Genomic DNA, 72089 nt, shown 5'->3' on the forward strand with positions numbered 1-72089 from the left:
TTTTCCAACTGATGATTCACTCCCCAAGTGAGCAGCAACAGCCGGTGCTGCGCTGATCCGAAGCCGGGAACCTGGAACCTCTTCCGGGTCTCCCACGCAGGTGCAGGGTCCCAAAGCATTGGGCCATCCTCAACTGCTTTCCCAGGCCACAAGCAGGGAGCTGGATGGGAAGTGAAGCTGCCAGGATTAGAACTGGCGCCCATATGGGATCCTGGGGCGTTCAAGGCAAGGACTTTAGCTGCTAGGCCACGGCGTCAGGCCCGTAATTTAGAATTTATTAGCAGAAATAAAACACTCAACACACACGCCTAACAACTAAAAAAGGTCGATTTCAGGAAACAGGAAATTATGCAAGCCTACAGGATAAACTGTTTTATTTTGAAAAACTCAATTTACCGGCCTTCATCTTGTCCTGCGCTTTTAGGAAGTGTCTGCTTCTTGCTGATTGAGTGTGTGTGATGCTCCATGGCTTCCAGTGGTGCCTGTGGCCTGCTTGAAGTCGTTTTCCATTGAATCTTCTTTCAACCAATTTCCTGCGGAAGATATTTGCATTGCAAAAAACCTAAATAAAAAGCTTCACTTTTGACCTTTTAATTTATGCATCTCCATGAAAAAGAAATCCAACTAACTTTTCGTGCACAAAAATATTTGCCTTCTCAAGAATCAAACTCTTCTATTAGAGTTTGATTTTGATTTTCCAGGAGTGCAGCTCCGTTTTCCAGGCATTTCACATATTCTTTGTTCTTTCTGCGCCATTCTCCAGCAGCTTCCCTGTTTCCCATCAGCCGTGTTTCTCTTTCCAACTGGGGGCCATCTGTTTTAGTTGCCTGTGACGTCAGGGTGAGCGGTGACGTCATCCCCACGGTTGGTGGCAGTGAAGTCGCTGAGGGTGTGGTCCGCATCTGGTAGGTCTGCACATCTCCCCATGCAGTCTGCCCACCACCTGCTTGCTGCACACAAGAATCTGCTGTCCATCAGAGGGCTGCGCATCCTGGAGAATCGTCCCTTGCTGGGCACTGCCTGAGCTTGCCACAGTCAACGTCTGCAGGCCCTGTGTGCCATCCGTGCCCGGACTGGCCGACTGTAAGGCTCCCTGTGGGGCAATGGCCATGGACTGTCCTCTGCTCGTCTGATCAGGTCAGACAGAGACGTGACAGCAGACACGCCGGGGTTTTCTCCGTCTCCTTTTCTGCCCCGTGTATCTTCCCAAGGCAGGTCTATTAGTATGTTTCTGTAAGACGGCCTCCGAGCCAGGATCCCGTGGGCTTTCTGGGAGGAGCCTATGCTGTCCCACGGGTCCTGCGACTACTCAGTGTCAGATAAAGATGCTACCATGCTGCAGGATCGGAAGACTCTATAGCATCAAAATATCCACATGATCCAAAGTATTCTACAGAGTCAATGCAATCCCTGTCAAAACTCCGACAACATTCTCAGAAATATTAGCGATACTAGGAAACTAATTTGTCGAGAAATGTGAGCTCCCTGAAGTGCTGAACCAGCCTGAGGTGCTGCCTCTGAAGTTTTGCTCTTGTGGGAATCTTCCTTAATCAACCTTGGCTGCAGCCTGGTTGCCCTCCCCAGGGGCGGAACTTGCAACTGGCCGCCCCCGCCTCCCTCCCAGATGGCCATGAGTTTGTGGCCCGCTTCCTCCCCCACCCGCTGCAGGCAGGGGACTTCCTCCCCCACCCGCTGCACCCCAGGGTCAGGCGGGGCGGAGAGAAGCGGTGTCCCCAGTGTCCCCAGTGTCCCTGAGCACGACTGGCCCGAGCCGCTGTGTGCTCAGCACCCCGGGGCCGCCGGGGCTCAGGCGGCATGATCTCCAGCAGGCCGGGGGCGCCTAGAAACTATAGTTAAAACAGCAATGTCAGTGGAGGCCAAAAGTGCCCAGGAGCAACAGCCCTGGCTCCATCTCTGCACAGAGGTTCTGTGCTGGCGAGCCCCCTTCTGCTGCGACATTCCTTCCTGACTCCAGTTCACATCAAAAGCCATGGAAATTCCACTACAGCTAGAAGAGATTTGTCCGTCCGCACGTTGTGGTCACAAACTTCTTGTTGCAAAGTGACAGTCTGACTTGGAATGCCCTAGGGACTCTGCTGTGACCACATGTTCCCATGAAGCTGCCGCGTTTAGAACCAGCACCGGGCCTGGCATCGTGGCCTAGCGGCTAAAGTCCTCAGCTTCAACGCCCCGGGGATCCCATATGGACAGCAGTTCTAATCCCAGTAGTTCCACTTCCCATCCAGTTTCCTGCTTGTGGCCTGGGAAAGCAGTCCAGGACAGCCAAAAGCTTTGGGACCCTGCACCCTCATGGGAGACCTGGAAAACGCTCCTGGTTCACCGGCCGTTGTGCTCACTTGGGGAGTGAATCATCGGACGGAAGATCTTCTTCTCTGTCTCTCCTCCTCTCTGTATATCTGACTTTGTAATAAAAAAAAAAATAAATCTTAAAAAAAAAGAAAAAATGGAAGCAGCGCCCATATGGGATCCCGGCACGTGCAAGGTGAGGAGGACTTTAGCCGCTAGGCCACGGCGCCGGGCCCTCTTCTACTTTTTCTAAAGCCACTCATGCCTCTTGGCAGCCCTACCTGATGGCCTCAGCTGCACCTAACCACCTCCAAGTGAAATCAGCATGTGAGTTTGGGGACAAAGTTTCCAACGTGACCTCTGGGTGGGGGTGCGCACAGCCAAACCCCACAGTACTTGCTGTGTGGATAAGTTTCTCACACAACAGAGCTTTGCTGATGGAGCTGCATCTACCCCTTGTTTCCTGCCTGACACAGTGGGAGCTCAGGGAGCGAAGGAATAGATATACATTGTTGTAATCTGATTCTTTTCTATTTCGGTTACATTGTTCAAAAAAAGATTTATTTTATTTTTATTGGAAAGTTAGATATACAGAGAGGAGGGGAGACAGAGAGGGAGATCTTCCATCCTGTTGATTCACTCCCCAAGTGAGCGCAATGGCCAGTGCTGTGCTGATCCGAGGCCAGGAGCCAGGAACTTCTTCAGGTCTCTCACACGGGTGCAGGGTCCCAAGGGCTTGGACAGTCCTCGGCTGCTTTCCCAGGCCAAAGCAGTTAGCTGGATGGGATGTGGAGCTGCCGGCATTAGAACCGGCGCCCATATGGGATCCCAGTGTGTTCCAGGGGAGGACCTTAGGCACTAGGATATCGCCCTGGGCCCAAACCCATTGTTTTTTTTATGACAATACTCTTTAAATTTCCAAGGCCACAATTCAATTAGTATTTGAGTCAACGCAAGGTCATTTATCCTTAGGTGCTTTTAAAATGTATTCATTTATTTGGAAAGAAGCAGAGACAGGAAAGGACAGAAACAGAGAATGCTCCTTTTTGGTGGTTCCCGCACCCAAAAGATTGAAATTCTCAGGGCTGGACAGGGCAAGGCCAGGAGCCAGACCCTGATGGAATATTCTTCCAACTGTATTCACAATAGCTAGTATGGATATTTTTATCTAATTGCTAATAGTCAGTACCTGTGGTTATACATTTGATGCTTTTATTTGAATGAAACAATTTATTACGTGACATCTTGGATGCAAGGACCCAGCCTGTGTGTGTCTAGGTGTGACTGACGTCCCTGAATGGGGTGTGGAGGGTGGAGTGCCCTGCCTTGAAGGCTCACCCAGTCGGGCTTCCTAAGGGGCAACAGAGAGTACTGGATAATGCAACACTGGGCTGAGCCCTGAGTGACCCCTGTCACAAGCTTTGATCGGGTACAAGCACTGGTTTCTGCACCGGGAGCAAGCAAGCGGGGAGCCAGAGCAGCAAGGATTCAGCTGTTTGTCTTCCCCTGTGAAAACATCACACCAAGGGCCCGGTGCAGTAGCCCAGGGGCTAAAAGTCCTTGCCTTGCAAGCACCAGGATCCCATATGGGCGTGGTTTTGTGCCTCTGCAGCCCCACTTGCCATCCAGCTCCCTGCTTGTGGCCTGGGAAAGCAGTCAAGGCCAGTCCAGAGCCTTGGGACCCTGCACCTGTGTGGGAGACATGAGAGGTGCTCCTGCCTCCTGGCTTCAGATGGGATCAGCTCTGGTGGCTGCGGCTGCTTTGGGAGGGAATGACCAGACAGAAGATCTTCCTGTCTCTCCTCCTCTCTGTAAATCTGCCTTTCAAGAAGAATAAGTAAATCTTATGAAAGAGAAAAATTCAATATTGTGGGCACAAAAGATCACCACAGACCCTTGGCACTTGCTGTCTGTTTAGTCCACATTTTCTTTCTGTGTTCAGTAGAACGGCCTTGTCTCTGCTGCCTGGGAGGAAGCACATCTGCCCAGGTCTGCTGTGCAGGCTGCCCTCCAGGTGACCAACGTGTGAGCCTGTTGTTCTGGGAGGTCTTCAGGTGAGCCTGCTCTCCTTCAGTGCGTTGATGGTCCCTTCGTGGGGTGACGGACGCTGGGAGTGTTTGCTTGTGTCACCTTAAAGAAAGATTGGAATGTGCTGGGTGGGATCCAAACTTCACCTCAGGGCTGAAGAGGGAACTGACCCTAGATGACAGGTGGACCAGAGTCCTTGAACTTCAGTCTAAATAATGGGATTATCAAAATAACTCCCTGCAGGCCCTGCCCAGGTGATCTGACTATGTTAATAGGCATCAGGGAACACATCCCAATCCAATGAGTTCACTGTTGACAGGCCCTGGGGTTTCTCAAATGAACTCCCAGGGCAGTGTCTGTTTCTACACAAACTACCTCAAGGTGGAAAATACCAGGGATGGGGGTGAAGCTATTCACACCACAGGGATGAAAGGCATAAACAGATGCAGGGAGTGGGACACCCCCGGGTCTGCTTTGGATGGTGCCTCAGAGTGACAGGCAGATGGTCCAATCAGAAGAGCGACTGCGTGTGGGCGGAGTCTAGGTGGCAGTTAGGCTGTCAGTTGACAGGAAGCCCCGCCCCTTCCGCTAAGCCCCGCCCACCTCGGGTATTTAAGGCTGTTGCCAAGGCAATGAGCTTGGATTCTCTCTGAGGAAAGTGAATGCCAGAGCAGGTTTCTGCGCTGCACAGCTTCCCAGAGCATCCTGCGAGCATCCTGCGAGCTTCCAGCGAGCATCTTGCGAGCATCCTGCGACTTTGAATCGTGACACGGAGTGACAGAACACTTGTGTGAGTGGGTCTGTCATCTGTGTTCTGGTTATTCCCGCGTTTTTCACACAGGCTTTCCTGTAGCCTAAGGCAGACACACAGACACACATACACACACCCAACACACACACACAACTCACACGCGCACACACACACAAACAATACACACACAAGTACGCACACACACACAGCCTCACTCTTAACGCACCACAGCCCCAACCTGGTATCCTCAGGCTCAAAATCCTTTTCAGGGCCTCTAACTTGTAGATTTGAACACAGGCCAGGGAATAGCAGCTTACTTCCTGTAATAATGTCTTTCTCAGTGAAGACTAGGGACCAATCCAGTCCTTCTGCAGGCTCCTCCAGACCTGACTCCCCAGACATCAGACCAGCATCGCTCAGTGGATCTCACGGCTATCCCAGCGACCCCTACACTGTGCAAACATCCCCCACAGGGAGCCCCACATGTGGCGACATTTCCCCAACGGCTTCACGCCACCTGTCATTGTCACCAACACGACCATGCCCATCCATGCATCACTCTCCCCCTTCTGGCACCTTCTCCCCTAGGACACCCGATTCTGCAGTGTCATCCCCAGGGCCATACTCTGAGTCCTCAGGGGTGTCCACGATCTACCACATGTTCACCCTTCCCCCCTCATGCAGCTCAACCCCTACCCGAGGGAATTGCCCCGGCTCCCAAGAACACCTCTTCAATGACTTGAATGGGCTGAGCAGCATTACACATGACCCACCTGGGGATGCCCAGATGTACCAAGAGCTCCGCATCCAGTCTCCCGTACCCTCAGCACAAACACAGAGGCTCTCTCCCATGGCACCTAGCTACTCCCCAACTATGCCCACACTTCAGCCTGAGTCAGACAACCTATGCCATGGGATTCCTGCCAACTCTGGGAACTTAAGGTCTCCCAGCCCCGTGTGCATCAGTGTGTCTTCCACATCATCCTGCTCCTTGAGTAGCAGTTGTTTCATTGTGGAGGAGTCAGTCCCCGTGAATGAGGGAGCTCCTAGTGTGGCAGGAAATTCACCCTGTTACTCCCCCATGAACCCTCTCCCACCACTGTCTCCTCTGTCTCCCAGCTACTCCCCTACCGTCCCGAGATTTCTCGGTGAGGACACCAACCAGAGGGAGTTCGGCCTGGAGGAGAGGCCAGGTTCTTTGGGAGCAGTAGACTGGGCCCTCATGTCTACCATGGAGGGGACTGGGATTCCATCTAAATGTTCTTCTGAGGGCACACCAGAGTCTGATTCCACAGTCTTCACCCTGCCTGAGAACTCTCATAATCCTACCTTGGATCCCAGTGACCCCTTCACTGTGCAAGCATCCTCCACAGGGAGCCCCACATATGGTGCCATTTCCCCATTGGCTTCACGCCACCTGTCATTGTCACCAACACAACCATGCCCGTCCATACATCACTCTCCCCCTGCTGGCACCTCCTACCCTTCCACACCCAATTCTGCAGTGCCGTCCAATGCCCATCCTGTGGCACCTAGCTACTCCCCAACTATGCCCACACTTCAGCCTGAGTCAGACAACCTATGCCATGGGATTCCTGCCAACTCTGGGAACTTAAGGTCTCCCAGCCCCGTGTGCATCAGTCTGTCTTCCACATCATCCTGCTCCTTGAGTAGCAGTTGTTTCATTGTGGAGGAGTCAGTCCCCGTGAATGAGGGAGCTCCTAGTGTGGCAGGAAATTCACCCTGTTACTCCCCCATGAACCCTCTCCCACCACTGTCTCCTCTGTCTCCCAGCTACTCCCCTACCGTCCCGAGATTTCTCGGTGAGGACACCAACCAGAGGGAGTTCGGCCTGGAGGAGAGGCCATGCTCATTGGGAGCAGTAGACTGGGCCCTCATGTCTACCATGGAGGAGATTGGGGTTCCATCTGAATGTTCTTCTGAGGGCACACCAGAGCCTGACTCCACAGTCTTCACCCCACCTGAGTCCACTCACAATCCTCCCTTGGGTCCCAGTGACCCCTTCACTGTGCAAGCATCCTCCACAGGGAGCCCCACATATGGTGCCATTTCTCCATTGGCTTCACGCCACCTGTCATTGTCACCAACACAACCATGCCCATCCATACATCACTCTCCCCCTGCTGGCACCTCCTACCCTTCCACACCCAATTCTGCAGTGCCATCCAATGCACATCCTGTGGCACCTAGCTACTCCCCAACTATGCCCACACTTCAGCCTGAGTCAGACAACCTATGCCATGGGATTCCTGCCAACTCTGGGAACTTAAGGTCTCCCAGCCCCGTGTGCATCAGTCTGTCTTCCACATCATCCTGCTCCTTGAGTAGCAGTTGTATCATTGTGGAGGAGTCAGCCCCCGTGAGTGAGGAAGCTCCTAGTGCGGCAGGAAATTCACCCTGTTACTCCCCCATGAACCCTCTCCCACCACTGTCTCCTCTGTCTCCCAGCTACTCCCCTACCGTCCCGAGATTTCTCGGTGAGGACACCAACCAGAGGGAGTTTGGCCTGGAGGAGAGGCCAGGCTCATTGGGAGCAGTAGACTGGGCCCTCATGTCTGCCATGGAGGAGATTGGGGTTCCATCTGAATGTTCTTCTGAGGGCACACCAGAGCCTGATTCCACAGTCTTCACCCCGCCTGAGTCCACTCACAATCCTCCCTTGGGTCCCAGTGACCCCTTCACTGTGCAAGTATCCTCCACAGGGAGCCCCACATATGGTGCCATTTCTCCATTGGCTTCACGCCACCTGTCATTGTCACCAACACAACCATGCCCATCCATACATCACTCTCCCCCTGCTGGCACCTCCTACCCTTCCACACCCAATTCTGCAGTGCCGTCCAATGCCCATCCTGTGGCACCTAGCTACTCCCCAACTATGCCCACACTTCAGCCTGAGTCAGACAACCTATGCCATGGGATTCCTGCCAACTCTGGGAACTTAAGGTCTCCCAGCCCCGTGTGCATCAGTGTGTCTTCCACATCATCCTGCTCCTTGAGTAGCAGTTGTTTCATTGTGGAGGAGTCAGCCCCCGTGAATGAGGAAGCTCCTAGTGTGGCAGGAAATTCACCCTGTTACTCCCCCATGAACCCTCTCCCACCACTGTCTCCTCTGTCTCCCAGCTACTCCCCTACCGTCCCGAGATTTCTCGGTGAGGACACCAACCAGAGGGAGTTCGGCCTGGAGGAGAGGCCAGGCTCATTGGGAGCAGTAGACTGGGCCCTCATGTCTACCATGGAGGAGATTGGGGTTCCATCTGAATGTTCTTCTGAGGGCACACCAGAGCCCCACTCCCCAGTATTTACCTCGGTATCTTCTCACTATGCCCCCTCGTGTTTCAGTGCCCTCTCTGCATTGGAACCCCGATGTTCCTCTCCTATTGCCCCTGGCACATCACTGCCATCCCTCCTTCTCTCTCCCATCTCACACTCCTCCCCACGTGACTTTACGGTTGAGGAGAAGTTTGCTCTCCTGTCTCAGGGACCTGCCGTTCTCTCAGGCCTTTCAGATGCTTCTTCCACCATCACCAGTGTCCCAGCACTCTCACACCTTAATCCCTTTCCTGTTTCAACTAGCTACTCCCCAACAATGCACGGATTTCCACCTGAGTCAGACCACGTGTTTCAGGGGACTGCTTGTGAGTCGGGGCCTTTAAGGTCTCCCTGTCCTGGGTCCCTCAGTGTCTCTTCTATCTCACCCTCTTCATTGCACACCAACATGACAGCTGAGGGGAAATCAGCCCTCCAGACTCAGGGAACTTGTGGTGTTTCCAGAACTTCACAATGTTCCTCTCCCCCGACTGTCATCCCATCACACCTATCTCTCAGTCTTTCTTCCATCTCTTCTTGCAACTCTCCCACTGGCCCCACAATTCTGGGTGAGTCAGCCCTACTGAACTCGAGCAGACTCAGTCCCACAGAGATTTGGGGGAGCTCCTCCCCACTGTCTGCCCTCACGTCTCCAGCTCTCATAGATGCTTCCATGTTGCTTACCAACTACCCAAGTGACCCCATGTGGAGCACGGCTTCCAACCTCCAGGCTCAGGCTGCACTCTCCTCTCCTCATTTCTCAGGGGAGACTGCCCACCTGACAGGGCCAATACCTACACCCCTGGAGGCCTCTCTCACTTGCTTTGCCACATCCACTCCTTCTTACCCCAGAGTCCTTGGAGACTCTGCCATGCCCCAACTCGACGCTCAGAGTCATCCCTCTCACGGATTGCTTCCTGAGAGAGCCACACACACCCACAACCCCAGTCCCAGTCTGGCCTGCAACAGAGACCATTTCAGTGGTCGCCCTCACACTCACAGCTGCCCTTCCACTTGCTACTGTCACGGGGTGGCTCGCAGAAGAGGTCCTGGTAACCGGCATCCTCATCACCCTGGCCCGTATGCTCCTTGAGCACCCAGGGTCATCTCCCTAGCCAGTGACTACCAGTGCCCACGCAGCCAGCTAGCGTCTTGCAGTTTTTGTCTCTTATGGATTGGATATGTTAGACTGATTGAGTTTGTGATGCTAAACCCACTTTGAAACTAGAGGTTCTATCCTAGATGGTCTTGTTCTTCCTGGGCATGCCGTACAGAGGAGCGCTCCACTCTGATTCCGATTTGGAAGTCCTGATTGCCAGCAGTGCAGAGGAGCTCATGCTGAAAGACCTCTCAACCCCAAACTACAGAAACACGTGGTGTATATGTTGGCACGATTACAGAGAAAGATACCCATCCCTCTCTAAGGTCTGGCGATCTAAGTATCCATCTTGAAATTCCTTCAGAGTAGAAGGAGTTTTTCATCTCAGAACCAAGGAGAAACGATGGAATAAGGCATGACTTGCAAATTGTTTTCTGAGTAATTAACTGAGAACTTAAGAATTTATCTGTTGCGTATGAACAACCTAGGAAGACGTTGACCAAAGTGTCCAATGTGTTCTACAGATGTTAAGACTTGAGTACATGTATGGGAGACATGTATCTCTTACATTTATGTATTTGAATGATATATACACTATTTAAGAGTAGAAAATGATAAATCAGCATGGTTATATTTTCAGGTATGAAATTTATCAAACAAATGTAGAAGCTAAATTGGATTTGATATTGAATGTGTAACACAAGAGTCTATTGTTTACCCAGTAAATTAGAGCACAAATGTGTCAATGACCTAAAAACATTTTGATTTCTTTCTACCATATGTCCCAAACAGCCTATATGTCACATGAATTACAAACATATTAAGCTATATAGCAGTTTTAATTTATGATTGTTCTTTTTTAGCCAATTAGAACATGTTTCTTCAATAAATTTTATCATGTAAAAACACAGTAAGCACACATACAACACACAGGATATGACAGAACAAGTAGTTCTTGTAGTATACATATTGTTAAGATTTTAGTTCTTTAAGTGATGTTTTAAAATGACCACCAATTGACACTGCTTTTATTAGTGTGAATTAACCCTATTTACATGGTTGTGTTTTTTAAAGAAGAGTATGAAACTGTAATTCACAAAAGCTTTAAGCAGCCATGACTGAAGCATAAACTCCTGAACCAACACCAGGAGGGAAGCGTTGACTCCATGGAGCGTTTGGAATGCAGCTGTAGGCTTTTAAAGTCACTTGCAGTTTTCTGACCTCAGGGCCCTTACTTTTTTTTATTAAGACAGTAATGAAAACTGATAACAATGCATGATTGTCAGACTTTATGATATTTAGACATTTGTATGAGAATGTTTCATATTAGTATAAGTTAAAATGCACCCCCACCTGGCATCTGGGCCGTACCTTTGATATAATCCCAACTGCCTCATCATGAACTTTCTCGATAGGCTGGGAAATATAGCCTTGGACTGTATGTGGGCTTGTCTTACAACTTTTGTTGAAGTTTGATTGCAAACTTTGTGATTTTTTTTCTGACTAGCTTGTATAATATTTTGAGTTGTCTTCAACTGAATAGAATTATTTTGAAAATATGCAGTTATTTGAAAGAGAGAGATTTCTCCCGTCAGCTGGTTCACTCCTCAGATGCCTGCTACAGTCAGAGCTGCCCCGAGCTGGGAACAGGGATGGTAGGGACCCATGGATTGGAGCCTGACTGGCTGCCTCCCAGAGGGCACATTAGCAGGCAGCTGGAATTAGGCCTGCACCAGGAGCACAGCCCAGTTCTTCTGATTTGGGTGCACATATCCAACGGCACCTTAACTTCTGTGTCAAATGCCTACCATTGCTCCTACCGTCACATCAGCCAAATGCATACATGTTTGTCCTGCTATTGGTCGTGTCTTCTCCATGCAATGAATGTGTGTGGCTCTTGCCAGTTTGGGCATTGTATTTCTTTAAAGGTGAACTGTCAGCTTTTGAATTTGTTTTGTAAATGCAGTCTTTATTTGGACTTGTGGAAAATATTTACATTTATCATGCTTTCTTCTGAGTTGTTCTCTAGTATGTGTTTAAACCATCATGTCCATTTAATACACGGTATTGATTGTTTTGGCGATTTCACTCTTTTTAAAAAACTCAAGGTTTGAAAAAAATGTCCCACATTTCTGGTACTTTTATTTGAAATATCATACTTCTTTAAATCTTTATTCATAGCAAATTAGCAGGTTTTGGCTATCCAACAAAAAAGGGCCTAGAGAATGCATAAAAGATTGTCTTTTAAAATTTTTATTTTTTGATGATATTGACAGAGTTGATCAGGGTGGGAAGGATCAACTGTTAGGGGAAAGTGGGTGATATCCAAATTCTCTTCCTAATTCTCTTTTTCTTCTTCCTGCATCTGGCAGTAGGGAGCAGAGAATGGGAGAAGTCACACCCAGCCTCCCGAGTGCCCCAGTACCCAGGGATGGGTAGCAGCCACCATATGTGAACCTGAGGTCCTCAATGTGGAGTGCTGTTCTAGGCAAACATCCCTTCATACCTTGTCTCAAAATTGCTCTAGTAAAAACCAACTCATCCATGCCACATGCAAAAGAGCTGTTTTTTTAAATTTAACATATTTTATTATTATACCTCAAATACCAAAAATGATAGAAGCAACATACAAAGCAAAATTATAAAGCAGCTTAACACATAAATAAAGATAGATTCTTGACAAAATGTTGTTAAGTATTGCCTGGCAAAATTTAAAATGATAATACATCAAGACAATATATTTTATATCCCTTAAATGGAAGGTTAGTTCATCTTCTAATACCTATCTAATCAACAAAAATATTATCACAGCAAATTGGCAAATAGAAACCATGACCATCATCATCAAAGAAAGGGTCTTTCATACAATTTGAACACATCATTTTTAAAAAAGAAAATACTCCTATTAACAGGACATAATATGATTAAACCATCAAAGAAAATTACTTTTTTTGAGAGCTTTTTGAACTCAAGTCTCACATCAATCATGCAGCAAAGCATATTTCTTTTTTAAATTATGTTGGTCTTTGAATTTTGAGTGATGCGGTACAGTTCCATATAGACTGTGATTTTCCTCTCCCAAACTCCCACCTCCCGACAGATTTCCCCGGTTTTACTACAATGGTGTAGTCATTCAGAAGGAATCATCATTCTATCAGTCTCTTATTGAAGTGCACCCCGACATTGTTGGTACAGGCAATGTCAGACAGTCTGGCATCTCATTGTGAACACATGTCCAACAGTTTTGTTGGGAATCCATCTCTCGTCTGGAAGCAGGGATGCATGGATACATTTCTTGCAGTGGCACATTTTTTCATGGTGCTGTAATTTGTTGTTGTTGTTGTTGCTGTTGTTCTAACTCATTCCAATTGTTGACTTGCTTCATGACTTCTCAATTATGGAAATGTATAGTGATGGAGGACTGGGCTCTACCATATCCAGATGTGGGGGTATCATGCAAGGTAAATTTCCACCCATGATTTCAGGTTGGTTGTGGCCGTGCTGCTTAGGCTCCTCCCAGGGTGTTTTTGGTAGATAGGTTGGGTGTTTCTCAGTTCAGATCCTTTCACGTGTAGGCTCATTGACTGTCAGGGTAAGGTCATAGTTCTTCTGCAGCTCAGTATTAGCTAAGTGAGTGCTTTGTAGTAGTGTTCAAACAGTTGTTTTCAGAAGGTCTCACCTTTTTTAAAACTTTCTGGAAAAGTATGAAAATCTCAGGTTGGAAACATTTTATTGAGAGATTGATTAAAAGTTATGCAAATGATCCCTTCCTTTAAATACGTTAACATACCACCAAGCAGCCTCTTCCACACTCCAGAGATCTGTGCATGTGAGATCTAATATTTAGATCTCCTCAGAGCTTGCTAAATGTGACGTCAAGAATCTGAAATAGTTATAAAGGACTTTTATCTTAGAAAGAGGCAGCTCTGGACCGAAATCTAATTAAAAAAAAAAATACTGAATTAGATATTTGTGGAAGCACTATGTTTGCTTCAGTAAACCTAAAGGAAATAACAGCACTTGGTGAACTTAGTTTTCAGTTTTGGAAAACTAACATTTTAACAATATTCATTACACCCTACCATGCTGCTGAGTCTAATAATATTCATAATATTACTCATGATCATGTCTTTAAAGGAGGAAAAAAAAAAGAGCAAAAAGCCTGAAAAAAACCTAACTTGTAGCTTGAGTTCACAGTAATAAGCATTTTTTAAAATGATTTATTTATTTTTATTGGAAAGTCAGATATACAGAGAGGAGGAGAGACAGATAGGAAGATATTCCATCTAATGATTCACTCCCCAAGTGACTGCAGTGGCAACGGCCGGTGCTGCACTGATCCGAAGCTGGGAGCCAGGAACCTCCTCCAGGTCTCCCACACGGGTGCAAGATCCTAAATCTTTGGGCTGTCCTCCACTGCCTTCCGAGGCCTCAAGCAGAGAGCTTGATGGGAAGTGGAATTGCTGGGATTAGATCTGGCACCCATATGGGATCCCGGCGCGTTAAAGGCGAGGACCTTAGCTGCTAGGCCACAACAACGGGCCCACGTTGTTTTTCTTATTTCAAATGTACAGCCGACTTCAGACCTTTGGTAAATGCTTTTAGAGCTTTTCACTTGACAATGTGATGTAATGAATTTGGTGTTTCCAACCCCTTTCTTCACCTCTCCTCTTGTCTCTCTCTCTGACACTGAGGACTCAAAGTGCACAGTTTGATCTCCAGACCTTAACGGTGTGGCTAACTTATTAACCTAATTATCTCCTCATGGACATCACCTTAAAACTGTCAGGATGTGTCCATGACTACAAATTTCTAGCTCAGTACATTAAGGCATTTAGGGATAGAATTGAACATCCCCTTGGCTGACATCCAAGGCTGCCTCTGTGGCCCACTTCAACCAGGGCCCAGAGGAAGAGTAGTGAGCTAGACAACAGGAGGCCTGGTAATGTGGCTTTTTGCAGTAACCTGTTCTCAGGGAGACCCAGCAAGGCCAGCCCATCCTCTGGTCGCACCTGCTTGCAACTTGGAATGCCAGAAGACTGGGCAACCAGCTGCCAATCAAAGCATCTTGTTAACTCTGCTAAGAGCCAGGCCACTAGGAATGGGATTGTCCTGGGGGTCAAAGAATCCCTGGGTCAGGACCATGGTGGGCCACCAGCTAGAAAGCCCTTCACTCTGCCCAGCTGCCGAAGTGTTCATTGCCATGGAGGGACGGCCTACAGTCAACAGCACCACAGGTAAAGCTGTATATTCCATCCAGAGTCACCATCTGTTCTGTATCAGCCTCCCTTTCAAGGCCAGCTCTCCTCTCTGTCCAGCCGGGAAATGGGAGGTCAACAGGAGGTCTATGGGAGGTCAACGGGAGGTCAACGGGAGGTCACCCCATGGAATTTCACACTTCCTTTATGTCGTCTCTTCCAGCACCCCACATGAAGAGATAGATGGTCCTGGGCCTCACATGCACCTAACCAACTTCAGAATTTTCCTGGGTGCAGCTAGATTTAAAACTCAAGTGCACATGTATATAAAACATCAGAAACAGTTTTTGCTAGCTGGCACTGAGCCTTGAAGGTCACTGTCAACTGGAGCCCTGGCCTTACTGTAGGCCCTTCCTTTGTTTCTGCTGAGCTCAGAAAGACCAAAGCAATCACCCTAGCTCTTGCTGGCAGCCAGAGTCCCAATGAGCAGGGGGAGAAAAAGAGCATAGGACCAACAGCAGGCTAGTTTATCTCCACTAGAATACTCTCAGAAACTTTTCTCTTTCCGACAACCAACTATGCTATTTTGTTGCTTCTTTTTGTATCTTGTTTCTTTCTTCAAGCCTTACTAGACAGTCTTCACCACTCATTCACACATGTTGCAGCCCAAGTCTCCCCACTAAGATCATACAACAAAAGGCTGGGATATTGGGGCTGATACAAGTGACCCTAGTTCCCTGCCAAAGCCAAATGGACACTCCATCCGAAGATGGTGGGAATGCGGAGTCTGCTCGGAAGGTCAACACTTGCCACAGTGATCCATCTGCCAGCACAGAGGCACCCCGAGAAGCTCCTCAAGACCCACCCTCAGAGACTGCATATCCCAGTGAGCTTCAGGAGGAACTCCAGCCATCCTTTCAAAGGGACTTTTGATAAGTAGCCCCTCCCTTCCCTCTTGTGTCACCACTCAATGTGTAGCCAAACCATTAACCAGTTTGTTTTGCAGGGCTAGCAACCTCCCATTCCTCCCCCACCAAACTGAAACCACCACCACCAAGAGAACACCGTGCCCAAACTCGGCTTGAAGAATCAAACGGGAGAAATGTCCTCGACTCCTACTGGCCTCCACAGTCACCTGACCTCACTCTCTGTGGAGTGTGGGTGGCAGCTCAATGCGGGGCCCTGACAGTTGCTGCTACTTTTCATTGAAAACCCAGACATCACTCTGACCCAATCACCACCACTCAATCCGGCCTCCTTTCTGCCAACCCCTAAGGAACCACTCACTACACACTCCTGTCCTCAAATTATTGATTTTGATTTGTCTCCTAGGGACAGCCCACAGGATGAACCTCTCCCATCACCTGATCTCACACTCTTCATGGATGGCAGTTCAGTGTGCAGGCCTGACAGACATCCCCGTGCGGCCTTTGCGACAGTGACCTTGGACTCCGTGCTTGAGGCACAGTGCCTCCCCTGGAACTCCTCCCCAAAAGGCTGAACTGTATGCACTGATTCGGGCATTAACATTAGCTCAGAGAAAATGAGTCAATATCTGAGAAAATGAGTCAGTATCTACACTGACTCCAAGCATGCTTTTATCATTGCTCACCCACATTCAGCCATCTGGCAGGAGAGAGGATTCCTCCCCACCAAGGCTAGTCTTATTGTTAATGCCTCTTTGATGAACAGATTTCTCCAAGTTCTCGGCCACATCTCCTGGTGCCATTGTCCCCATCTAAATCCTTTCCAAACCTCTACCTCATCTCAGTGGAAGGTGCAACAGACAGGGCCTACCACACTAACCTTTCCATGCCAAAAGGCCTCCCCTGCCTCTGACCCTACTCCTAATAATTCTCTACCTCATGTTAACCAAACAGATGAAATAATTTGCACAATTCAAGCAGCAACTTCAGTCTCAAAATTGGGGGATCCACACTCATGTCATGGCTTATTCCAATACTTGTTCCACTAGTAATTATAGGTCTCTAATGAACTATTGCCCCTTGTTTTCCAAGGTTCATTCAGAAGAAACTTCATAAAGCCCCATGGACTGCCTTCAACTAGATGCTCCTCCAGCCCTACACTCTGGTGCCCGTGAGCCTCTTCCGGACCTCACTTAGAGACTACGACCCCTTTCAGCAGGAAGCAGCCAGATGACTTCGTCGCCCTCTTTCCTATTACCAAGAGGCTGGAATGATGGCTACCATGGTGGCCGGAGATGGGTGGAGTTTGCCTCCAACCAAACCTGGAACAGATGGCGGAATTCTGGCCGCCCCCTCAGGCAGTGAGACCACCGTTGCACCAATGAGGGGCACAGACTCATGTCCCCCCACCAAGAAGGGCCGAGGCGACCCCCATTTCAGCTTTCACGTCATGGACATTTTAAAAGGGCCCCTTCCCCGTCTCTTCCATGCTCTTCTTCCTCTGCAGCCCACGCCCTCCCGAATGTCCTACTTGCTGCATCGGGAAGGGAAGCCCATGACCGTGGTTCCCTGAAATAAAGGCCATCTAAATGCTTTTCATATATTTGGCTGAGTTATCCTTTCTCTGGTGGTTGGCGAATCTAACATTTGGTGAGCGGCAAATCTAACAATAGTTAATGCATGGATACACTAACTCAAACCTTCAGCACTGTTTTTTTAAGATTTATTTTATTTTTATTGCAAAGTCAGAGATACAGAGAGAGGAGAGACAGAGAGGAAGATCTTCCATCTGGTGATTCATTCCCCAAGTGGCCGCAACATCCAGTACTGCGTGGATCTGAAACCAGGATTCTTCCAGGTCTCCCACGTGGGCACAGGGTCCCAGGGCTTGGGACCGTCCTCGACTGCTTTCCCAGGTCAGAAGCAGGGAGCTGGATGGGAAGTGGAGATGCCGGGTTTAGAACCAGTGCCCATATCGAATCCCGGCGCGTTCAAGGCAAGGACTTTAGCAGCTAGGCCACCGCACTGGACCCAGCATTATTCTTACTATAAACAGTTTGTAATATCCAATAAAGCCATGTTTTTCCAACATGAGCTAACTATTCTGTTAGGGGGTAACAAAACCACTGAAATGAGAGCTATTGTTACATTAACTTAAGGAAATGTATTTATTTAACTGGTTAGGATTTTGACTTCAATAACTACATGCAATTTGTTAGTAGGCTTGTGAGTTTTAGAGGTTGCATTTTTAAACGGTTACACTGACAGTTCAACATTCTAGGACTAGCCCTAGTTCTTCCATGAATTTCAAATTTATGTTTGGCAAGCAACAGGAAATTAATCCATGTACAGTGTTGATTCTGAAATAGAATTTCAGACATGGTGTGTTTCCCGATTTTAGCAGCATTCATGTGGAAGTCACTTTCATTGAAAATAGAGTCCAAACATTTGGGGTTTCTCCCATGATCTATAATAATCTTATGATATGAATATGATAACAGGCTGATACTAGGACTCTATGGTCATAAACTCAACTGAACTGTAGTCAGTTTTCCTGCTCCATTATGAATAGTGTATCTGACAGTATGAAATGTTATGTGTCTGGAACAAAGCCATTCATTTCAAGATGACTGCTAGAGTGTAGACTGTCTTGAGAATAGTTGGCTTGCTAAGCTCCCTGATAATTTGTCAGAAAATGTTTTGTGTATTTATTTCCATAGAGAATTGCATATTTTTGGTGCTCAATTGTTCCAGCCAGCAGAGCCAGTACTGTGGACAGGGAGAGGGTCTGGGGATGAAGCCCCCACGGGAGACCAGTGATGGTAGAAGTCTCTGTGAAGTCTCCCTTCATTGCTCCTTCCCCTCTCCTTATTTACTCTCCCCTCACCCCACCCCCACATCCTCATTTAGCAGGAGATTGGATACAAATGAGTCCAATTAGTCCAGGTGTTTTTAGCCACAAGCCCAGTTCCTGTTGCTGCCCAGCTTAACGAGCGCTAATTAACTCCTTAGCCCACAACACTCAATAGATCCTGAAATACATGTTTAACCTTCAGAGCTTCTCATTCAGCAAATGCCAATACACTTGTTCTGTTTGCCTGTTTGTTGGTAGAATTACAAACTTTTTCGTCCAACTTGTTCATGTTTCATTCTCATGTTGGGAGCTAGAAATGCTATAGTAAACTATATATTGTTCTAATTCTCCCTGATGGCAATTGTTTCAGCACCTGTTTCATTCTTTGAAAGGCTATCATATTACAGCATATAGTAATAATAGATGACCTTCAACTGTTGAAAGCTGAATTTGACTGCAGAAAACAATTTACATTTATTCTCCTTTTCACTCACATTTAATATTGACTTCCCAATTTATGTACTTCATATGACCACTAGCAAATTATTATAGCTCTAGTTTAGTAGTTTGTTCATTTATAGAAAAATTAAAACAGATGTATATCCCATTATTTCACAGTAATATTCCTGATTTTACAAATACTCATAGCACCATACTGAACTCTTTATTTTCTTTCAAAATAATGATGAACATTCTTTCATTTCCACTTGGATGACTCCCTGTAGCACTTATGCAGTGCAGGTGTAGAAGTGAAACTCCCTCAGGTTTGTTGTCTGGAAACAAGCCCTTATTCATCATCCCTTCATTTCTGCAGAATACTTTTGCTTGGCAGGATATTCTTTCTGGCAGTAATTTTTCATTGATTTAGAAATTATATTAATATAAATAGAACATAGTTCATGGATTTCATAGGTACAGTTCTAAAAGATAATAATATCTCCCTTTGCCCCTCCTCCCTTCCACTCCCTGCTGCCTTCATTTGTCTTTAAGTTTACAAAAACATAATTTTAACCTACAAACCTACAGGCTTAACTCAAAATAGCCATAATATGAAACAAGCAGAAAGTAAGAAGACCACAGTTCCGAAGGAGTACAGATAAAGTCTAAGGACAACAGAGACACCGGGCTATGCCTGTTTCGTCTGTGTATCTTTGGATTCTATATTAAGTGCGCATGTCAGAGAAAACATTGGTGTTTTATGTGGACACTGGCTGATTTCATAATGGGTGAAAGTGTCACTTGCACTGCCATGTTTGTAGAAGCTCATTTTCTGTCTCTCCTTCTCTGTCTCTTCCTCTCCCTCCTTTTTTAAAGCACTACTTTTTAAATAAATCAAATAAATCATTTAAAAAATGAATTATCATTGTTCATAGATAATATTCTTGATTTGGATAACCTGTCTGGGTTCTCTAGTTCGTTGCACTTTCTTAAGCTGATTATTTTAAATGGCCAAGGTTTATAAATCACATTTCTTTATGGTCACTTGTTTCTACTTTATTCTGTTGCTTTCATGACATCATGCTTCTCTGATTGCGAATGATCCTTGTATACCTGTATCTGGTCTTCATAGATTGACCTTGACATAGCAAGCTGTACTTTAATTTTGTCATCGTAGATTCTGAATAAGCCACGTGGGAAGATCCCCAAACAGACTTTCTGCTGGAGTCTGGTTTGGCATCCGCATCAGTATTTGAGTGGGTCTGGAGCCTGAGTTCACAGCCTGGATATGGACTCTCGAGTGCACCTTTTTTTTTTTTTTTCAACTGCTGGTTCACTCTCCAAATGGCCATAATGACTGGAGCTGAGCTGCTCCAAAGCCAGGAGCCTTCTCTGGGTCTCTTAAATTGCCATAGCGTCCCCAGGCTTTGGACCATTCATGCTGCTTTCCCAGGCTACAAGCAGGGAGCTGGATGGGAAGTGGAGCAGCCGGGACATGACCCACTCTTCATATGGGATGCTGGTGTTAGCAGGTTAGCTAACTCAACTGGAGGAGCAGCCAGTTGAGCCATCGTGCTGGCTTCTCCATGGTCTTGAGTCATCCAGGGATGTTGTGTGCCAGGAAGCAAAACCAGAATGAGAAGAGGTCTTGCAGGCATCTGATCGCAGAGCCTCATTTGAGTGTTGGGAGCCTCAGAGACTCGTCCAAGTATGCGAAAGCACAGCTGAGCTCAAACCACAATGCTTGATCACCAGCTCTTGAGCATATTGTCTTTCCACCCACTCATGGTGTCTTACAGTGCTTCTCAAATGTGCCAAATATGGAGTAAAGTGTTGGAGTAGACAAAGGTAAGCCATAGCAGCTTTGCTTTTCAGCAACCTTCTTTTTTTTTTTTTTTTTTCTGATTTGTGTGTTTTTTTTTTTCTTCATTAATTACATTGTATTATGTGACACAGTTACATAGGTACTTGGGTTCTCCCCACCCCTCCCCAAACCCTCCCACCATGGTGGATTCCTCCACCTTGTTGCATGAACACAGCTCAAGTTCAGTTGAGATTCCCCCATTGCAAGAATATACCAAACATAGAGTCCAGCACTACTCAGCTATTAAAAAAAACAAAATGCAGTTCTTTGTGGCCAAATGGGCCAAACTGGAAACCATAAAGCTAAGGGAAATGAGCCAATCCCAAAAGGTTAAATACCACATGTTTGCCTTAATTTAAGATGATATGATGTTATGTATAACATGTTATGTTATGAATGTTATATGTTGTGTATAAACTAAAATTGAAGTGTAGGTGAGGTGGTCACAGAAGGTGGCTGGGAACTCGCATTTACTTTTAACATGTTGGTTACTCATTACTATGTCAATTAATTCCATAGTGATGTAAATTTTTGCTGATGGTATGTTGGAGCTTTCAATTGACTGGGATGATACTCTGCTGGCTCTGTCTTCAGACCAGAGAGGGTATACCTAAGAAGCCGTTGAACTTGACTGGACAACAAGATGCTGGACTCGAGTGCACCTTTTGTCCTGGCTCCACGATGCTGAGCCTGCTGCCATTAAGTCCTGAGGTGGTGTCACATCTTAGGTTAATGGAGACATTTCTGGAACCTGCATCCACTGTGGCAGGTGTGTGTGTCCACGAAAAAGGCATACAGATGATAGAGATGTAATTATTGCGATAAATAAATGTAGAAACAGCATAGATAGACAGAAATGGAAGTGACTACTGTCTGACTAAGGATTTTGAGCATATAAAGAATAGTCAATGGTGAAATTATATTAAAATATATTGGCATGTTTTTAAAATCTAAAAGAAAAAATGTAAATTTCATTGGTATCTAAAACATTGATAATCAAGAAGTCACGTTCTTTCTGCAATTCAAGTTCCTTGAAATAAATTTATATTAATGTGTAACTCTTTTGTAAGAGAATTTTATTTGTATACCAACAAGACTCACCCTTCAGGGAGTGAAAGTGGCCAGACTCTGGTAAAAGTTTCTTCCTACAGTTGTAAATACCATGCAGGAGACTCAACCCAAATCAGGCTGGCAAATATCGTTTTCATGATATGTAGCTGGATCATAGAAGATTTTATCATCTAGTTTTGGCTTAGTTAATACAATTAATACATACATTTTATTAACTCATGAATTCATACTGATAACGTATCACTTAACTCAAGCCCAAATTTATACTTTTGCAAAGATGGATAGTTTACTTTTTTCCCCACTTTTTTATGTTTTAACAAAGAATCAGCATTGGTTTTGCTTAGAAATTCTTAAAAAGATAAAGCAAATTCCCTTTCAGAAATAATTTATACTAGGAAATTGTATATGCCAAAAATTAAAATTTCAGCAAATTGAATAGACTCAATGATTCTGTAAAACAATCTGATTTGCTAACGTGTATTTTAGTGCAATTTAATATTAATATTCAAATATTTAGGACACTTTCATTTTTGATTATTAAAATAATCTAAAATTATAGTCTTAGCATGTTAGAATTCTTGAAGTAGTTGATCATTTTTTGAAATATTTCATAAAGACTAAACTCTGACGGAAAGTTCTGATTTCCAATCGTCCTAATGAAATCTTCCAGTGGCGAGTGTCAGGACTCACATCATTTCCGGTGTGTCTTGTTGATACTGTCTCCCGTCTTCAGCAGCAGCAGAACGTAACACCTTCAGGGCCCCAGTATCTTCCCGTCTTACTCTTACTTGAAGGAGAAGACACGTTACTAATTCACCCAAGCTTGGTTGTCAATTTGGCTGTGCATTTGCTCATATACTACCCGAAAATGTAATACCTGTTTCTTACCTATCCCCAGGAGAAACAAGATTTTATTGAGATGTATTTCAATAATTAGGCTAGGATGTTGATCACAATCTGGGCTCTGCGTATACCAGTACAGGTTAAAAAATCATAGCAGATAGAGCATCTAAGCTTTTTTTTTTTCAAAATGTTTCAAGCAAAGAGCATCAGTAATATGTGAATGATTTTAAAAGGACATCAGTGGGACCAGTGTGGTGTCACAGTAACCTAAACATCCGCCCTGTGGTGCTGGCACCATGTGGGTGCTGTTTCCTGTCCCAGCTGCTCTAGTTCAGGTCCAGCATTCTCCTTATGGCTTAGGAATGCAGCCAAGGTTGATCCAGGTCCTCAGGGCCCTGCAGACTGGGGATACCCAGGAGAAGCTCCTGACTCCCAGGTTCAGATAACGCTCAGCTCTGACCATCCCGGCTCCTGGCTTTGGATCACTTCAGCTCTGGCTGTTGTGGCCTTTGAGGAAATGGATCAGCAGATGCAAGATGCCCCTGTTTCTCCTTTGCTGTGAAAATAGGGCTTTTGAATAAAAGTAAATAAATCTTCAAAACAGAAATATCAATAAGAAGGGAGATGTTTCTGTAAATTCTTCAATAGCATCACATTGAAAGCTTGACCTGATTATATATGCTCTTCCAGTGTAAATAACATTGACTGTGGGCACAGGCTTTGGCGTTAGACCCCCTGGGGCCGGGTTCCTGTTGCTCAGTGTGCTCAGGGACGACCATCCCTGCTCTGCTTAAGAGACTCAGAAATATCTTGCAATCAAATTGATACTTAGAATTATAGTGAGATTAAATGGTTTTGCTTCCTTCATCATACGTGTGCTTACTCAACGTTAACTCTGATTATCTTTTGCTCCTTGATGATAAAGTCAATATGGCTCAATATATTTTCTTTATATTCAGTAAGATAGTGAAATATGTTAATATAGTTTCTCTTTACAACATGATAAAAGTTTATAGTAAATGTTTCTTTATCAAATCATAAATGGAGAGATCCGATGTTTATAAAAACAGTTTTGAAAAAAGATTCATTTCTTTTATTGGAAAGGCAGATTTACAGAGAGAAGGCGAGAAAGGCACCCACTGTTTCACTCCCCAAGTGGCCTTAACGGCTTGAGCTGAGCCGATCCAAAACCAGAAGCCAGGAGCTTCCTGCTGGTCTCCCACGTGGATGCAGGGTCCCATGGCTTTGGGTAATTCTCCTCTACTGCTTTCCTAGGACAACAGCAGAATGCTGGAAGGGAAGTGGAGCAGCCAGGACATGAACCAGCGCCCATATGGGATGCTAGCGCATGCAAGGCAAGGATGTTAGCCACTAGGCTACCATGCCGGGCCCAAAAGCAAATTTTTGTTTTTAACAATTCTACATGTATGTGGAAATAGAACAGCAACTTCTTTGAGGGATAGTAATCTAAAAGTTTCCTATCTAGATTTTTAGCTCATTAAAAACTCCAAAGAAACGGAATATGGAAAAGTTGTACACAAAATGAGATATCCCATTGAAATCCTGCTATACTTTAATGGCTTCAAAAGTTGAAAGAAGCTGTCTATAATTAGGGAATTATAAGTTTTATGTCTTAATTCCATGCATTTGTTTTACCTGAAAGTTTTGTCAGATCACAACTTTACTGCGTATGTACCTAAAGTGATGATTTAATTCATACAGAGTCTCAACATGTATAATTAAAATCATTTCAGCATGTGTCTCTAGCACTGTCATTTAAATCTTGATAATCTAGAACCTTTGGTAGAGATGACTAGAAATGAATCCTGCACGTGGACCCTTCCAGTTCTGTGGCCACTGCTCCAGTGTGTACAACCCCTGGGGCTTTTTACATCACAGACAGTGTTGGTAACCTGCAGAGTCTCAGAATTTTTTATGAAATATTAACTATGCTAGAGAAAAAAACCAGCATGCTTAGTTATGGAGCTGACAATTATCATGTGTGTTAACATGACATTATGAATGCTCACATTTCTTAAATTACTCTTTTTTGTGTTTTTGAGTTTTTAAAATCATTTTTATTTGAAAGCAGATGCACAGAGAGGAGAGACAGATAGAAAGGTCTTACATCTGCTGTTTTACTCCTCAAGTGGTTGCAATGACCAGAGCTGAGCCAATCTGAAGCCAGGAGTCAAGAGTCTCCTCCGGGTCTCCCACAAGGGTGCAGGGTTCCAAGGCTTTGGGCCATCCTCAACTGCTTTCCCAGACCACAAACAGGGAGCTGGATGGGAAGCTGAGCAGCCAGGATACAAACTGGTGCTCACATGGGATCCTGGCGCTTGCAAGGCAAGGACTTGAGTCACTAGGCTACTGCATCAGGCCCACACGTTGCCTAAATTACTCTTTAAGACTGTGTTCAACCCTGGCCTGTGTCCTATCCAACTGCTCCTGTCTCATCAGTTCTTTTTGGGACTGGTGTTGTGTGCCATAGCCTGAGCCTCTAGCATCCCACATGGCTGCTGGTTGCTCCACTTCAGACTCAGGCACCTGCTAACTGATCATGCTGTTGGAAACTGGCAGAAAGTGGCCCAAGACCTTAGTCCCTGTACTTCCTGAAAGGAGAGCCAGGCTCCTGGATTGGCCTGGCCACTAAGGCCACAGAGATGTGAATCAATGGACGAAGGATCTCTCTCTCTCTGTCCTTTTGTCTTTCAAATAAATTTTTAAAAATCTTTAAGAACCAAGAAATATGCTTCTAAGTTTTTAATGCATTCATATAAAATGCTCATTGACCATCTATTATATGATAATACTATGTTGGACATTAACATCAAAGAAGACAAACCTACTTGTGCACTCCTGAGGTTCATGGTCTAACATGAGATAACAGACATGAGTATAAAAATAACACAAAAGTCAGGTACAGAGCTCTTCATTTATTTTGAAGAAAAATCAGATACGAATCAAGGAGATAAGATGATTTTTCTGATCTTTCTGATGAAGAAATACTAAAACTGCAAACTGACAGATGAAAAGACATTTAAAAAAGTTGTAGACTTTGTGTGTGAAGTGGACAAAGTGCAGGTGTAATTCATGTTACAGATGTAGGAGCAGAGCGGGTCTCCCCACCTTAACTCCAAATTTCAGATTTGTGTAGGAGTGCAGCCGGCAGGAGAAACTCATGCCCAAATTATATGCACAAAAAAATTGATGTAAAATGATTCATGGGCAAAACAAAGTGTTACATTTAGAACACAATGAGGCAAGGCATACAAAAAATATAAAATCATGCATTTGAAGAGGAGTCCACACTCGATGCCTTGGGATGATTAAATTGTGTGATTTGGTGTCCGCAGAAATTATTTTTCAGATTGTTGACATTCTTTTTTTTTTTTTAAAGATTTATTCATTTTATTGCAGCCAGATATGCAGAGAGGAGGAGAGACAGAGAGGAAGATCTTCCGTCCGATGATCCACTCCCCAAGTGAGCCACAATGGGCCGATGTGCGCCGATCCGATGCCGGGAACCTGGAACCCCCTCCGGGTCTCCCACGCGGGTGCAGGGTCCCAATGCATTGGGCCGTCCTCAACTGCTTTCCCAGGCCACAAGCAGGGAACCGGATGGGAAGTGGAGCTGCCGGGACTAGAACCGGCACCCATATGGGATCCCGGGGCTTCCAAGGCGAGGACTTTAGCCGCTAGGCCACGCCGCTGGGCCCGATTGTTGACATTCTTCAAGAGAAGAAATAACATAATATTTAGATTTAAAGGGATCGAATTATTTTTCTTGTAATGGATATCTTATTAGAATGAGTTTCAATGTGGAAATGACATTTAAAATAGACTTAGAGTTGAGAGGTATGTAAATAACTAGCATGTTCAGTTGCTAATGATGATAAAATGAAATAATTTTTAAAAGATTTATTTTTGTTTTGCAAAGTCGATATATAGAGAGGAGTAGAAACAGAGAGGAGGATCTTCTGTCTGATGATTCACTCATCAGGTGGTCACAAAGTTCGGAGCTGGGCTTGTCCATAGTCAGGATCCCAGAGCCTTCTCCAGGTCTCCTATGCTGGTGCAGGGTCCCAAAGCTTTGGGCTGCCCTCGACTGCTTTCCCAGGCCACAAGCAGGGAGCTGGATGGGAAGTGGAGCTGCCGTGATTAGAACCGGCACCCATATGGGATCCCGGGGCATTCAAGGTGAGGACTTTAGCCGCTAGGCCACGCTGCTGGGCCCCCAAAATGAAATAATTTTTAAAAGATTTATTTTTGTTTCGCAAAGTCGACATATAGAGAGGAGTGGAAACAGAGGAAGATCTTCTGTCTGATGATTCACTCACCATGTGGTCACAAAGACCGGAGCTGGGCCTGTCCGTAGTCAGGATACCAGAGCCTTTTCCTATGCTGCTGCAGGGTCCCAAAGCTTTGGGCCATCTTCAAGTGCTTCCCCAGGCCACAAGCAGGGAGCTAGATGGGAAGCATGGGCCCCGGGATTAGAACCCGTTGCCCATATGGGATCCTGGCGCATGCAAGGTGAGGACTTTAGCCGCCATGTTGCTGCACTGAATCTAATGTATTTGTATCATTTTATATGAACAAATCCAGCATCCAGTGTTCAAAATCAAAGAGCATTAGGCAATGATTTTTGGGTTTTTGTCAAACAAAATATACATCAGTATGGAACTGTACCAGTTCCTACTGCAATCTAATCACTTAGAAAAAATGAAGAAAGATGATGAGGTATTGGTGCCATGAGCCTCTACATTATTTGGGCATGCATGCCAGGAAACGGGGAATATCCACCCCATGTCTCTCACCACCAAGACAGTTACTCCAGCCATGAAACATCCCTAACATGACTGAAACCCAATTCCCTGTGAGCTGAAGAAACACCTTTTTCAACACACAATCATTTCAAAGTCATCAAATGACCTTGAACCCCCATGAGCAGCTGAAAACCAGACAACTGTGGCACCTGCTGACATCACTGACATTGATCAAAACTCGAGAAATCACTCAGAGATTTCACTTTGGGTTCACTAGAACCAAAGTCAAAACTGACAACTCACTTATCTTTCAAAAACCTTTAATAAAACCTCCCAGTAAAGTAGGAACTATTAGATATCCATGGAGGGCCCTAGGAAACACAAAGAACCAAAGAAGCCCCTCCAAACAGTACAAGTTCACTACAAAGATGTGCTTCTCTGAAGGAAATTACGAAAATGGCTGAAAATTCAAAAGCAAAAGAAGTAATCCTAGCAAAATTCAGTGAGATTCAATAAGTTAGAGATACTCAGGGAGGAAAATGAAAGTGATATGAGAAATTCAAGAGCAGAAAAAATTTTCAAAAGAACCCAACAAAACATTTGGAGCTTAGAGACAAGTAAAGCTGGCTCCCGCGGTGCTGGTATCCCTGACGGTCACTGGCTTCATCCCAGCTGCTTCTCTCTCTCTCTCTTTTTATTTTTAAATTATATTTGTTGGAAAGTCAGATATACAGAGAGGAGAAGAGAAAGAGAAGATCTCCCATGCACTGATTCACTCCCCAAGTGGCCACAACGGAACTGCGCTGATTCCAAGCCAGGAGCCAGGAGCTTCTGCTGGGTCTCCCACACGGGTGCAGTGTCCCAATGCATTGGGCCGTCCTCGACTGCTTTCCCAGGCCACAAGCAGGGAGCTGGATGGGAAGTGGAGCTCCCGGGATCAGAACCGGCGCCCATATGGGATCCTGAGGCATGTTCAAGGCGAGGACTTTAGCTGCTAGGCCACGCCGCCGGGCCCATGGGTGGCAGTTTTTCAGACCTGGCTCAAAGATACAGCATATTTCGTCTATGAAAACAGCTGACTTGGTGACTTTTTGCGGGCCTTTGCGGGCATTGGGGTTTTTCTGTTAATTTGCCGCATTAAGTCATGAAGGATCTCATTAACATTTATTTTTGATTTTGCAGAAGATTTTAAGAATGCACAGTTATTTTGCCGTCTGGCTAGATTTTGACTTTTCTCCTTACTTGCAACTCTTTCATCTTCCAAATCACGCTCATTACCGGCTAGGATCATTGGAACCTCACCGGTGTCTTCAGCTCGAGGAATCTGTTCTCAGATCTTGTAAATCGTTCAATGTGGACTGTGCGGTGACGGAATAAACCAATGCCAAGCCTTGTCCATTCTTCACGTGCCAATCCCTCATGGCTGTGAATTGTTCCGCTTGTGCAGTATCCAAGATTTCAAGCACACACCGTTGTGCATCTACTTCAACTTGCTTTCTGTAAGAATCTTCTATTGTAGCATCCTACTTTTCAACAAAAATTCCTGGAACGAACTGTACAGAGCAGACTTTCCAACACCTCCTGGTCCAAGAACAACCAGTTTATATTCACGCATGATGCAGACCTGTCAAGATGTAGCACCCTGTCGCGCTGTCACCGGCCCCTCGCAGCCAGGGTCACCGGCCCCTCACAGCCAGGGTCACCCGGTGCTCCCTCTGGTCTCTGGTCCAGGCGCCAGGTGGTCCTTGCGCTGCCGCTCCGGCTAGGTTACACGCCTGACTTTGGGCGAGGTTTCAAGGCGAGCAAGTTGTAAAAAGGTCCATGAGGTGACTAGCCATCTCTGAGCCTTTCTTAATGATCTCTTCCTCTTTTTTTAGATTCTCCAGTGGCTCTGTTTGTTTGTTTTTTGTTTTATTTGGTCAGGCTGACGTTCTGTGTCCTCAGATCCACCCTGCTGACAGGGAGGGACAAGTGTGTAGGCGGATCTTCTCCGTCCGTTTCCTCCTTTGATCACAGCAACAGAGGCGTGTTTGCCAACCTGCAGCTGCTTGTCCGTTCCAGTTCACATCTTGTCTAGCATTGCTAAAATTCTGGCTTTGTTCTCCACCTGGAATAGCAGTCTTCGGTTTCCATTCGACCCCAAGTCTTTCAATTCAGTCTTACTTTCGTTTGTAGAATTAGTTTGGAAAGTAACCTTCTCTTTTTCAGTAGCAGAATTTGTGTATATCAGTATAATTACCTTCCTTACACATTTCTTTCTTTTTTTTTTTTTTTAAATCCCTCGACTTCCATTTATTATAAAGCCAACCCCCGATCCTGGTGCAGGCCTATGCGTAGGATTTCTGGTAGCGAGCGCCGGTGCCAGGGCCTCCAAACTTCTTGGACTCGCAGCGACCAGCAGGATTTCTTTGATCTCCTTCTTGGAAGACTCATCCACATATTTCTGGTCATAGGCCACCAGCGCTTTGGAGATGGACTGGCAGATGGCATAGATCTGCACCACGTGGCCGCCACCCTTCACACGGACACGAATATCCACGCCGGCAACCCTCTCCTTGCCCAGAAGCAGGACGGACTCCAGCAGCTCGTACTGTAGCGTGCGCGGCTCCATCATCTCCAGCGGCCGCCCGTTCACCTTGATGAGCCCGTTGCTTTTGCAGTGAGCCACAGCTGTGGCCGTCTTCTTCTTGCGTCTGAAGACCTGCACGGACTGGAGCGGCCCCTTGGACGGCATGGCTGCCAGACTGCCAGCGCGCGAGCCGGACCGCGGGGCGCCACTGCCGGAAAACCTTCCTTACACATTTCATAGACTCTGTGCGCGGTCATCTAGATCTAGGCTTGGTTTGCAACACAAAAATTACACTATAAATTCAATTATTTAATCTATAGAGATTTTAAGCTATTTCTTCTCAGGTGACTCTTCATAGTTTGTGTCTGACAAGGTTTTAATAATTTTCATAATTAGTGACAAAGTTTTTCATGCCTTAATTTGTCTTTTTTTATAAGAGATTTTTTTTCTTTCTTTCTCTTTCTTTTTCTTTCTTTCTTTCTTTCCTCCCATTCCTTCCTCTTTCTTTCCTTAGCAGTATTTATTTATTTGAAAGAATTACAGAGAGAGAGAGACAAATAGGCACACACACAGAGCGAGTGAGCAAGAGAGAGAAAATGAATTAGCTCTTGCGTGTTAATTCATTCCTTCAATGGAAAAATTATATAAAACCTAAGATTTTGGGCCTGGCGTAGTGGCCTAGCGGCTAAAGTCCTTGCTTTGCATGTGCCGGGATCCGACATGGGCACCAGTTCTAATCCCAGCAGCCCTGCTTCCCATCCAGCTCCCAGCTTGTGGCCTGGGAAAGCAGTTGAGGACGGCCCAAAGCCTTGGGACCTGGCACCCACATGGGGGATCCGAAAGAAGTTCCTGACTCCTGGCTTCAGATCGGCGCAGCACTGGCCATTGCAGTCACCTGGGGAGTGAATCATCGAACGGAAGATCTTCCTCTCTGTCTTTCTTCCTCTCTGTATATCTGACTTTGCAATAATAATAATAATAATAAAATATACTCAAGTTTGAAGTCTTGGCTTTTATGCGTTCTTGTGTATTTATTTTTTACAGTTAAAGTGAGAGGCAGGAAGCTAGGGGAGAGGTCAAGGGTGGGTCTGTTGAAATTGGTTTGTAGCCAGTCACTATGAAAAGCAGGCAGAGGATGAGCCAGCTCTGGGCAGGGTTGTTGGCTGTAGGTCCCAGACTGGCCATTATCTTTCCTTTCGTTTTACTGGCATTCAGCCGCAGTGATGGCAACAGGCTGTTCATCCCAAACACTGGGATTTTCTTTCTTTCTTTCTTTCTTTTTTTAAGATTTATTTCATTGCAAAGTCAGATATACAGAGGAGAGACAGAGAGGAATATCATCAGTCCATTGATTCACTCCCTAATTGGCCACAGTGGCTGGAACTGAATCAATCCAAAGCAGGAGCCAAGAGCTTCTTCCAGGTCTCCCAAGCAGGAATGAACAAAATCTCATGCTTTTTGGTGGCAAAGGTTTCTCTCCCAGCATGAAAAACTGTTCTTTTAAGTACTAAGTGCACCCCAATGCCTGTCAACACCTGGATCAACACAGCTGAACAACAAAATTTAATGTGTAATAGCCTCAAGCTGGAAGCCATCCAAGGGACTGTGGAAAGATGGATGGATAGAGATTGACTGTGGGATGTCCATACACTGGAAACCAGCAAGCATTATCAAGGAACGACTGACATGTGAAAGTACTTGAAAGAATCTCAAAAGCATGATGCAGACCAAAGCAAGCCAGACCTTCAGGGGTGCACAGATGGCTTCATTCTCTAACATTCTAGAAAAGGCAAACTTAACCTGGAGTTAGGAAGCACAGCAGTGGTTACCTGATCAGGAATGGTCTTTTTTTTTTTTTTTTAAAGATTTGTTCATTTTATTACAGCCAGATATACACAGAGGAGGAGAGACAGAGAGGAGGAGCTTTCTTCCGATGATTCACTCCCCAAGTGAACCGCAGCGGCCGATGCGCGCCAATCCGAAGCCAGGAGCCAGGAACCTCCTCCGGGTCTCCTACGCTGGTGCATGGTCCCAATGCCTTGGGCCGTCCTCAACTGCTTTCCCAGGCCACAAGCAGGGAGCTGGATGGGAAGTGGAGCTGCCGTGATTAGAACCGGCGCCCATATGGGATCCCAGGGCTTTCAAGGCGAGGACTTCAGCCGCTAGGCCACGCCGCCGGGCCCATGAATGGTCTTTAGGATCAGCTACAAAGGGGCTTGTGGAGAGCTTCCCTGGGGTTCAAGAAGAGATGAATCTTGGGGGTTGTGGTAGCTACAGGACTGTAGGAATTTGTTAAACTCAGTTGTAAATGGATGGATTTTATTGTCAAAGATGCTTCAAATAAAGTTGCCCGGGGAAGAAAAAAACAAAATGAACCAAAGTAACAGGAGTCTGCCCTGTGTCTTCAGTGTGCTGTCTGTTTCCTCAGTCTCCTTTAGCAATGCTTCTCACCCGCAGGGGCACAGCAGGGGAAAGGACTATGCAGCAAGCAGATATTCTGAGCTTGTCCCCAGGCGCTTTCCTGTGTTGCTCTTATTAAATGCGAACCCCTTATTTTAGCACTAACCTGGCCTGTCTCCCAAATGCATTTAACACCAGTGCTCCAGCCTCGCAGGAATTGTTGGGGGGACCTTGTTCATTCTTAACGAGCTGTGCCACTGTGACAAGCTGTCACATCATTTTCCAGCGTGCAAAGTCAGAGGCAGTCTGTGTGGCTTCCTCTCTGTTGTGGTGGGGTTGCACTGATTTCCCCAGCCCTGAAAGGAAAAGGGCCAGCATTGGATGGAACAGTAGCAACGTGGAAGCGCTTCTGGGTCTACTCCCTCCCAGCCAGCTCTGAGCTCCCCTGCCCCCAGCTTCAGCAGCAGGCCGCCCCCAGCTGCCTAACATACTAACGACCTACCGCCCTGTTACATAGTAACTTGCTGTCCCATCATAGCTGTCTGCTACAAATCTGTGGGGTTCTCTTTATAAGGTTCCTGAAGATACCAGAGTATTGGCTGCAGCATGTGCAGAACACCTCAAGCTGAGCCACCTTAGGGTTCATTAGGATGTTGAGTGACACGTCGCCAATGACCCCCATAAGGGGACAACCCCAGTTTTGCTGGAGAAGCTGCAGCCATTCTTACTCCAGAAGAGTCAGCTTGCATTGCTCTCGACACTGCCCTCTGCTGGTGTCCTGTTGTGTCACGTTGACACAATCGTGCTCCTTTTGCCCTAACCATACTTTTCCCAACTGCTTTCTAAAAGAGAAAGTAATTTGGTCTCCCTCCTCCTCCCACCACTCTGTCTCCTAGAGAGCTTGCAAATACAGCTAATCTCTTTCTCAGAAGATGAGCCCACTGTTGTTGTTGGAGTTGTACTTTGTCTACAAGTGGATAAGCCTGTTGCCTAAAAACAGATCCATCTAGGTATCTTCTTCACATTTGACTCACTGAGCTGGAAAATCAAAATAGTCATGTGACTCCTTTGGAATCTAGGAAAACTCTCAAAAACTAAAGATAACTGTCGATTAAATGTTGGGTCTCTATTAGTTGCAGGGATGTACTTGTCTCTCCCCTCCAACTTATTTAAAAGAAAAACATGATCTTACTGAACAAACTGTTTTGCTGTTTGATTTTTCACCTTTAATAATCCATTTGGAACATTTCCTTGAGTCATCAAATACTCTGAATGAACTTTCTGTTAATTAACTATGGTCCCATAACAAGTGGCGTCAGATTGGTTTCATTTAGCTGTGTGAGGTCAGTTTGGGTGACCTTGGTCCATTTGTCTTCATCCTACTCTTAGGATCAGCAAACAAGTTCTAGAATGGTTTCCTGATGACAGAAGTTCATGGGGGCACACCCAAACCACACACTTCAAACCTCTGTGTTTTCACATCTGCTGACACCACAATGGCCAGAACAAACTGTATAAAGTGAGCCCGATGTCAGGGACAAAGCACTAGAATCCACCATCGTGGATTCGCAGCTATACAGCGAAGGTTGTAAATACAGGAGACGTTTACACCTGGGGCCAATCGTTAGACCTATGACAGAGCTCCTATTCAGGGGCCTGCACAATGATACAGAAAGACTAATCTTCCACCCTGCGGCGCCAGTATCCCATCTGGGCACCAACTCTAGAGCCAGCTGCTTCTAATCCAGCTGTGTGCTCATGGCCTGGGAAAGCAGTGGGGAATGGCTCAAGCCCTGGGGCCTCTGCACTCACGTGAGAGACCTGGAAGAAGCTCCTAGTTCCCAGCTTTGGATCAACTCAGCTCTAACTGTTGCCGCTATTTGAGGAGGGGAGGTGTGAACCCGCAGATACATGCGCGCTCTCTTTCTCTCTTGGATTTTCACGTAAACCAAGTGAATCTTAATTTTTTTTTTAAAAAGCTCATTTTCAATGACAGACTCACATGGGCAATTTGTCATTCACATGATGCTCTGTTCCAGCTACTGTTACAAGTGCTTTAAAAATATTTAATTCTTAGCACAGGTTTATGAAGTTTTAATTATTATTGAACATTCTAATGTATTTATTAGAGAAGGAGAGTGGCAGACATGTACACACACACACACACACACACACACAGAGAGAAATCTGAGGCACTGATTTATTCCCCAGATGTGAGCTACATCCAAGGCGGGGGCAACGCTTGGAACTGCAGTCCACGTCTTCTCTATTTGTGACCTGAACAGGATTGCCTGAGCCATCAGCCCTGCCTCCCAGGGTCCTCACTGGCTGGAAACGAGACAGGAGCCAGAGCTAGGAGTCATACCTGGAGCTGGAACTAAGAGTCAAATCCATGCACTGCAATAACAGACATGGGCACCTTCATGACTAAGTTAAATGCCTGTTCCCAATAAGGACCATCATTAACTTTACTTAACAGACAAGAAGACTCAGTTAGGGGCCTGGCATGTTAGCCCAGTGGCTGGAGTCTTTGCCTCACATGTGTGAGAATCCAGTATGGGTGTTGGTTCGTGTCCCGGCAGCTCCACTTCCCATCCAGCTCCCTGCTTATGGCCTGGGAAGGCGTTGAGGACAGCCCAAAGCCTTGGGACCCCGAACCAATATGGGAGAGCTGGAAGAGCTCCTGGCTCCTGGCTTTGAATTGGCACAGTGATGGCCATTGCAGTCACTCGGAGTGAATCACCGGACGGAAGATCTTTCTCTCTGTCTCTCCTCCTCTCTCTATATATATCTGACTTTGCAATATGAATAAATAAATCTATTTATTCATATTGCAAAGTCAGATATACAGAGAGCTGGAGAGAGAGAGAGGAAGATCTTCCATCTGATGATTCACTCCCCAAGTGAGCGGAATGGCCGGTGCTGTGCCGAATTGAAGCCGGGATCCAGGAATCCCCTCCAGGTCTCCCACACAGGTGCAGGGTCCCAAGACATTGGGCTGTCCTCGACTGCTTTCCCAGGCCATAAGCAGGGAGCTGGATGGGAAGTGGAGCTGCCGGGATCAGAACCGGCGCCCTTATGGGATCCTGGCGTGCTCAAGTCGAGGACTTTAGCCGCTAGGCCATGCCACCGGGCCTGGAAAAATAAATAAATACTAAAAAAAATTACAGATCCATTTGTTCTAAGTTGCCATATTCTCCCAATTCACACAAAGGATGCTCCATTTAGGTGTAAGAAATGTACAAAGGTATTTAAGCAACAGAATCAGCTTAAAAAGCATATGAACACACACAGTGGCAGAAAAGTGTATTCGTATGAGTATTGTGAGTATAGCACTACAGGCGCCTTAGGCTTTAAATGGCATGGTATTTCCATTCATACAAAAGACTCTTCACTGCTATGAGGACTGATACAAAGGGTTATGAAGACCTTCAGCAAAGAACCAGCACATCATACAGTATCGTAAAAAAGTTGGCCTAATGATCCTTCTAGACAACGTGGAGGAATATTGGTGTTGGTGGAGGCAGAAATTTATTTCAAAGCACTTCAGCATCACTCACACACAATGCTGTATATTAATTGATGCTGTGTGCGGACATGGAATTCTATTTACATTTGCCTGAATTTGGTCAAATAGAATTGTCTGAATGCTCTTCAGGCTTTTTTCACCAACCTAGAAATGGCACCAACTAGATTGCTTAAAATATATATACCTGTATATAATCCCAGAATCTATGCTGAATTTGCAGGTTTAGAAGATACACCGCTTCAGGATTTAAGCTGTTACATCTTGGTGGTACTCACTGAGATAAATTAAGATTGATAACTTTAAAAGTAAAGAGTCTTTTTTCTGTGCACCTTTTTAAATTAGACACATCTACTAATATAAACTGAGAGATCTTACTGTCAGGTCACTTTCTTGCTTACTAAGCTTACAGACTGAGAGTGGAACTTTGCATTTTTGTTTTTTAATGAGCCAAACATTTATTTGTTCATGGCTTGCATTTCAAGTATTCTGCAATGACATCTTTGGCTTGAGATTCTTTGCCATAGTCCTAAACGACTACGCAACTGCAGCCAACCACTCTCCAGGGTTTCCCCTCTCTGTCAGTTTTACAGAGGCCTACCCATTCCCCAAGTTTCTTGTTGTCATCAACCTTAATGAGGTTGATCTGGTGTTGGGCACACAGGTCCTCCACTAACTTGACATGCATGGGCTCGTCACAGTTGGATGCCAGCACACAGAGGTGGGCTTGGCGCTTGTCTAAGGCTTTGGCGGTTTCATGGATGCCACGCACAAGGCCGTCATGGATGAGGGCGGTCTTGAGCACCTCTTGTAAAGCAGTGTTCATGTCCCTTACACCTCCAGCAGCAATGCCTGCCTCGGCCATGGCAGTGGGTTACGAGTGAATTTGAGTCTTGCACGCACTGGGAGCTCACCTTCTGTGGCTCGGCGGCGGCAGCACGAAAGAGAGAACTTTGCATTTTAAACACTTATAGGCGACACTGACTACATTTGTGTTTGATTTTTATTTTGTTTAGGTGAACTATGCAGCCAAACACAGTTTAAATGTTCTTTTCAGGGTTTTGTTTTAGATGACAACTTCATTTTTTTGGTTTTGTTTTTCTTTTTTTTTTTGGATGACAACTTAAAAAAAAAATAAGACTTTGCTTTTTGATTTTTATCCCAACTGTGCTGGTTTGTCTTGGAATACTAGTTTAGAAATGAAACTTGGGCCCGGTGCCATGGCTTAGCGCCTAAAGTCCTCGCCTTGAACGCCCCAGGATCCCATATGGGCACCGGTTCTAATCCCGGCAGCTCCACTTCCCATCCAGCTCCCTGCTTGTGGCCTGGGAAAGCAGTCGAGGACGGCCCAGAGTCTTGGGACCCTGCACCCGCGTGGGAGACCCAGAAGAGGTTCCTGGTTCCTGGCATCGGATTGGCACGCATCGGCCGCTGCGGCTCACTTGGGGAGTGAATCATCGGACAGAAGATCTTCCTCTCTGTCCTCCTCTCTGTATATCTGACTGTAATAAAATAAATAAATCTTAAAAAAAAGAAATAGAAAAAATATATATATTTGTAGAAAATCACCAATGACAGAATGAGCAAGAAACAATTGAAAAATATCAAACTACTAAACAGTTTTTCTTTCCATTTTCATTAAAAAAAAGTTATAAAATCACCACCCTCCCTCCGAGCATTTCACTGCCTTTGCAAAAAGGCTCTCCAAATGGTGAGCCCAACTTGGCCCCTTCCACGTCAACATTACACCGTGGAGAAGCTCATTGAAAAAACCCGACAGTGGACAAGCACACATCATCAGAAAACGTAATTTATCCTTTAGTAACATACTAAGATTCTTTTCCACGAGTGTAATTTAGAATTTTTTTTAAAGTTTTGATTATTTTTATTACAAAGTCAGATATACAGAGAGGAGGAGAGACAGAGAGGAAGATCTTCCATCTATCCAATCGCATGTGAAATGTGAATGATGTCATTTCAGGTTTGGCCTGTAACTCCTCCCACATTTGCTCCTTCGTGTTTTGAATCTGCTTCAACTGTCCGAGACAGAGACAGTCACGATGGTCCTCAGCGCTGTGCACTGAACAAGTCGGAGATCATATTGGCTGAGTCCTCAAATGATGCTTAGACTGCTATTTGGGGAAGGTTGCATTAGAGTCATTTTGAATTGAACTTTATTTGTCATCTATGCCAATTTTACCCTAATACAGGAGATGATATCCTAACACTCCAAGCAGCACCTAAAGTAAAAATTTTGCATTTATAAAAATGCTATGAAATGTTCATGGGATTGTGTAAGAACTAGTATGGTGATACACACGGAATGGAACTAGAATGCCTTCTATTAACATTTTTATTGGTCAGCGAGTTAGACAATTTATTTGTGAACTGGTACATTTTCCTTTATATTTAGAGTGTGTATTTGTAGGTGTAAAAAGAGTAATTATTTTAGCCTAATACAGGTATGGTAAACTCGAAGTTGAAGTTTCCATTACATAGAGAAGTGTTTTAATGTACCATGCTCTTTTCTGTTTTGGAATCATGGAGGGGATTTTTCAATATAATCTTTCCTTGTATACTTCTTGAGTACACAACACACTTTGTGATTGATTATTCCCTTTCCTCCGCTCTCATAAATTCAGCAAATTCACATCTCACCTACTTTGAGCAAAAAAGCTTAAGACCTGAGGCATCAACTTGAATACAAATGTTCTAGACTACATTTTATTTTCCTGGGATATTTTTTTCTTGTCCTGATTTCTTGATCTATTTTTATCCCATTGTTTATATTTCTGCAACTTGCCTCAAATAAATGAGTGGGCTAAGTCCAGGTTATATAAATTCACACTCATTTGACTTTCTGCTGCATTCTCCTTGCCCTTTATGGACTAAACCAACCCTACCATGTCATGAGGGGAAGAACAAAGCAACGACCAAAGGGAAGACTCTTTCCGTGGCTCTCGTCCTCTCCCACAGAAAGCTGGCGTCAGGAACACAATACTGTGTTTCTCCTGTGAAGATGCTTCTTTGCCACCACTTTCTAGACAGACTAGTATGGACACCAAAGTCAAACTATCTTTGGGAAACAGACCAACATCAGTGACAGTAGCTCCACAGCAGGAGTTCCCAACAAGAAGTTATTGTCCCCAAAAAGGGGGCATTTGACAGTGTCTGGTAACAGTTTTGCTTTTAAGGCTGCATGGCATGCAGGGAGAGAGAAGGTTGCAGGTTGGGGCTTGTAGTTGACAACTAGGAGGGCAGAGGGTAACTTGAGTAGACTGAAAAGGGTCAAGAGAGTAGACCTTGGGGGGATCTAGGGCAAGTGGGCCTGGTAAAAGAAATGACTGACTATTGGGCCTGGATGAGAACATGGCCAGCCTCTTGCTTGGTGGAATAACGAGGAGGCTGGAGCAAAGGAGGGAGGTGAATGCACCTAGTGGACAAGAACCAGGGATGTTGCTCCGTGTTTTGCACAGCACACGAACCCCTACCTTGAAGCAACTGCCTGACCAAAACGTCAGGTGAACTACAGCAATGTGCTGTACCTAGAACTCTAACAGGGACAGGGCATGAACGTCATTCTCCCTAAGACCTCATTCTCCGTTGGAAATCCTGTGTCGAATTCCGGTTCAAGTGTCTTCCAAGGCTGAGCTAAGTTATCATGTAGTTTATACTTGTAATCACCCCTTACCACATTTGGTAGTTACATTCATCTGTTTGGGCTACCTTAACAACATACAGTAGACAGGTGGCTTAAACAGTGGAAACTTGTATCTTGGGGGAATCCAAGGTTAGGGTTCATGTGGGGTCTCTTGCCTTCTGGAGGTTGCCTTCTCACTGAATGTTCACAGGGTGAGAGGACAACCTCTTTCTCTTCCTCTACCAAAAACAAACAAACAAACAAACCACTAAGCCTATTACATTAGGAACTCAACCTCATAATCTGATAAAATCCTTGTGTGTCAGTCAAGTTATATTGGGGTGGGGTTCAGGACAGCAACATACAGATTTGGGGGACAGGATGCAATTTAGCCCATAGAAGTTGTTTCCTTTCTTCTTATATAATCCTTAGCCTGGTAGCAAAAGTAAGGTGTTCCCAACTGGACCCCCTGTGTCATTTTCTGAAAACAATTAACAAAAAAAATTTTTAAACAAAACAAAACAAAAACCCGAAAAATGAATGTTGTTGCTAGCCTATGGGACTTCCATGTTCATAAAATTGAGATCGCTTTTCAGTGCTCCTTTGTTCTGTTTACTTTTAATGAAACCTTGCCTGCCTGTACATATTATTTTGAAACCTCTGGTCTATAATTGAATGTGATTTTTATGAAATGATCTGAATTTTTCCTCCCGTCTCTCTATGAAAGAAGCTCCTGTTCTGATTATTTTAATGATTTGAGTAGAAATCCTCTTTCCTGTGTATTTTCCTAAAGTTTTCCATATATTAGAATTGTTTCTTATGTAGTCTTATTGTTTTCATCTTTGGATAATATAATGCTAAAATCCTACATAATTACAACAAAAGCTATTAACTGCTAAATTGATTTTGCCAGAAAATCCACTAAGCCAGATGCCAGTTAATATAGTAAGCACATATTTTAATCCCCATTGCAGTGGTAAAAAGAATCCAACATGACCTGAGCCTAACTTTGATTTATTCAAAAGCATCTCAGTCTGTTGGGCTATTATTACAAAAGCTCCAAAACTGAATCATCCATAAAGAATACAAAATTACCTTCTCAAGAATTCTGGAGAACAGAGGTCCAAGATCGAGACATCAGAATGCGTGGTGTGTGGTGAAGGCACGTTCCTCCGAAGGGTTCCGTCCAGTTGTCCTTCCGTGCCGAGGACGGAAGAGCAAGAGCAATCTCTTCCATGCATCAGTCAACGACGTTCTCGGGGTGCTAATCCTGTTCATGAGGATGGACTCCTTAGACGCGCTCAAAGACCACAACCTTTAATGTGGTTGCATTTAGTTTCAAAATTAGTTTTAGAGGGGACAGCATCATCCACACCATCACAAGATGGGGCTGTGCGTTTAGAAGGGAGGTGAGGGAATAGAGAGGGAGTTGAGTGGGGGGCAAGGTAGATTTAAGGATGTAGAAAATCACAAAAGAGTGCAGGAAGGAGATTCATGTGAAATCTATCTGGGTGTAACAAGCATTTGTAAAAGTTATGCTCTGGGATGCCGGCAAAGGCTAAAAGAGAGGCTATATTCAGGTTTTGGCTGCAACAAGCGGTTAGCTATTTTAACACTCAAGTTCTTTTAGGTTGGCATTTAAAGAGGGGATAGTGTTGGTGTAGCAATTGATAGAAACTGCTTGTGTTTTTCTCAAGAAGTCAGTCAGGGTTGAGGGCTAGTTGATGAAGTTCGAAGGCACCTGTCTAGAGTCTAGACAAGAGGAGATTCTTTGTCATCAGTCATGTACCCAGCTATAGACCACCTTTGCTACTGTCTCTCGTTGCCTGCAGAGGTCACTCTACAGAACTCTGGCCAAGGAGCTTTAGAAGTAAGAGATCCACATTTCAGGTACATTCAAAAGGATATTGCCACTTGCAAGACTTTTCACCTTGGGTTCTCTTGATGACTAAAACATAGATATGGCTGAACATGGCTTGCAAGTGAGGGCAGAAACCAAACAGACAGTTGCATAAATACGTAGAAGTCCTCTGGGCCTCAGATGACCCAAAGAAACACACAGAGCAGTTCAGCTTGGATCACTTGTCTCCGGAGCTTTGCACAGTAAGGTAAGAAAGAACTGTTATATTTATCAAGGCATTATGCTTTGGGATATTCTGTTATAGATTTAGTATCCATTATCCTAATAATGTAGCAATATTACAGTGTTGCTCATGCTAATTGATGAAAACCATCAATTGTCCCTGGTTTATTTATTTTTTTTAAAAGATTTTGTTGTTATTATTGGAAAGCCGGATATACAGAGAGGAGGAGAGACAGAGAGGAAGATCTTCCATCAGATGATTCACTCCCCAAGTGAGCCACAATGGGCCGGTACACGCCAATCCGATGCCGGGAGCCAGGAACCTCTTCTGGGTCTCCCACGCGGGTGCAGTGTCCCAATGCATTGGGCCGTCCTCGACTGCTTTCCCAGGCCACAAGCAGGGAGCTGGATGGGAAGTGGAGCTGCCGGGATCAGAACCGGCGCCCATATGGGATCCTGAGGCACGTTCAAGGCGAGGACTTTAGCAGCTAGGCCACGCCGCCGGGCCCATGGGTGGCAGTTTTTCAGACCTGGCTCAAAGATACAGCATATTTCGTCTATGAAAACAGCTGACTTGGTGACTTTTTGCGGGCCTTTGCGGGCATTGGGGTTTTTCTGTTAATTTGCCGCATTAAGTCATGAAGGATCTCATTAACATTTATTTTTGATTTTGCAGAAGATTTTAAGAATGCACAGTTATTTTGCCGTCTGGCTAGATTTTGACTTTGCTCCTTACTTGCAACTCTTTCATCTTCCAAATCACGCTCATTACCGGCTAGGATCATTGGAACCTCACCGGTGTCTTCAGCTCGAGGAATCTGTTCTCAGATCTTGTAAATCGTTCAATGTGGACTGTGCGGTGATGGAATAAACCAATGCCAAGCCTTGTCCATTCTTCACGTACAAATCCCTCATGGCTGTGAATTGTTCCGCTTGTGCAGTATCCAAGACGTCAAGCACACACCGTTGTGCATCTACTTCAACTTGCTTTCTGTAAGAATCTTCTATTGTAGCATCCTACTTTTCAACAAAAATTCCTGGAACGAACTGTACAGAGCAGACTTTCCAACACCTCCTGGTCCAAGAACAACCAGTTTATATTCACGCATGATGCAGACCTGTCAAGATGTAGCACCCTGTCGCGCTGTCACCGGCCCCTCGCAGCCAGGGTCACCGGCCCCTCACAGCCAGGGTCACCGGCCCCTCACAGCCAGGGTCACCCGGTGCTCCCTCTGGTCGCTGGTCCAGGCGCCAGGTGGTCCTTCCGTTGCCGCTCCGGCTTGGTTACACGCCTGACTTTGGGCGAGGTTTCAAGGCGAGCAAGTTGTAAAAAGGTCCATGAGGTGACTAGCCATCTCTGAGCCTTTCTTAATGATCTCTTCCTCTTTTTTTAGATTCTCCAGTGGCTCTGTTTGTTTGTTTTTTTTTTTTTTTTATTTGGTCAGGCTGACGTTCTGTGTCCTCAAATCCACCCTGCTGACAGGGAGGGACAAGTGTGTAGGCGGATCTTCTCCGTCCGTTTCCTCCTCTGATCACAGCAACAGAGGCGTGTTTGCCAACCTGCAGCTGCTTGTCCGTTCCAGTTCACATCTTGTCTAGCATTGCTAAAATTCTGGCTTTGTTCTCCACCTGGAATAGCAGTCTTCGGTTTCCATTCGACCCAAAGTCTTTCAATTCAGTCTTACTTTCGTTTGTAGAATTAGTTTGGAAAGTAACCTTCTCTTTTTCAGTAGCAGAATTTGTGTATATCAGTATAATTACCTTCCTTACACATTTCTTTCTTTTTTTTTTTTTTAAATCCCTCGACTTCCATTTATTATAAAGCCAACCCCTGATCCTGGTGCAGGCCTATGCATAGGATTTCTGGTAGCGAGCGCCGGTGCCAGGGCCTCCAAACTTCTTGGACTCGCAGCGACCAGCAGGATTTCTTTGATCTCCTTCTTGGAAGACTCATCCACATATTTCTGGTAATAGGCCACCAGCGCTTTGGAGATGGACTGGCAGATGGCATAGATCTGCACCACGTGGCCGCCACCCTTCACACGGACACGAATATCCACGCCGGCAACCCTCTCCTTGCCCAGAAGCAGGACGGACTCCAGCAGCTCGTACTGTAGCGTGCGCGGCTCCATCATCTCCAGCGGCCGCCCGTTCACCTTGATGAGCCCGTTGCCTTTGCAGTGAGTCACAGCTGTGGCCGTCTTCTTGCGTCTGAAGACCTGCACGGACTGGAGCGGCCCCTTGGACGGCATGGCTGCCAGACTGCCAGCATGCGAGCCGGACCGCGGGGCGCCACTGCCGGAAAACCTTCCTTACACATTTCATAGACTCTGTGTGCGGTCATCTAGATCTAGGCTTGGTTTGCAACACAAAAATTACACTATAAATTCAATTATTTAATCTATAGAGATTTTAAGCTATTTCTTCTCAGGTGACTCTTAATTGTTTGTGTCTGACAAGGTTTTAATAATTTTCATAATTAGTGACAAAGTTTTTCATGCCTTAATTTGTCTTTTTTTATAAGAGATTTTTTTTCTTTCTTTCTCTTTCTTTCTTTCTTTCTTTCTTTCTTTCTTTTTCTTTCTTTCTTTCTTTCTTTCTTTCTTTCTTTCCTCCCATTCTTTCCTCTTTCTTTCCTTAGCAGTATTTATTTATTTGAAAGAATTACAGAGAGAGAGAGACAAATAGGCACACACACAGAGCGAGTGAGCAAGAGAGAGAAAATGAATTAGCTCTTGCGTGTTAATTCATTCCTTCAATGGAAAAATTATATAAAACCTAAGATTTCGGGCCTGGCGTGGTGGCCTAGCGGCTAAAGTCCTTGCTTTGCATGTGCCGGGATCCGACATGGGCACCAGTTCTAATCCCAGCAGCCCTGCTTCCCATCCAGCTCCCAGCTTGTGGCCTGGGAAAGCAGTTGAGGACGGCCCAAAGCCTTGGGACCTGGCACCCACATGGGGGATCCGAAAGAAGTTCCTGACTCCTGGCTTCAGATCGGCGCAGCACTGGCCATTGCAGTCACCTGGGGAGTGAATCATCGAACGGAAGATCTTCCTCTCTGTCTTTCTTCCTCTCTGTATATCTGACTTTGCAATAATAATAATAATAATAAAATATACTCAAGTTTGAAGTCTTGGCTTTTATGCGTTCTTGTGTATTTGTTTTTTTACAGTTAAAGTGAGAGGCAGGAAGCTAGGGGAGAGGTCAAGGGTGGGTCTGTTGAAATTGGTTTGTAGCCAGTCACTATGAAAAGCAGGCAGAGGATGAGCCAGCTCTGGGCAGGGTTATTGGCTGTAGGTCCCAGACTGGCCGTTATCTTTCCTTTCGTTTTACTGGCATTCAGCCGCAGTGATGGCAACAGGCTGTTCATCCCAAACACTGGGATTTTCTTTCTTTCTTTCTTTCTTTTTTTAAGATTTATTTCATTGCAAAGTCAGATATACAGAGGAGAGACAGAGAGGAATATCATCAGTCCATTGATTCACTCCCTAATTGGCCACAGTGGCTGGAACTGAATCAATCCAAAGCAGGAGCCAAGAGCTTCTTCCAGGTCTCCCAAGCAGGAATGAACAAAATCTCATGCTTTTTGGTGGCAAAGGTTTCTCTCCCAGCATGAAAAACTGTTCTTTTAAGTACTAAGTGCACCCCAATGCCTGTCAACACCTGGATCAACACAGCTGGACAACAAAATTTAATGTGTAATAGCCTCAAGCTGGAAGCCATCCAAGGGACTGTGGAAAGATGGATGGATAGAGATTGACTGTGGGATGTCCATACACTGGAAACCAGCAAGCATTATCAAGGAACGACTGACATGTGAAAGTACTTGAATGAATCTCAAAGGCATGATGCAGACCAAAGCAAGCCAGACCTTCAGGGGTGCACAGATGGCTTCATTCTCTAACATTCTAGAAAAGGCAAACTTAACCTGGAGTTAGGAAGCACAGCAGTGGTTACCTGATCAGGAATGGTCTTTTTTTTTTTTTTTTTAAAGATTTGTTCATTTTATTACAGCCAGATATACACAGAGGAGGAGAGACAGAGAGGAGGAGCTTCCGTCCGATGATTCACTCCCCATCACTCTGCAATGGGCCAATGCGCGCCAATCCGAAGCCAGGAGCCAGGAACCTCCTCCGGGTCTCCTACACTGGTGCATGGTCCCAATGCCTTGGGCCGTCCTCGACTGCTTTCCCAGGCCACAAGCAGGGAGCTGGATGGAAAGTGGAGCTGCCGTGATTAGAACCGGCGCCCATATGGGATCCCAGGGCTTTCAAGGCGAGGACTTCAGCCGCTAGGCCACTGCGCCGGGCCCATGAATGGTCTTTAGGATCAGCTACAAAGGGGCTTGTGGAGAGCTTCCCTGGGGTTCAAGAAGAGATGAATCTTGGGGGTTGTGGTAGCTACAGGACTGTAGGAATTTGTTAAACCCAGTTGTAAATGGATGGATTTTATTGTCAAAGATGCTTCAAATAAAGTTGCCCCGGGTAAGAAAAACCCAAAATGAACCCAGGTAACAGGAGTCTGCCCTGTGTCTTCAGTGTGCTGTCTGTTTCCTCAGTCTCCTTTAGCAATGCTTCTCACCTGCAGGGGCACAGCAGGGGAAAGGACTATGCAGCAAGCAGATATTCTGAGCTTGTCCCCAGGCGCTTTCCTGTGTTGCTCTTATTAAATGCGAACCCCTTATTTTAGCACTAACCTGGCCTGTCTCCCAAATGCATTTAACACCAGTGCTCCAGCCTCGCAGGAATTGTTGGGGGGGGGACCTTGTTCATTCTTAACGAGCTGTGCCACTGTGACAAGCTGTCACATCATTTTCCAGCGTGCAAAGTCAGAGGCAGTCTGTGTGGCTTCCTCTCTGTTGTGGTGGGGTTGCACTGATTTCCCCAGCCCTGAAAGGAAAAGGGCCAGCATTGGATGGAACAGTAGCAACGTGGAAGCGCTTCTGGGTCTACTCCCTCCCAGCCAGCTCTGAGCTCCCCTGCCCCCAGCTTCAGCAGCAGGCCGCCCCCAGCTGCCTAACATACTAACGACCTACCGCCCTGTTACATAGTAACTTGCTGTCCCATCATAGCTGTCTGCTACAAATCTGTGGGGTTCTCTTTATAAGGTTCCTGAAGATACCAGAGTATTGGCTGCAGCATGTGCAGAACACCTCAAGCTGAGCCACCTTAGGGTTCATTAGGATGTTGAGTGACACGTCGCCAATGACCCCCATAAGGGGACAACCCCAGTTTTGCTGGAGAAGCTGCAGCCATTCTTACTCCAGAAGAGTCAGCTTGCATTGCTCTCGACACTGCCCTCTGCTGTTGTCCTGTTGTGTCACGTTGACACAATCGTGCTCCTTTTGCCCTAACCATACTTTTCCCAACTGCTTTCTAAAAGAGAAAGTAATTTGGTCTCCCTCCTCCTCCCACCACTCTGTCTCCTAGAGAGCTTGCAAATACAGCTAATCTCTTTCTCAGAAGATGAGCCCACTGTTGTTGTTGGAGTTGTACTTTGTCTACAAGTGGATAAGCCTGTTGCCTAAAAACAGATCCATCTAGGTATCTTCTTCACATTTGACTCACTGAGCTGGAAAATCAAAATAGTCATGTGACTCCTTTGGAATCTAGGAAAACTCTCAAAAACTAAAGATAACTGTCGATTAAATGTTGGGTCTCTATTAGTTGCAGGGATGTACTTGTCTCTCCCCTCCAACTTATTTAAAAGAAAAACATGATCTTACTGAACAAACTGTTTTGCTGTTTGATTTTTCACCTTTAATAATCCATTTGGAACATTTCCTTGAGTCATCAAATACTCTGAATGAACTTTCTGTTAATTAACTATGGTCCCATAACAAGTGGCGTCAGATTGGTTTCATTTAGCTGTGTGAGGTCAGTTTGGGTGACCTTGGTCCATTTGTCTTCATCCTACTCTTAGGATCAGCAAACAAGTTCTAGAATGGTTTCCTGATGACAGAAGTTCATGGGGGCACACCCAAACCACACACTTCAAACCTCTGTGTTTTCACATCTGCTGACACCACAATGGCCAGAACAAACCGTATAAAGTGAGCCCGATGTCAGGGACAAAGCACTAGAATCCACCATCGTGGATTCGCAGCTATACAGCGAAGGTTGTAAATACAGCAGAGGTTTACACCTGCAGCCAATAGTTAGAGCTATGACAGAGCTCCTATTCAGGGGCCTCACAATGGTACGGAAAGACTAATCCTCCACCCTGCGGCGCCAGCATCCCATCTGGGCACCAACTCTAGAGCCAGCTGCTTCTAATCCAGCTGTGTGCTCATGGCCTGGGAAAGCAGTGGGGAATGGCTCAAGCCCTGGGGCCTCTGCACTCACGTGAGAGACCTGGAAGAAGCTCCTAGTTCCCAGCTTTGGATCAACTCAGCTCTAACTGTTGCCGCTATTTGAGGAGGGGAGGTGTGAACCCGCAGATACATGCGCGCTCTCTTTCTCTCTTGGATTTTCACGTAAACCAAGTGAATCTTAATTTTTTTTTTAAAAAGCTCATTTTCAATGACAGACTCACATGGGCAATTTGTCATTCACATGATGCTCTGTTCCAGCTACTGTTACAAGTGCTTTAAAAATATTTAATTCTTAGCACAGGTTTATGAAGTTTTAATTATTATTGAACATTCTAATGTATTTATTAGAGAAGGAGAGTGGCAGACATGTACACACACACACACACACACAGAGAGAGAGAGAAATCTGAGGCACTGATTTATTCCCCAGATGTGAGCTACATCCAGGGCGGGTGCAACGCTTGGAACTGCAGTCCACGTCTTCTCTATTTGTGACCTGAACAGGATTGCCTGAGCCATCAGCCCTGCCTCCCAGGGTCCTCACTGGCTGGAAACGAGACAGGAGCCAGAGCTAGGAATCATACCTGGAGCTGGAACTAAGAGTCAAATCCATGCACTGCAATAGCAGACATGGGCACCTTCATGACTAAGTTAAATGCCTGTTCCCAATAAGGACCATCATTAACTTTACTTAACAGACAAGAAGACTCAGTTAGGGGCCTGGCATGTTAGCCCAGTGGCTGGAGTCTTTGCCTTAAATGTGTGAGAATCCAGTATGGGTGTTGGTTCGTGTCCCGGCTGCTCTGCTTCCCATCCAGCTCCCTGTGTGTGACCTGGGAAGGCGTTGAGGACAGCCCAAAGCCTTGGGACCCCGAACCAATATGGGAGAGCTGGAAGAGCTCCTGGCTCCTGGCTTTGAATTGGCACAGTGATGGCCATTGCAGTCACTCGGAGTGAATCACCGGACGGAAGATCTTTCTCTCTGTCTCTCCTCCCCTCTCTATATATATCTGACTTTGCAATAAGAATAAATAAATAAATCTATTTATTCTTATTGCAAAGTCAGATATACAGAGAGCTGGAGAGATAGAGAGGAAGATCTTCCATCTGATGATTCACTCCCCAAGTGAGCGGAATGGCCGGTGCTGTGCCGAATTGAAGCCGGGATCCAGGAATCCCCTCCAGGTCTCCCACACAGGTGCAGGGTCCCAAGACATTGGGCTGTCCTCGACTGCTTTCCCAGGCCATAAGCAGGGAGCTGGATGGGAAGTGGAGCTGCCGGGATCAGAACCAGCGCCCTTATGGGATCCTGGCGTGCTCAAGTCGAGGACTTTAGCCGCTAGGCCATGCCACCGGGCCTGGAAAAATAAATAAATACTAAAAAAAATTACAGATCCATTTGTTCTAAGTTGCCATATTCTCCCAATTCACACAAAGGATGCTCCATTTAGGTGTAAGAAATGTACAAAGGTATTTAAGCAACAGAATCAGCTTAAAAAGCATATGAACACACACAGTGGCAGAAAAGTGTATTCGTATGAGTATTGTGAGTATAGCACTACAGGCGCCTTAGGCTTTATATGGCATGGTATTTCCATTCATACAAAAGACTCTTCACTGCTATGAGGACTGATACAAAGGGTTATGAAGACCTTCAGCAAAGAACCAGCACATCATACAATATCGTAAAGAAGTTGGCCTAATGATCCTTCTAGACAACGTGGAGGAATATTGGTGTTGGTGGAGGCAGAAATTTATTTCAAAGCACTTCAGCATCACTCACACACAATGCTGTATATTAATTGATGCTGTGTGCGGACATGGAATTCTATTTACATTTGCCTGAATTTGGTCAAATAGAATTGTCTGAATGCTCTTCAGGCTTTTTTCACCAACCTAGAAATGGCACCAACTAGATTGCTTAAAATATATATACCTGTATATAATCCCAGAATCTATGCTGAATTTGCAGGTTTAGAAGATACACTGCTTCAGGATTTAAGCTGTTACATCTTGGTGGTACTCACTGAGATAAATTAAGATTGATAACTTTAAAAGTAAAGAGTCTTTTTTCTGTGCACCTTTTTAAATTAGACACATCTACTAATATAAACTGAGAGATCTTACTGTCAGGTCACTTTCTTGCTTACTAAGCTTACAGACTGAGAGTGGAACTTTGCATTTTTGTTTTTTAATGAGCCAAACATTTATTTGTTCATGGCTTGCATTTCAAGTATTCTGCAATGACATCTTTGGCTTGAGATTCTTTGCCATAGTCCTAAACGACTACGCAACTGCAGCCAACCACTCTCCAGGGTTTCCCCTCTCGGTCAGTTTTACAGAGGCCTACCCATTCCCCAAGTTTCTTGTTGTCATCAACCTTAATGAGGTTGATCTGGTGTTGGGCACACAGGTCCTCCACTAACTTGACATGCATGGGCTCGTCACAGTTGGATGCCAGCACACAGAGGTGGGCTTGGCGCTTGTCTAAGGCTTTGGCGGTTTCATGGATGCCACGCGCAAGGCCGTCATGGATGAGGGCGGTCTTGAGCACCTCTTGTAAAGCAGTGTTCATGTCCCTTACACCTCCAGCAGCAATGCCTGCCTCGGCCATGGCGGTGGGTTACGAGTGAATTTGAGTCTTGCACGCACTGGGAGCTCACCTTCTGTGGCTCGGCGGCGGCAGCACGAAAGAGAGAACTTTGCATTTTAAACACTTATAGGCGACACTGACTACATTTGTGTTTGATTTTCATTTTGTTAGGTGAACTATGCAGCCACACACAGTTTAAATGTTCTTTTCAGGGTTTTTTTTTAGATGACAACTTCATTTTTTTGGTTTTGTTTTTCTTTTTTTTTTTGGATGACAACTTAAAAAAAAAAAATAAGACTTTGCTTTTTGATTTTTATCCCAACTGTGCTGATTTGTCTTGGAATACTAGTTTAGAAATGAAACTTGGGCCCGGTGCCATGGCTTAGCGGCTAAAGTCCTCGCCTTGAACGCCCCAGGATCCCATATGGGCACCGGTTCTAATCCCGGCAGCTCCACTTCCCATCCAGCTCCCTGCTTGTGGCCTGGGAAAGCAGTCGAGGACGGCCCAGAGTCTTGGGACCCTGCACCTGCGTGGGAGACCCAGAAGAGATTCCTGGTTCCTGGCATCGGATTGGCACGCATCGGCCGCTGCGGCTCACTTGGGGAGTGAATCATCGGACAGAAGATCTTCCTCTCTGTCCTCCTCTCTGTATATCTGACTGTAATAAAATAAATAAATCTTAAAAAAAAGAAATAGAAAAAATATATATATTTGTAGAAAATCACCAATGACAGAATGAGCAAGAAACAATTGAAAAATATCAAACTACTAAACAGTTTTTCTTTCCATTTTCATTAAAAAAAAGTTATAAAATCACCACCCTCCCTCCGAGCATTTCACTGCCTTTGCAAAAAGGCTCTCCAAATGGTGAGCCCAACTTGGCCCCTTCCACGTCAACATTACACCGTGGAGAAGCTCATTGAAAAAACCCGACAGTGGACAAGCACACATCATCAGAAAATGTAATTTATCCTTTAGTAACATACTAAGATTCTTTTCTACGAGTGTAATTTAGAATTTTTTTTAAAGTTTTGATTATTTTTATTACAAAGTCAGATATACAGAGAGGAGGAGAGACAGAGAGGAAGATCTTCCATCTATCCAATCGCATGTGAAATGTGAATGATGTCATTTCAGGATTGGCCTGTAACTCCTCCCACATTTGCTCCTTCGTGTTTCGAATCTGCTTCAACTGTCCGAGACAGAGACAGTCACGATGGTCCTCAGCGCTGTGCACTGAACAAGTCGAAGATCATATTGGCTGAGTCCTCAAATGATGCTTAGAATGCTATTTGGGGAAGGTTGCATTAGAGTCATTTTGAATTGAACTTTATTTGTCATCTATGCCAATTTTACCCTAATACAGGAGATGATATCCTAACACTCCAAGCAGCACCTAAAGTAAAAATTTTGCATTTATAAAAATGTTATGAAATGTTCATGGGATTGTGTAAGAACTAGTATGGTGATACACACGGAATGGAACTTAGAATGCCTTCTATTAACATTTTTATTGGTCAGCGAGTTAGACAATTTATTTGTGAACTGGTACATTTTCCTTTATATTTAGAGTGTGTATTTGTAGGTGTAAAAAGAGTAATTATTTTAGCCTAATACAGGTATGGTAAACTCGAAGTTGAAGTTTCCATTACATAGAGAAGTGTTTAATGTACCATGCTCTTTTCTGTTTTGGAATCATGGAGGGGATTTTTCAATATAATCTTTCCTTGTGTACTTCTTGAGTACACAACACACTTTGTGATTGATTATTCCCTTTCCTCCGCTCTCATAAATTCAGCAAATTCACATCTCACCTACTTTGAGCAAAAAAGCTTAAGACCTGAGGCATCAACTTGAATACAAATGTTCTAGACTACATTTTATTTTCCTGGGATATTTTTTTCTTGTCCTGACTTCTTGATCGATTTTTATCCCATTGTTTATATTTCTGCAACTTGCCTCAAATAAATGAGTGGGCTAAGTCCAGGTTATATAAATTCACACTCATTTGACTTTCTGCTGCATTCTCCTTGCCCTTTATGGACTAAACCAACCCTACCATGTCATGAGGGGAAGAACAAAGCAACGACCAAAGGGAAGACTCTTTCCATGGCTCTCGTCCTCTCCCACAGAAAGCTGGCGTCAGGAACACAATACTGGGTTTCTCCTGTGAAGATACTTCTTTGCCACCACTTTCTAGACAGACTAGTATGGACACCAAAGTCAAACTATCTTTGGGAAACAGACCAACATCAGTGACAGCAGCTACACAGCAGGAGTTCCCAACAAGAAGTTATTGTCCCCAAAAGGGGGCATTTGACAGTGTCTGGAAACAGTTTTGCTTTTAAGGCTGCATGGCATGCAGGGAGAGAGAAGGTTGCAGGTTGGGGCTTGTAGTTGACAACTAGGAGGGCAGAGGGTAACTTGAGTAGACTGAAAAGGGTCAAGAGAGTAGACCTTGGGGGGATCTAGGGCAAGTGGGCCTGGTAAAAGAAATGACTGACTATTGGGCCTGGATGAGAACATGGCCAGCCTCTTGCTTGGTGGAATAACGAGGAGGCTGGAGCAAAGGAGGGAGGTGAATGCACCTAGTGGACAAGAACCAGGGATGTTGCTCTGTGTTTTGCACAGCACACGAACCCCTACCTTGAAGCAACTGCCTGACCAAAACGTCAGGTGAACTACAGCAATGTGCTGTACCTAGAACTCTAACAGGGACAGGGCATGAACGTCATTCTCCCTAAGACCTCATTCTCCGTTGGAAATCCTGTGTCGAATTCCGGTTCAAGTGTCTTCCAAGGCTGAGCTAAGTTATCATGTAGTTTATACTTGTAATCACCCCTTACCACATTTGGTAGTTACATTCATCTGTTTGGGCTACCTTAACAACATACAGTAGACAGGTGGCTTAAACAGTGGAAACTTGTATCTTAGGGGAATCCAAGGTTAGGGTTCATGTGGGGTTTCTTGCCTTCTGGAGGTTGCCTTCTCACTGACTGTTCACAGGGTCAGAGGACAACCTCTTTCTCTTCCTCTACCAAAAACAAACAAACAAACAAACAAACAAACCACTAAGCCTATTACATTAGGAACTCAACCTCATAATCTGATAAAATCCTTGTGTGTCAGTCAAGTTATATTGGGGTGGGGTTCAGGAAAGCAACATACAGATTTGGGGGACAGGATGCAATTTAGCCCATAGAAGTTGTTTCCTTTCTTCTTATATAATCCTTAGCCTGGTAGCAAAAGTAAGGTGTTCCCAACTGGACCCCCTGTGTCATTTTCTGAAAACAATTAACAAAAAAAATTTTTAAACAAAACAAAACAAAAACCCGAAAAATGAATGTTGTTGCTAGCCTATGGGACTTCCATGTTCATAAAATTGAGATCGCTTTTCAGTGCTCCTTTGTTCTGTTTACTTTTAATGAAACCTTGCCTGCCTGTACATATTATTTTGAAACCTCTGGTCTATAATTGAATGTGATTTTTATGAAATGATCTGAATTTTTCCTCCCGTCTCTCTATGAAAGAAGCTCCTGTTCTGATAATTTTAATGATTTGAGTAGAAATCCTCTTTCCTGTGTATTTTCCTAAAGTTTTCCATATATTAGAATTGTTTCTTATGTAGTCTTATTGTTTTCATCTTTGGATAATATAATGCTAAAATCCTACATAATTACAACAAAAGCTATTAACTGCTAAATTGATTTTGCCAGAAAATCCACTAAGCCAGATGCCAGTTAATATAGTAAGCACATATTTTAATCCCCATTGCAGTGGTAAAAAGAATCCAACATGACCTGAGCCTAACTTTGATTTATCCAAAAGCATCTCAGTCTGTTGGGCTGTTATTACAAAAGCTCCAAGACTGAATCATCCATAAAGAATACAAAATTACCTTCTCAAGAATTCCGGAGAACAGAGGTCCAAGATCGAGACATCAGAATGCGTGGTGTGTGGTGAAGGCACGTTCCTCCGAAGGGTTCCGTCCAGTTGTCCTTCCGTGCCGAGGACGGAAGAGCAAGAGCAATCTCTTCCATGCATCAGTCAACGACGTTCTCGGGGTGCTAATCCTGTTCATGAGGATGGACTCCTTAGACGCGCTCAAAGACCACAACCTTTAATGTGGTTGCATTTAGTTTCAAAATTAGTTTTAGAGGGGACAGCATCATCCACACCATCGCAAGACGGGGCTGTGCGTTTAGAAGGGAGGTGAGGGAATAGAGAGGGAGTTGAGTGGGGGGCAAGGTAGATTTAAGGATGTAGAAAATCACAAAAGAGTGCAGGAAGGAGGTTCGTGTGAAATCTATCTGGGTGTAACAAGCATTTGTAAAAGTTATGCTCTGGGATGCCGGCAAAGGCTAAAAGAGAGGCTATATTCAGGTTTTGGCTGCAACAAGCGGTTAGCTATTTTAACACTCAAGTTCTTTTAGGTTGGCATTTAAAGAGGGGATAGTGTTGGTGTAGCAATTGATAGAAACTGCTCGTGTTTTTCTCAAGAAGTCAGTCAGGGTTGAGGGCTAGTTGATGAAGTTCGAAGGCACCTGTCTAGAGTCTAGACAAGAGGAGATTCTTTGTCATCAGTCATGTACCCAGCTACAGACCACCTTTGCTACTGTCTCTCGTTGCCTGCAGAGGTCACTCTACAGAACTCTGGCCAAGGAGCTTTAGAAGTAAGAGATCCACATTTCAGGTACATTCAAAAGGATATTGCCACTTGCAAGACTTTTCACCTTGGGCTCTCTTGATGACTAAAACATAGATATGGCTGAACATGGCTTGCAAGTGAGGGCAGAAACCAAACAGACAGTTGCACAAATACGTAGAAGTCCTCTGGGCCTCAGATGACCCAAAGAAACACACAGAGCAGTTCAGCTTGGATCACTTGTCTCTGGAGCTTTGCACAGTAAGGTAAGAAAGAACTGTTATATTTATCAAGGCATTATGCTTTGGGATATTCTGTTATAGATTTAGTATCCATTATCCTAATAATGTAGCAATATTACAGTGTTGCTCATGCTAATTGATGAAAACCATCAATTGTCCCTGGTTTATTTATTTTTTTTAAAAGATTTTGTTGTTATTATTGGAAAGCCGGATATACAGAGAGGAGGAGAGACAGAGAGGAAGATCTTCCATCCGATGATTCACTCCCCAAGTGAGCCGCAACGGGCCGGTACGCGCCAATCCGATGCCGGGACCAGGAACCTCTTCTGGGTCTCCCACGCGGGTGCAGTGTCCCAATGCATTGGGCCGTCCTCGACTGCTTTCCCAGGCCACAAGCAGGGAGCTGGATGGGAAGTGGAGCTGCCGGGATTAGAACCGGCGCCCATATGGGATCCCGGGGCTTTCAAGGCAAGGACTTTAGCCGCTAGACCACGCCGCTGGGCCCCCCTAATTTATTTTTTAAGAGTGCTACATTATTCACAAGGCAGAACTTTTATATTCTGAAGCTATATTGCCATAAATAGCTTTGATCCAGTTTTCAGTCCACTGTTCTAAGTATTTCCTTGATTTTTTTTTTTTTGCCCTTTTTCATTGCATTTTCTATGTTCTGTTAGGTTTTTCTAATTTAGTTTTAATTGTGACTGGAATCTTGGGCTAAAATTCAAATCCCTATGGTTAAATTTCATTTTAGTCCATTATTGAATATCAATAGTAAGATTCTGAGCAGAGCTTGAAATACTGTGGATGAATGAAACAGTATTTGTATTCTGAACATTTGTGATAGGCACTATATATCTTGCTATTTCTCAATTATTCTGTCCAATATTCCTTCCACCAACAGTGCTCATGTTTTCCACGCTGACCCATAGTTAGGATTGATAAGCTGATTTTAGAGGCTTTTAAGGGTTGAAATTGTGTGGACGCCCCTCTCAACCAGCAATATGGTGTTGAAGCTCTAAGCCTTAGTGCTATAAAAGAGTAAATGAGACTGGAGATATAGTAAAGTGAGATTATGTGGGGTGGAGACCAATCCATGGTGAGTTATGTCCTTGACGAGAGAGGGTCAAGCAATTAGCATGCAGGGTCGCAGAGGAAGACCATGGGAGGACCCATAAAGGGTAGACAGCCATCTGCAAGCCAAGGAGAGAGACCCTCACCAAAAGCCAGTCCTGAGAACACCTTGATTTACTTATGCGTCACATGCATCTCGTACACGAAGCCTGGTGGTAATGCTAGGTAACTTTTTTTAATGAAACAAAGTCTCATGGTATGGAATTTGCCTCTGGTGGCATCATATTTGTGCTCTGAAAATTTTGGGTGTTGAAACATTTAGAGTTTTGAATTTTAAGCTGAGATGTTCACCTGGAACACATTTTTTTGGGGAAAAGTGAATTTTGCAGGACGAATTGTGGTTTGCCATTGTATAAAATATATAATGGATACCATCATAAATGTATAACATAAAATTACATTTGAGCCATATCACTCCCTTTTAAAACATTTTTATTATTTCATTTTATGACATAGTTTCATAGGCTCTGGGATTCCCCTGACCCCTCCCCCCATATTGAATTCCTCCATATTGTCACAGTAGTACAGATCATAACCAGTCATGATTCCTTCATTGCAGGCATGTACCATGCGGAGAGTCCAGCATCTTATTGTCAACAGTTTCATTGGAAAACCATTCTTGGTCTGAAAGTAGAGCTGGCAGAATATCATCCCCTCCAATGGAAAGCCACTATACAACTTCAACAGCAGGAAGAAACATGGAAATTACCAACATGATGAAGTTAATTAACGTGGTATTGAGTGACTAATATGTTAGAAAATGCACGTTCTTAACCACATCCTTTAACTACTTCATTGACATCTCAATTTTAGTATATACACAACCGGTTGCTACAAACCTTAAAATGGTTATAGGGTGCTATTCAGCTGTCTTGTGTCTATTTTCATTTTTATATTTAGCAGCTTATAGTATTCAAGCGTGATTTTTACTGAACTTTGTGAATTTTAGGATAGTCCAAACAGGCTTATAAATCTAACAAGCCATATGTTAATGATTGAGGTGCAGAACAATTTTAGGATGGGTGTGCAGAGAAATCTTTCTCTGGTTCTTATTTAGTTCCAACTGTGGCTCCCCACCCTCTCTTGCAATGACCATCATGGTTGCTCCGAAGCCCCCCAAATTAGATCAGATCGACAGACAGAGACCAATAACGAAAGCTTGGAACAGACAGGAAAATGTCAGCTTGGACTACCATACCTTACTAGGTAGGTCTCAAAGATCAGTTACTTCTCACTAAGTTGGGAATTCAACTTGGTACGTTCTACAATCATAATTATTTTTAATGATCAAATTATTGCTATTTGGTCTTCCACTTCGGCCAGAAGAGGAGAGCTGGGGCATGCAAAACTGTGAGTTAAAGGAGAGAAGAGCTTCCTCTCTAGCTGTCCTCTTCTCTGAATTTTCAATAAAAATAAAATAAACATTTATAAAAAAAAGAGCTCGGGCCTGGCGGCGTGGCCTAGCAGCTAATGTCCTAGCCTTGAGGGCGCCCCGGGATCCCATATGGGCGCCGGTTCTAATCCCGGCAGCTCCACTTCCCATCCAGCTCCCTGTTTGTGGCCTGGGAAAGCAGTTGAGGACGGCCCAAGGCTTTGGGACCCTGCACCCTCGTGGGAGACCCGGAAGAGGTTCCTGGCTCCCGGCTTCGGATTGGCGCAGCACCAGCCCGTTGTGGCTCACTTGGGGAATGATTCATTGGACGGAAGATCTTCCTCTCTGTCCTCCTCTCTGTATATCTGACAGTAATAAAATAAATAAATCTTAAAAAACATTATTGCTATTTAGCTTCTATGGATCCTCTCTTTTGGTTGGGTTTACACATCTCTGAAACTCGTCCTTGCTTTATTATGTTACTGGATTTCCTGCTGCATGTTTCTATTCTCTTCTTTTTAAATATTTTAAAAATGAATTTCTTCACATCATTTGAACATTTTGATTCTGAAAGAAGCAGACTCATGATGTGTGACTTGATGCCAAAACTATGAAACTCAACGTGGTTAGAGAATTCATCACAGCAACATCCAAGCACCTCATTTCACATTTACCCATAAAGGTTAAGTTCACTTCCAGGTTCACCTAGCTTGTGCCTTGCTCTTCTTCCTGTTAGTAGGGACTAGAGCAAAGAATCCACAGGGCGCAGGTGCACAGCCTTTTGCTTTCTCACTGCTGCTTGTTTTGACATACTGTGAAGGACTGCTGGACCCCGATTGTGAGTTACCATTCATTGATTGCAAGAGAGATTTATGGAGTTTGGAGACTCGGCTTCGTTCTTGTTCAGTACAAAGGCGAAGGTGTGTGCCTTTTCCAGTGGAGCACAGCCCTGAATGCATCATGTTGTTTTCCTTCGCCTTTTCTGTGAGGATGAAAACTGCTAAGTGTATGCAGCCCTATTTGCCATGAGAAACTAGAGTCACGATAACAGTATCTGGGCTCAGTGGACTCTGTTTGGAGCCCATGGGATTTTGCTGGTCTATCTCTTATACATTTATGTTAAGGGCAAGTGGGAAATCAGGTAATGAAAATGGCTATTTCACAAGAGAAAGGCAACTATATCCTTAAATCCTTTTTGATTCAGTTATGTTTATCTCCACTAGGCAAGCAAGTCAATCTGTTGTTACGTGCTAGAATGGGTAGTGAAGAAGGACGCTGAACAAATATCAGCTTAGGCTTTGGGATACATTTAGCAACAGAGATTGTAGCGTTTCTCTGATGAATCCTATTGCCTTAAGTGATTGAAGCTTCTATAACATAAAGTAAACCTCAAAGATGCTTAAGTACATTGTTTTGGGGGAAGGAATGATAGCACAATGTCCTATCAAAAGTAGGGACGTTGGGGTTGATGTCATGACATGGCCATTGGGAGGTACAGGAATCTGCCTGGTCTCTCCATGGAGGGTCCTCTGACAACCTGGTGAGTGTGGTACTAAACTGAGCTCTGTCACCACATCCTTTCATCTTGGCATTCCCCACATCCCCCAGTTTTCTTTAAACTAGCAACACTGTCATCTTTTTAAAAAGTTTATCACAGAAAGTTTAGTGCTGAAGTGGAATTTCCTTGACTCTCTGACGTATAAAACAGTAATTGTTATCTAAGTTTAACTATGTTGAATCTTCCAAATTCAGAGGTATCAGAAAATGGAACTGTTAATAACCAACTGCCCGAGAAGGACTGATGGCCCAGTGGTAGAAGACTCTCACTGAACTGAGACCAATGTCGATGCAACAGGTTGAACCACCACTTGTGATGCAAGCGTTTGATATTGGAGTAAGAGTTTAAGTCCTAGCTACTCTGTGCTTTGATCCAGCTTCTTGATAATCTGTCTGGGAAGGCAACAAAGTGCTTGAGGCCCTGCTACCAATGTGGGAGATCCAACTAGAGCTCTTGGTTCAGCCAGGCCCAACCCTGGCTGATGTAGGAATGTGGGTGAGTGGGATCAGACAGAGGGCCTTTCTCTCTCTGTCTTCTGTTTCTCCTCTGTTACTCTGCTTTACAGGTAAGCAAATCTTAAAACGATTTTCACCGTCAGTATTTTTTTATAATGAAGTTCCAGCTCTATGGTCTCACCAAGAAACCATTGAACTTACCAGGACAATAAGATGCTGGACTTTATGCTTGGTAAATACCTCCAATGAAAGAATGTCAACTGAATTTGAACTATGGAAATGCAACAAGGTGGAGCAATCCGCCATGGGGGGGAGGGTATGGGAAAGGGAGGGGGGAATCCCAGTGAATAAAAAATGTATCACATAATGCAATGTAATTAATTTTAAAAAAAGAAATGCAATAAAAATATGTTTAAAAAAAAAGGTCCTGCTGTATGTGACTGGCATTGTTGATTGCACAGTGTGTCTCAAAAACATGCCAATAAGGTGGCAGGTACAAGTGAATTACAACACACATCTCTTGTTTTTCATTTATCTGGCATGTGAACACTCCCAATAGCATTTTTCTATAATGTTCTGGCACCCAAGGATCTCGAAATGTGCCCAAGACAATTGTCTCCATAACCCCCCTCTTAACTGTGACTGACTTTGTATGTTGGTGTGACTAGGTGATAGTAAGAAGCTGCTGAAAATCTGTGATTGTTTTTTATAAGGTCAATGATGAAATATACACTTTGAGTAAAGCAGAGTATCTCCTTATTGTGAGTGGGGCTGAGACAAATCAGGCGAAGGCTTTAAAAGGAAAAGTTGGACCCTCATGCATAATAGAGGACTTGGGATCTGAGCCACTTCTTTTTTCCAGGTCTTCAGCCCATTGGCTACTGTAGAGTTGACTTGCTAGGAGCCAATTTTTCAAAATTTCTTCCCCCACCACTTCCCATAGACAGACCGTATAACCATATCTATATCTGTGAATATCTATACCTGTAAGCTGTACATGTCTATGTTGGCTCTGTGAAGCATTCCAGTTAATATGCTAGCAAAGAACAAAAGCAAACTTCATTTGAAAATGACATACATTGAGGCTACTGATGCATCATGGTGGGTAATTCTGTTCTTTTGGATGCTGCTAAGCCATGTGAATACTGGCTGGAGTACTGGCTGCGCTTCTTCTGGTGCAACACCCTGAGAATGGCCTGAGAAAAGCAATGGAACACAGCCCTAGTAATTGCTCCACAGTTTCGGGAGACCTGGAAACCTTGATTTCAGCCTGGCCCAGTACTGGATGCTGTGGCAACTTGGGCAATAAGATAGTGGATGGAAGATTTTCTGTCTCTAATTCCAATTTTCAAAATAAATAAATAAATCTTTTTTTTTAAAAAAATGGAGTACAGTTTATATTCTGTAGTATTTCAACATTTTAATGCCTAGAAAACTGACAACATGCCAAAGAATATTTTTTGGCATCCAATTTGAGATAAATTTCTTAATATAAAGCCTCTGAATTTAATTAGACACATACTTTCAACAACTTTGAATTTACTGATTTTCATGAAACATTCAATATCCAGATTAAAATATTTCCAGTTGACATTTGTAAACTTTTTTGAGTTTCTGAAAATCACCTTTTAATAGAGAACTTGTGGGATCTATGACCTTGGCATGAGATACTAAAGGTGGCCAACAGAGAGACCGAATTTCTTTTAGAACTTAGCTGGAGAAAGCTGTGCTGCCAACTTATGTTCTAAAGACACTGGCCTGATATCTTTTCCCTTCTCACATTTTTTTTTGCCTTGGTCCAATAAGCCTTTTCTGTGACATAAGTTGGTGCCTAAATTATAAGAAACCATTCTTGACAAAACACAGAACTCATAATTGAAAAAAATGTGAATAATGATGACAAGCTGGTCAATTCCACGCTTCTCACTGTAATTCACGGAACTAGAGGACTTTGAGCCACCCTGGAAGTGCAATTTCAGAGTTTTGTAGATTCTCACACATTGCAGGAAAGCATGATAGCTTTTCCAGCCAGTTTACGTATGCACACATTTTTTCAAATCATTTTTAAAATAACTTATTAGCGAGAAACATATGTCATATTTTTATTCAAGTAACATATCCAGTAAAACTCAATTGGCTATCTGTGTAATCTGTATACATCTGTGGCCTCAAGCTCAGCTCTGCTGGACCATGATTCATTGGCCAGCTAAAGATTTAGTTGCAATAACCTTTTGCCATTACATAACAAATATCCATTGTATAACTTTTTCGTGGATAACTTATGTGTGTATAGTTTTAAATACACAGGTGGATGACTTTCAATAAACATTAACTTTGGAATTAGCAGTACAATCTCGATACAGAAGGTTTTTATCTCAGAAAGTTCTTTCATGTCCCTTTATAGTCCCTTGTATAAATTTGTCACATTGTATAAATTTGTCAAGTTAGTTTTACACGTTTAAAAAAAAAAAAGCTTTGCAAAATCTATTTGGGAGTGAGTGAGAAAAAGGGAATTTCATCCATAATCAAATCCAGGCAGTTGAATATAGAACTTTGGTATCTGAATTAACATTAGGTTAAACACTTGCTCCCTAGCTTCACAGCTGTAATAACCTACACAGCACCCAGGGCCAGACTGTTCCTGAATAACAGCTCCCTCCACAGTTCCTATATGACCAGTGGAGCCAGAGGTTCCCTTCTTTCTGTCGAAGCTCCCCATCATTGACTCAATGTCAGTGGCTGTGTCATCCCTGTGCGTTTCACAGAAGCACCTGCCACTTGCCTTTGAAGGCATAATCCCTTTTGCTATGACAGACTCTGCTGAGCTTCCCCTCATCTTCTTTAAACCCCCTTCACCTCCTGACCACTGACACAGAAGCAAAACCCATTTAACTTGGCAGAGGCCAAATCTTTCAGACTTATTAATGACCTTTCCAGCCCAGGTGACCGTTGTCTTCCAGGCCACCCTCACAGGACTTGGGCCAGTGTAGTTAGTGGCCAGGACACCTCCTGGCTGTCCTGGTCAGTCTCTCTGCCTTTATAATCATTCTCTCCCTATCTCTTCTACCAGGCTCCCAGAGGCCTTGATGCCACTCCTCAATAGTGCAGGTGGAGGCAGCGGGTCATTTACCTGTTCAGATAGAATAACATCATGGGCCTACCTGCCAGATTTGTAAACATTCATCTCTCCGCCAAGGCTCTCTTTTGTGTCCTGTGGTCCTGCATTTCATCTGGGACCACCCCTGCATTCCCATTATGTCATCTTACACATCAGTATGCAAGAATATCATTTCAGTGAAAGGTCTTGGAATGGCCTTCTTCCAGACTCCCTGGCCATCAAGCTCTCCACTTTGTAAAGCTGCACCTGACTGGCGTCAGTCAAAGATGACTTGACTGTTGAGGGAAGGGGCCCTCTGAGAGACCTCATTTGGCAGAAGTGGAACCCATCTGGGGGTTTCCAGTTAGCCACATCACCCATATTCTGGATTAATCAGACTGCATGATCGGTGGCCACCCTCTGCAGGCCAGCAAGGACACAAAGAACAATGGGAGATCGTTGTACTGAGACACTTATTCTTTCAAATAAATCAATATGTGAAGATGTTCATCTTAAAGTATATGTGTGCTTGTGTATGTATATATAAGGAAATATTTCAATAAACATGTATAAACACACACACGCACACACACACACATATTAGGAAAGGGGAGAAGGAGAGAGAGCCCATCCACTAGCTCCCTGCAAGATAGGGACTGGAACGGGACTGACGCCAGAAGGCAGGAACTCATTTCAGTCTTCCACATGAGTGGTAGGGCCCCAACTACCTGAGCCATCACTGCTTAGCAAGAGGCTGACCCTCACATAGGTGTCTGACCATGCCAGAAGCACATAACCCTGCATCATGTGGCTGGTAAAGGCACAGAAGCCCTTGAACTAGATGATCAGACAATTTCGACCTGCTGCAATGAAGGGTGGAGCAGTGAGCATGCTCACCTCATCCCCTGACTTGAGGCCATGGCCACCTCTTGCCCGCACAGGGCGGTGCCACGGACATGTTCCTCGGGAGTGTTCCTCCGAGCTGGGCTGTCGGAGAGAGCGCACTTAAGCACTCACGTGAGAGGCACCTGCAGCTGCGTAATTATATACACGAAGGAAAAGCCGCGCCAATGATGCCTCTAAAATGTGTTATTTTTTTTCCGGTCAGCGAGACCTAAGAAGGGCTGTGAGTCAGTCACAGGAAGCAGGCTGGGGGCTTGTCCACTGTTGGAGAGGTTTTGTGGCCTGATGGCAGACGCCATCACTGCGGTTCACTGGTAACCCGTTCCCTGTGGTCCTTGATGGGCGCAGAGGGAGCCTATTGACATTTCTCGGTACCTGCTTTGCGGTAGGTAGGGATGGGGGTTAGATTTGGTGGAGTCTGATTTCACGGAGAAGGAAACTGAGAATTAGCATGTTCAAATGATTTATCCAAGGACAGACAGCTAATAAAAAAAAGAGATAGGCACACCCGTGGGCACAAAACTCTGTGATTTCTCACACAGCATCTTGTCTTTTATCATGAGAAAATCAAAAGACAAAACTTCCTCTCAAAAAGCATGTCCCCAGATGTCTGTTCAGTGGGGTAACTATATTATTTTCAACAAAAACACATTGTCTGAAAAGCGAGCATAAGGCAGCGGTCAATAAACTTTTTGTGTAAAGAGCCAGATAGTAAATATTTTAAGCTTTGCAGGCCATATGGTGTCTGTCGCAATTATTCCACTCGCCTGTTGGGGCAGGAGAGCCGCCCCAGACGGTATGTAAACAGACAGGTGTGGATGGGTGCCAGGGAAATTTGAGGCCATTGAAATTTGCATTTGCATTTTCCCTTGTCATGAAATATTCCTCCCCTCTCTCCTCTCCTGCTCAAACATTTAAAAAATGTAACAACTATTTTTAATCTCCCAGGATGTGCAAAAATAAGAAGTCAAGGGAAGATTTTGGCCTCCAGGTCATAGTTTACACACACACACACACACACACACACACACACACACACTGAGGAATTTCTTATTGGTACTTTGAACATTAAGCTTGCTGACTTCAGAGAGAGATTTTATTTTTCTTGTGCTGAATTTTTCATCTTAATGCCGGAAACAGTAGTGAAATACCAGTGTTTGAAAACGTGTGTGCAAATGGCAAAACCTTATAGTAACAAGAAGACCAAGTAATGAGTAGACAAGTTAAAAGTAAAAATTGTAGACATATAGATTGCTAGAATATTCTATGCAGTAGAAAGTTTATTATAACAATAGCAGGCTGTCCATCTGTTGAAGTCTTACTCTCAGCTAACACTTGTGAGGTTTATGAAACTTTTTCCAGGGAATTCACTGAAAACAGCGAGATTGAATAGAGATTTATGTCATATGAAAGTAAAGGAAAAGGGACTTCTAATAGATGATTTTGTTGTTTGGATGGTTTTTCGAGTGAGCCGAAGAAGCACTGGGCCCTATCTTATACAAAGCACCATGAATGACAAAGTGACAAATGTGACCTGCATTCGGGGATCCACGTCTGATGTCCCAGACTCAAAGGATCGAACTGACGATAACTGCTATTTGGGTCATCTTTCCTTATTTATATAGAAGAAAGTCCTTCCAACTGGCATCTTCTTTAATTCCCTGAGACTTTTGCGAAAGCAGGTGTTAGGCTAGCTTACCATGAAAGTGGAACGTACATGGTTTGATTTCCCAGCATCAATTTCAGTCATGTACTTTTATACTGCAACTCAAGTACTATCTGAGTATTAGTATCTGATTCTGGGATGTTGTAGGTAGCACATGGAAAAGATCATTCCATAATCAAACTACTTGAAAAATGCTGAAATAAACTGGCATGTGTGCTTTAGAATCCCCCAAACCTCTCCGCAGCTACTGTGAAATGTAAATTCCCAAAGGAAAAATACAGGATGTGGTATTTCCCATTTAGTTTGGCCCTAGAATATTTTCTTTTTCCTCACATGGTATTTTCTAGACCGGGGAAAGGTTAGTTCTACATGAACCTGCAGTAAATCCGCAGTAAATAAATGGACCCCAGGAGGGCCTATGGTTTCCTGTTAGAGTTTTCCACAATAATAGCATCCTTCCACCAGAAAAAGACTTGAAAAGACAGTGACTCAAACACACTCTCATCCGACAAAGTAATAGTTGGATCACCTCCGGGGGCAACAACTTGTGTTGTGTGTGAATAGGGGTTGGGCATACTTGGTTCCCAGTCAGTACCATTTACTCTGCCCTCGCTCCTTCCCAGCTGCTGAACACGCTCAGCCTGCCTGCACACAGTGTTATTCAATGTCAACTCAAAATTCTGTCTTAGAAATCAAAATCGAAATCTTAGAAGACGTTAGAATCCATAGCAGCCATTGAAGCAACCTGATTTGAGGTTGCAGGTTTTCTGCTCTACCCAGAGTATTATGGCATTGCCATCCAGTAGATATTTCTGTGACAAATGCTGACTGAAGCATTAGCACATGACAGGCACTGTGCTGAGCTCTAGGCGTGCATCGTAACAAGCAACACGGCGTTCCTTCTGCCTGCTACAACCTTGCTACTTGAGACAGAAGCTTGATGGGATCAGCTGTCCCTAGTAGGAAGTCAAGATGCCCATTGTCTTAATTGCAAGCCAGCTACCTCTTGGGACTTCTGGTTGACCTTGCTGCCCACTGTTCCACTCAACTCATCAGAGTAGTAGATGAGCTTTTCTTCCCCTTAAGTCATGATCATCTATGGTGATGGATCAGGGGACCGGCAGTGTTCTTACCATAAATCTACCCTCTCTGGAATACCTACAGTGTTTTCCTGACTTCTAGGACACTAGGGTATATTGGGAAGGTCTGGTGTAAGTCCGGGAGCCCAAAAACCTGAGAACGGGAAGCAGTGAGAGATGAGAGAGGTTTCCTCCTGTCTCCGCCTTTTTGTGTTATTCAATCTCCCAATGCGTTGATTGATGTCTGTAACCCTTACTGCCCATACCATGCCTACTGGTGAGTGTGAGCTTTACTCAGTCCACTGATGCTAATTTCTTCCAGAAACATCCAGATAGAATACGTTGCAGGTGCGGCCAGCATTGTGGCGTAGTAAGTTACCCATCCAGCTGGGATGCAGGTATCCCATGTGAGTACCGGTTTGAGACCTGACTGTTCCACAGCTGACTCAGTTCTCTGTGAATGGCCTAGCAAAAGTACTGAAGATCCATATGGGAGATGCAGAAGAAGCTACTGGCTCCTGGCCCGGCCCTGGCTATTGCAGACATCTAGGGAGCAAGCCAGCAGATGGAAGATCTCTTTCTCTCTGTCTTACCCTCTTGTTTTTTTCTCTGCAAGGCTTTCGAATAAATAAATAATTAATTAGATAAATACATCCTTAAAAATGCTTCTCAGGCTACCTTGGCACCCTGTAGCCTGTTTTGAGTTGCTCCATAAAGTGAGCCTTACATCCATCTTCTATTAATGACAATGAAATCTCTGTGACTACTCTTGTTTGACCAAAGGAAGACCTTTGAATTCTTTACTAAGAGAAGGAAGACTCTTTAAGCCTTTAATGGATATAATATACTGAAAATCCCATTGTCTAGGTAGATGAAGCCGTTTCGCTGGTGGAAGAAGGGGGGTACAGTTTATTTGCTCAAAATTGTTTTTCTTTTTTTTGGAAGATATCAAGAGCTCGCTATAGCGAAAAGGTGAAAATACTGTTATTTATAACTAAAAAGCAGAAGCACCTAAAAGAAGAATTTTTGGAATTGTGCTCCATTTAGTCTTGAAGTAGGAGTTAAGCTTGGTACCTAAAACTCTCAACCCCAATGTCATCAAGTATTCAATGGAATTATAATAATAGCTTTCTCATCAGCTGATGGTGAGAGTTCAATCAGTTGATGCACTTGGATTAGTGTTTGCCATATGCATTTACTTAATTATACATACTTAATTATATATAATAGTATATATGGTGACATATTTTATATATACATATATATATATATATATATAGTTATGTCTCTCAATGTAAAATCAAGCCCAACAAGGCAAATTCAATCTTTCCTGTTCAAAGATGAAGAAACATTTCAGAGTGAAATGATTTCTTTTCAAGGTCAGGCAGCTAGCGAGGCGGAGAGAGGCAGTGAGCTGGAATACAGTTTTAGGTCTTCTGAACCCAAGGGCACAGTCTTGTTTATTGGAACAAGAAAAACAAAACTAAATATCTGCTTTGATATTAAGGCCTAAGTGAAAACTGGAAGTTCCTGATCCATACCTAGATTTTGCACAGTAAGTAAAGTAAACATCTGAACCTTTGGCAACAGCTGGCTGGCTGGCTGTTGTTTTTGGTCACCTCCATTTGAGGCATGCACTGTCCTCTTTGATGGCATCGATTTGTAACTCCCCTGCATCGCTAAACCACTCATCTCAATTTAACTCTACAATTTGGCTGAGCTGGAGCCATGCCACTTTGCCAGAAAATGATTAAGACAAACTCTTAAGAATATTGTGAACTTCATCAGGAAAATCAATTCCTCTAACAAGGAAGTGAATCACTATTGATCTTCTTTTCTCTAATTGGACTCAGAGCCCTGATAGCTTTTCATAAGTGCTGGCAGTTTGCTTTCAGCAAATGCTTTATTTTTATTTTTTATTTTTTTGCCTTTCTATGAAAATGTAACCAACTCTCAAAGCCTGCACCATGACTTCTCTCTCTTTTATCCCAGCTCATGAAGGTTAGCCTGGAAGCTTTCAGACATTGGCTGTCTTCCTGACACAGTGTTCATTAGGCTTTTTGTTGGCCTAAGTGGACAGTCTCTGCGCTCCTAAGCTGTGTGACCACAGGGGGTAAACACAGATGGGAGTCACAGTGATGCGCAGGAGGAGAGCATGGTTAACATGTTACTAAGGTGACCAGTTGAGCAGTGACTTCAGAAAAGAATTATTATTATTTTCATTTGAGAGGCAGATTTTTACAGAGGTCTTTCATCTGCTGCTTCCCTCCTCAAAAGGTTCAATGGTCAGGACAGAGCTGATCCGAATCTGGGAGCCAGGAGCTTCTTCTGGGTCCCACACATTGGTTTAGGGTCTAAAGGAATTGAGCTATTCTCAGCTGCTTTCCTGGGCCACAAATCAAACTGGATCAGATGTGGAGCAGCTGGGACACAAACCAGCATCCATATGGAATGGTGCCACCACCGTTCAGGGGATTAGTGCACTGTGCCACCACACCAGGCCCCTAGTGTGATGAATGTACCAATTTTTTCTTTGTGGTTTTCTCCTTTTTACATCTTAAAATATAAGTTTCTACCCAGAGACCTGTACTTGTTTCACAGATTTTCCCTTCATGTTGATATGTTTAATCCATTTGAATGTTTTGAGAAATTGTAAGTTGAAGGGCCATTTTCTTTTTTACAAAGTGTTATTCATTTATTTGAAAGATAGAGTGACAGCGAGAGACCAGATACTGTGCACAGGAAGAGGAATTTTTTTTTAATCTGCTGATTCATTTCTAAAATGACTGTGACAGCTGCTATTAGGCCAGGTTGACACCAAGTATCAGGAACCCCAGTTGAGTTGCTCAAGTGAGTAGCAAGGACTCAAGTTCCTAGAGAACTGTCTAGTGCTTTGCAATATATGCTCGCAGAAAGTTGGCCTCACAAGTAGTAGCTTCACTTGCTGGGCTACAGTAAAGACCTTATTTCATTTTATTCTATTTCTGTTTTTAAACTAGGATCCGTTTGAGTGACAGAAAGAAAAAGGGCAGAGAGATTGAAGTTTTCCATTTGCTAGCTTCCTCCCCAGATGGCTGCAACTGCTCGAACTAGGCTGGACTGAAGCCAGGAGCCAGGAGCTCCGTCTGGTCTCCTAAGTACTTCAGCCTTCACTTACTGCCACCTGGGGTGCACATTAGCAGGAAAATGGAATCAGAAGCTGAGGCAGGACTCTCACCCAAATGGGATTCAGGCTTCCCAAGAAGTGGTCAGCTCACCATTGAGCAACAATGCCCACACACACAGTGCTTTTGTAATGGAAGCTCTCCGTCTAAGCTATGTTTTGGTGTGTAGGATTTGACTTCACGTTTCTCATTTAAATATTGTTTGATTCTACATTGATATCCTCATACTATTATTTATTTAAAATGTTTCTTTAAAAATGTGTGACTTCTCATCAATGTAAAATTATTCTTTAGCTTCAATTTTGGTCATCGCAGAGCACATTGGTTATAGCACTGTACATGTTTCTCCAGAGTCACCTGTGAAATAAAACATGATCAGTTATTATAAATGATTCATGTATATATGAAAATCTGTATTATCTAGTTTTATGTAGATGTTTATTTGATTAATCTTAAGAATCTTGGTGCTGATTGTCTACTTGTTTAAGAATTTTTTTTTTAAATTTGATTTCTGCTAATGTAGAATTTAGGATAGTTCAAGTACTAGGCTTCCTGCCACTGGTGTGGGATACCTGGATAGAATTTCCAGGTCCTGGTTTTGGCTGCCTGACTGTTGAGTTCATTTGCAGAATGAACCAGTGAATGATGGCTTCTTTCTCTTTTTGCCTATTAGATTCAAAATGAAAGTGGCACATACATACATAAAAACCCTGTAACTTCACATATATGGTCCAAATACTTAAATGCACAATGATACAAAAAACTACTGTGTAAGATCACATCAGCATATACAATAGAAATCATTATTGTTAAAATGGTAAATTAACAAAACCAACACTACAGGAATAGACATTAACATGGAAACCAAAAAGGAAATAAAGCTAAGGTAATTTTTTTTAGAAAAAGTTGAATGCCTCGACCCAATGTGATGGCTCAGTAGCTAAACCCTGACCTTGCTGATGTCCTAGCTGCTCTACTGCCCATCCAGCTCCCAGCTTCTGGCCAGGGAAAGTAGTGAAACATGGCCCAAAGCCTTGGGACCCAGAGAAGCTATTGGCTCTTGGCTTTGGATCAGCTCAGTTTTGGTCACTGGGGTCATTTGGGGAATGGAAAATCTTTATTTCCGTTTTTCCTTCTCCGAAAATCTGCCTTTCAATAAAAATAATAAATAAATCTTTAAAAAAGGCAAAGGAGGTGAATGCCTACAAGTATCTAAAACACAAAATGTTACTGTCCAATGACAAAATCTGTTTCCAGAGTTGTGCGTAGATCATTCATAAAGACTGAACTGGAGGACAAAGTAAAACTTAATTTGTTTCCTGGCCTGGAAATCACATGGGAACACCATGTGCAAAATGTTGCAGAATATGGGAAAATCTTAGGGTGAAATGGATTACTGTCATAGGATTGAGTTTTGGAGATTTAAGTAATGTACCCATAAATAACATTGTGTCTAATATGAAATCAAAATGTCGACTACATAGTACTAAGAAATAATGGTAGCATTGAAACTTTTGTAATGAATTTAAAATTATTTCTTTTAAGAAATTATCTTTATTGGAAAGGTGGATATACAGAGAGAAGGAGAGACAGAGAGAAAGATCTTCTGTTCACCAGTTCACTCGCCAAGTGGCCACAAAGGCCAGAGCTGTGCTGATCCAAAATCAGGAACTTCTTTTGGGTCTCTCACATGAGTGCAGGGTTCCAAGGCTTTGATCCATCTTTCACTACTTTCTCAGGCTCTAAGCAGGGAGTTGGGATGGGAGGTGGAGCATCTAGGACAGAAACCTGTGCCCACATGGGATCCTGGTGTGTGCAAGGTGAGCCCTTTCACTTAGGGTCCCTAGTACACATAGTTGTACAGCATAGCTGCTCCCTTTAGACATTTGGCCCTTTGACTCACAGATGGTCTCACTTTGCTCTGTTTCTTCTTGGCTTTCTTTGTCTTGAATAGAACTTTAGGTGAGTATTGTGGCTGCAGAGGCAGCAGAAGTGGGTAGGGGAATAATCATTTTCCTTAGGTACAATGACAAAGCAACTAGGACAAGTCACCGAGGGTATTTGAGAGTCCCCAGTGAGTCAGAATGATTCTTCCTCAAGATCTCTTGTCTTCCTTTCAGCCACAGTCAGAATCCCAAAGAAGTTTGCCCAAATATGCAGGACTTCAGCTTAATTTG

At 44.3% G+C, this 72089-nt stretch overlaps 2 protein-coding genes and 5 pseudogenes across 2 annotated transcripts; all 7 read right to left on the bottom strand.

The window, feature by feature from the left end:
* Positions 1–656: 656 nt before the first annotated feature.
* Positions 657–7635, bottom strand: LOC131483035 (cyclic AMP-dependent transcription factor ATF-1-like; annotated as a pseudogene).
* Positions 7636–28538: 20903 nt separating this feature from the next.
* Positions 28539–29122, bottom strand: LOC131483036 (ras-related protein Rap-1b-like; annotated as a pseudogene).
* Positions 29123–29755: 633 nt separating this feature from the next.
* On the bottom strand, positions 29756–30212 carry LOC131482981 (small ribosomal subunit protein uS9-like; annotated as a pseudogene).
* A 6236-nt stretch (positions 30213–36448) lies between these two features.
* On the bottom strand, positions 36449–36845 carry LOC131482998 (small ribosomal subunit protein eS12-like). Its single transcript, XM_058679733.1, has one exon. It carries the CDS (start codon positions 36833–36835, stop codon positions 36500–36502), a length of 336 nt encoding a protein of 111 aa, XP_058535716.1. The 5' UTR covers positions 36836–36845; the 3' UTR covers positions 36449–36499.
* A 5405-nt stretch (positions 36846–42250) lies between these two features.
* Positions 42251–42802, bottom strand: LOC101530556 (ras-related protein Rap-1b-like; annotated as a pseudogene).
* A 739-nt stretch (positions 42803–43541) lies between these two features.
* LOC101530311 (small ribosomal subunit protein uS9-like) lies at positions 43542–43948 on the bottom strand (annotated as a pseudogene).
* A 6270-nt stretch (positions 43949–50218) lies between these two features.
* Positions 50219–50627, bottom strand: LOC131482997 (small ribosomal subunit protein eS12-like). Its single transcript, XM_058679732.1, has one exon. It carries the CDS (start codon positions 50618–50620, stop codon positions 50285–50287), a length of 336 nt encoding a protein of 111 aa, XP_058535715.1. The 5' UTR covers positions 50621–50627; the 3' UTR covers positions 50219–50284.
* Positions 50628–72089: the final 21462 nt, after the last annotated feature.

Source organism: Ochotona princeps, chromosome 22, assembly GCF_030435755.1.
Source record: "Ochotona princeps isolate mOchPri1 chromosome 22, mOchPri1.hap1, whole genome shotgun sequence".
In the NCBI taxonomy this organism is placed as follows: domain Eukaryota; kingdom Metazoa; phylum Chordata; class Mammalia; order Lagomorpha; family Ochotonidae; genus Ochotona; species Ochotona princeps.

Coding starts and splice junctions, on each gene's coding strand:
- LOC131482997 (XM_058679732.1), bottom strand. CDS start 50,620: ATGGCCGAGGCAGGCATTGCTGCTGGAGGTGTAAGGGACATGAACACT.
- LOC131482998 (XM_058679733.1), bottom strand. CDS start 36,835: ATGGCCGAGGCAGGCATTGCTGCTGGAGGTGTAAGGGACATGAACACT.